Source organism: Peromyscus leucopus, chromosome 5 (assembly GCF_004664715.2).
Source record: "Peromyscus leucopus breed LL Stock chromosome 5, UCI_PerLeu_2.1, whole genome shotgun sequence".
Classification (NCBI taxonomy): domain Eukaryota; kingdom Metazoa; phylum Chordata; class Mammalia; order Rodentia; family Cricetidae; genus Peromyscus; species Peromyscus leucopus.
In genome coordinates this window covers 11875952-11948040 of record NC_051067.1, presented here as the reverse complement: position 1 = coordinate 11948040, position 72089 = coordinate 11875952, and the positions used below count along the sequence as shown (strand labels likewise).

The following is a 72089-nucleotide window of genomic DNA, read 5'->3' as shown; positions in this document are numbered from 1 at the left end:
AACAATTGCTAACAATTTTATCCAGGTTTTCAAGCTGTCTGTTGAAAGCCATAAGTGACTGTTGAAGATACTAGCTGTCCTTTGCTTTTTATGAGATTATAACTCTACATACGAGGACATAAAACAACTGTACCCAGGACATTCATCTGGCACCAAACCAGGTAGAGCAGTAATGAAATCTCCCTCTCCTGGGCACAGTGCCATCATCACTAGGTAGGTTCAGAGTGCCTATTTGTCTCCAGCAAGAGGTTGTCATATCTTGTAGTGTATATTCTGTTTTTTAAGAAATGATTTGGTCACTTAATGAGTTGATATGAGTAATATGTTGGATCCTTCCTTCTTGCAGAGGTTTCTCTTGAGACTTTCGGCTTTATTTTATTTAGTTGTGTCTAGCGTTTCATCACCTTGACAGAGCAATGATGGAGGGTGATGAGCTGTGCAGTAAGAGAGGTTCTGCTTTTCCTGGCTGAGCCAGTGTTGCGTGTTTCTCACTTTAAGATCTCAACTGAAGGGCTCCAGAGATGGGCTCCGTGGTTAAGGGTTTGCAATGCCCTAGAAGCGGCCCTGATCTCCATTCCTAACACTCATGTCAGGTGCCTCGCAATTGCCTGTAACTAAAGCTCCAGGGGAATCCAACGCCCTCTTCTGGCCTCTGCAGGCACTACACTTACATTCAGACACCCCATCCTACCTTACCCCACACACAACTAAAAATAATAAAAATGGGGGCTGGAGAGATGGCTCAACAGTTAAAAAGCACTGGCTTCTCTTTCAGAGAACTGAGTTGGATTCCCAGCATCCACAAAGCAGTTCACAAGTGTCTGTAACTCCAGTTCCCAGGGATCCTATGCCCTCTTCTGGCCTCTACAGGCATCAGACACACACACATGGTTCACAGATCTACACAAAGATAACCTTGTCTACTGTATCTAAAACTCCAGTTTCTCTATGGTTAATTCCAGATTCAGGAATATCCCAACTCAGCTTCAGAAAATCCTTGCTTACTGGCTCTCAGAAAGCTTTCTTCTCTCTCATACTGTTCTAGAGCTCACTGCTTAGGGACTGGTGCAACTCACAGTAGACTGGGTCTTCCTACATCAATTAGACATCAAGACAATCCCCCAAAGATATGCCCACAGGCAAACCTGATAGATAATTCCTTATTAAACTCTCTTCTCCAGTGACTCTAGGCTGTGCCAATTGACTAACCAGCACAGGGAGATTGTCTTGTTGTACAGTTTGAATATATGGTCTTCACCAGAAGACCCAATAGGACTAATGGAATTACTAAGTCTTGGATTTAAAACTCTAGAACCATGAAACAAAACATATTCACTTTGCTTCATCATCAGTCTGTGGCAGATATTTCATCACAGTGACACACAGCGGATTAATATTGCCACAGAACCAATTACTCAACACTGAGCAATCTAAACAATCATTTGTCATCCCTTCATTTCTATGAGTCAGGACTCCAGCTAAGAACCAACAGGATTCCCTGATCCATGGTTCCCAGTGAGGATACAGTGGAGCTATTTGTCAGAGTGGTGGCCTAGCCAGCCTGCATGGTCACAGTCTCAGTCCTGAGCCACAGAGGCTTTTGGCAAGCTATGGCAGGCTTATCTAGAGAGAATATGGGGGAAATAAAATCAATCCTGTATGCTAATCTGAAAGTGGCATCCTATCACTTCTGTCTCTATCCATCAGAATGAGGCCAACAAGACCAACTTAAAGAAGGAGATTATATTGGATGTAAATATCAAGAGATACATCTGGTTCCTGGGGGCCATTCGAGAGCTAGGCTGGCACAGATTCAATTTTAGATTAAGAGAAAACTAACTCGGGTTAGTGCTATTCTTCCATGGTGGCTAGAAAACGCTAGCTAAGAGGCTTTTATTTCTTATAAATTGGAAGGAAGTCAGGAGTAAGAAATGAACCAGGTGTGTGGTGCACACTTGTAACTCCAGCACTAAAGTGACTGAGACAGACGAATTGCAAGCTCACGGCCAGTCTAGGATACAAAGTGAGACTGTGACCCAGAGGAGGAAGAAGGGCTAGAGAAGCCCTCGGAGGCTGAAATCAGAACTTGGTTGGAGATAATCTAAAAACCAAGATGTAGACAGAAACACTGACTGTAAAGGTAGAGAATGATCATGGAAGACATTTGATACCAACCTCAGGTCTCCACATGCACACACACACACACACACACACACACACACACACACACACACACAGAGGTGTGTGTGCATGAACCTAAACACATGTGTGTATCCCTATACATTTAAGTATTCATGAAAGGAGGAGGAGGAAGGGGAAAGGTGAGGAGGAAGGGGGAGGAGGAGCAGCGGAGGAACAGGAGTAAGGAGAGAAGGGTAATGTTTTATAGCCTAATATCAGAGTTATTATTCTTTTTACATGAAGTAAGTTCAATGCAAGGTTAATAGAAATACATTTTTGACATGTACAACTAAGCTATATTTCTCATGAAAAAATAATGCTCACTTAGAAAAACTGCTTGCTTCTTACGTAACTAGCAAGAATTGAAGTTTTCCTGCTTACAGAGAACAAGAGGAATATAGGCCATCTCTCCCCATCCCTCCCATCTCCATTAACCACCTGACCACCTAGGAAGATGCAGCCCCTATTAGCACACTAACAGCCCAGAAGCCTCATGTCCACAAGACTGAAAAAGCAAAACCTCTTCTTCCATTAGGGATGGCACAGTTTCTCAGGAACTTCAGACAAAAGGGCCTTACTATGGTTTGAGTGCAAAGTGTTCCCCATAGGCTCATGTGTTGAAGTTGTGAACCTTTGGGACGGTTGTCAAGCTAGCAGGAGAGGATTCCTTCAGGCCTGGGAGGTACCGTCTTCCGGTGCTGGCCTGTGCTTTCTGCTCCCTGGTCCACCAAGCAAACAACACTGTAGTGTGTCACAAGCTGAATCGCTGCAGCCTCTGTGCGTTCTCTGCCCTGATAGGCTGAAACCTTGAGCCAGAATTAATTCTTCCTCCCTGAAGTTTCTCCTGCCGGACATGTTGTCATAGCGATGAGAAAAGTAGCTAATATGAAACCAGGGGTGGGCTGTTGCTGTCATGAACCCAACTGAGCTGTGACCGTTTGTGAGAAGAGTGTGGAAGAGAAAAGAAAGCTAGAGGAATGCTAGAAGGTTGTAATCAGAATTTTGTTGGGTGTCATGGCAGGAAGAGGAAAACCAAGATACTGATTAAAAACACTGACAGGAAAGGTAGAGAATGACAAAGGAAGACATCGGATGTCAGTCTCAGGTCTCCACTTGCGCACACACACAATGTGCACATGAGCCTAAACACACATGCGTACCCTCATACATGCAAGCATGCATGCACACCACACATACAGCACACACGAAAAAATAAGGAAGGAAGGAAGGAAGGAAGGAAGGAAGGAAGGAAGGAAGGAAGGAAGGAAGGAAGGAAGGAAGGAAAAAGAAAGAAATTTTTGGTACATGCTCAGGAGGCTCAGAGAAGAACAAAGACTCAGTGGGGAACTGGACTAGCAGTCCTTGGTGTATATAACCCTCTGGCAAAGAATCTGCCTACATGCTGAACACGTCCTGAAAATTTGAGTGATGCTGAATTTAAAAGCAATAGACTAGCTTATTTATCAGGGGAAGCTTCCTGAGAGCACGGGATCCAAGCTGTGGCGTGGTTGCTACTCAATGCGTTTATCCAGATTTACAGTGAGAACTCAGAGCCAAGAGAGAAGACAGACAGGGGAAGTGCGCAGTTTGGTGAGGAAAGGGACACAAACACATTAAAAGCTGTAGACAAACAGGTACAGACAGAGCACCTGTTATTGTTAAAGACATGTCATTAAAGAGAAAGCACACGCTTTACATGGGAACAACAGGAGAGGCGGTGCTGGGGAGGACTGCTCAAACAGGGCATTCTGGGGACGCGTCTGCCAAGATTCGACCACACAGGCACTTAAATCATGATCTGAGTGGGCCCAGCTACTGCTTCAGCTGTCAGCATAACTTAACAATATCCCTGTGGTGCTGCCTGGGAACCAGAACTTTGAGGGACTAAAATCCAGAGTCCTAGAAATGCATAGGAGGATAGGATTCTATGTATCGAGTGTCTGAGAAAACTGTGCATGCAGCTATGAAGGTGAATCTGGAGTTGTAGTGGAGACCCCAGTGTGTTGGAGATGCCAGGAATGTAGGGCATCTATCAAGTCAAAACACAAGAACTAGGTCGAGCTGGCCCAAGAGGGTGCATGTGCTGTAGAGAGCAAGGCTATAGGGGTTTTGAAAGGGTTTCTTCTTTCTGGGAGGAGGATTATTTAGACTTCCCAGCTGCTCTTGCCTCTAGGAGGCTCAGCTAAACATCACTGATCCGGTTAAGGGGGAATTGAGTCCCGGCTCACAGACCCTGAATAAGTCAAGGGTGCCCTTTGCAGACACAGCTCCTCCAAAGTCCTTGGTTCCACTCAGGGCTCCAGAAAGGGGCCTCAAAAGAGTCACTGTGATAAAGTGAACTGTTAACTTTCTGGATTTAGCAGGACATAGCAAGGTAGAAATGAAGCTAAGAAAGGCATGCCCAGGTTTCAACAAAAAGAATCCAAAACGTTAGTTTTCTAGAACACCGGAAAAAGTTAATAACTATTTTCCAAAAAGAATACTGTGAAATGAATGAAACAAGACTGGAACATTCCGTTAAAGAAAGCAATTGGCCTTTGTGACAAAGACCCAGCTCAGCACTCTCATCCTCACACAAGCCCTTTGTGTGATGTCCTCCAGCGGGCTACGGTCAGTTTAGAGAAGAGGGATGTGGGACTAAGAAAACAGCAAACAAGGGAGACTTGAGAACCATGAAGGAAACACCCTGATAAGATAACCGAGAGCTGCTGTAAGCACGTAGTTCAAAGAACTATTGAGCTTTAGAGGAAATGACATTTTAAAGGGAGCCAGCGTTTGATTGTTAAATCTTGGACCACAATGTAGAACATCTCTTTGGCTACTGCTGTTGCATGAGCTGGAACTGGGCTGCAAACCTGAACGGAAGATGGAAAAGGTCATTGGTTCTCAGTCCCAGATATGTCTGCAGGGGCCTGTGCATGAGAAGAAGCAGGAGGCCGTTCCTCACAGCCCTGCCCAATACCGCACCAAGTCGGTGCCTTCCACTCTGCACCGCTCGGTGTCTGGGGAACCTGAAAGTATGAGCATCATCTCCCGCCACTGCAGCCCACAGGTGAGCAGTGCTCAGCTCCCTCTTTTCTGCCTCAGTGGGACACAAATGACAGTCACCAAAGAACAAGAGCCTGGATCCCGAGTCCAGGGTCATCCTGAGCAAATCATAAAGTCCAATTGTCCAGTTGCTTTGTGTTGTTTGGCTTTCAGTTTGTGAGACAAGGTCTGGTCTCACCATGTAGTCCTGGATGGCCTAGAACTCACTCTGTAGATTAGGGTGGCCTTGAACTTTTGATGATCCCCTTGCCTTTGTCTCCTGAGTGCTGGCATTATAGGTACACACTACCACACCTGACTGACTTCACTTCTATTTACTTATTTGTGTGTGTGAGGCTGTGTGTGCTTGTGTATGTGTGTGTATACACACATGTGCAAGTGTGCCTGTACTTGTGCACCCTTGTGTATCTGGGTCTGAAGCAGTTTCCTGAGGTTATATCTGTGATGAGTGGAAGTCTGCAGCCTCTGACCTTCCATCTTTGATGGATAATTATTCTTTAATTAGAACATAATTTTTGTATTCCCTGCAGGAACATATGCTCTGTAGGAGCCAAAATGAAAGGTAAGTAATAAAGCTCTAATTAAGCTGATAGTCAATGGTACTTCACTGAGAGCACAAGATACACTGCTTGTTTTTCACAATATTTTCCACAGAGCCTCACAGAGTTCGCAGGATATTGTACAGCACACAAGACAACTATTATCTTTATTGTTGTTGTTTTGTTTTGTTTTGTTTGAGACAGGGTTTCTCTGTGTAGTTTTGCTCCTTTCCTGGAACTCACTTTGTAGACCAGGCTGGCCTCGAACTCACAGAGATCCGCCTGCCTCTGCTTCCCGAGTGCTTGGATTAAAGGCGTGCACCACCACCGCCCGGCACAACTATGATCTTGAAGTGTCATTCAATTGAGCTCAAATCTTAGCTCAAATGAACACTCAAATCTTAGAACCTTATTCTTGTAATTGAGTTTTTGCTGTGTTGTAGGGTAGCCACCAGAGAAAACTACTTGGGCATAGGTTTAAGGCAATAGAAAGTCTTTATTAGCTGGCTAGCCTCTACACTGGGTGAGCTCTTAAGCACAAAGCCGTATCTTGGGATGACATACTTCAGTTAGCAAGTTAGTCAGAACCAGACCTTCAGAAGCCAAAAGCAAGGTTAGTGCATTTAGAGACTTTCCCAGAACCGTGGACTTTGATGGATTGGCTCTTTGTTTTCATGTTGGCAGGCGTTGTTGTCTACATGCTGAGTTTTACGGCCTGAATGGAACCTCCATCATGGAATCAGCTGTGCTAAGGTTTGGGGCCCCGTTACAGCTGTAAGGAGAAACTAGATGCTCAGCTGCTTGGCAGCACTAAGATTGTTCTAGACATGTACTGCACATGCATAGGTTCAAATCACAACACAGCACCCAGTGTCATTGTGAACATGCTCAGTAGAGCTGCAACTTGAACAAGCATTGCTACACCTTGCAGACAAAGCCCATGGCAATTTTGAAGGGAACTCAGCTGTGCTTAGGGGCAAATTCCTTCTTTTCTACTTTTCCTACAATCTGGTATGTCCCTGGTCATCTCCCACTACCGCATGCAGACTTACCCATTTCCTTGTATAACTGGAGTCCTATGATTTACCTGTGCTGGGGATGTCTTATTTCTAAAGCAAATGGGTAGAGGACATGTCTTTCTGTCCGTGTGAGTAACCTAGATCAACTCACACCTGACTAGCACAGCCAGACTGGGTGTTCTGAAAGGTACAGTTACATACTTGCCTTCCCAAGGTCCAAGACTGTATTCTCTTCCACAAGGTGCTGAAACGCAGAGAGTTTTACATTTATGATCTTTCCAATACAGTAAATATTTGAATACTGAAATACTGCCATAGCCAACTAAGACCTTCCGTTTCTAGAGAGGAAGACAGCCGTGCTGTTTGAAGAAGGCATGAATGACTTGGTGCAGAGTTCAGTCAGCGGGCAGTTACCAGTGCCTTGCTGTCTGCTGTTGCAAGCTGCATTCTGCATGACCTCGTAGTCTCCAAGGGTCAGGAGCTAAGCTGTGACTCAGCTTGGACTTGCGCTATAGCTGGAGTCTGCAAAGATACCAGCATGGCAGACACCACTGTAGATGAATTTATAAACGGCCTTATTAAAACTTCCCACTACACCCACTCTGGTCATCTCAAGCTCTGCTGGTGGCTTGAGTCCCACTTCCTCAAGTGCTATTGGCTGGAAACACTCCTTGTTTCTGCTCCATGCAGGCCTCTCTAGATGATGGGCTGCACGGTGAGCAAGCCAAAAGAATCAGTGAGAGAGTAAGCAGGGAGGAAGGAGGAACCAGAACCTTCCAGAAGCCACGCCCCCATTGCTTTTCCCAGTTAGGTCTGTAAGAAATGCACCTTTTTATTGAGTCCTCACTGTAAGCTGTTGATGACGCAGCACTGAATACCACAGAGTGGGGACAAGATTAGTCACTTGTGTTATAAAGAAAAAAAAAAAGACAAAATGAAACCTTATGGATGACAGGGGTAATTTTGGCTCATGTTTTGAGGAGACGCAGTCCGTCGTGACAGAAAAGGCAGGATGGTGGGGAGTTGGGGTGGCTTTCACATTGTATCCATAGTCAGGAAAGCAGAGAGAGAGGAACGCTGGTGTTCAGCTTGCCTTCTCCTTTATATTCAGTGTAGGACCCCAGCCCACCTGGTGTCACTACCCACACACAGGGTGGCCTTCCGGGGGAGCAGAGGAAGCCCTGAGCTAGTCAAGTCCTGAGTGAATGTATGCTGCTGACATGGGCATGGCCATGCCAAGGACTCCAAGGCCTCAGGCCCATGGGGAAAATGCAAAGCCTTCCCTCCTGGTTCGAGTTCTAATGTTGATAGTGTGTGCTGAAAATGTCCACTCTAGTTTTCTTCCCCCAGATACTGACAGCCTGAAGACTGCTCCTTCACAGAGACGCTACTGCTGGTGCTAGTTAAAGCTGCCTCCTTTATTCAGCTGCATGCCTTGTTTATCTTGTTTACCTTCCTCCATGTTCAGATGTGAGCAATAACCGCACCTCCCTGTTCAACTTTATATAATAAATAACCTGGGCTTCCGGGGTGCTGTGGTTCCCCCACCAGAGAGCCCAGTCCACCTGAACCCGCCTTTTCTGTATGTCTATGTGTTTGTGTTTTCTTCATTCCCTGGACACCCCAGTGAGGTCAGGCCCCTAGAGCTGTGCTGAACCTGGTAGGGTTTCTCTCCTTAGTTAAACTTTCCTGGACACTCTGTCAAAGCTCAGAAGAGTGTCTCCGAGGTGATTCTAAACCTTGTGAAGTTGATAATCAGGATTACTTACCGCAGGGATCCTCCTAGAACCAATGACTTATTATAAGCCACAGTCACCCTCGGGGTCCCCCTGCTAGGTAGCCTCCCTGAATCTGTGGTTTGCAGTCTGATTGTCCTTTGTTTTATATCTAGTATCCACTACTCTGTGCCTCTATTCAGTCCCAGGAGCAGGGGCTGAGAAGCACTCGGACTCTCCAGCAGCCTGCTCCCCCCTGAGGCCAGTCTGTAACCCTCACAGACTTGGCAGAGCATCTTGGCTCTCCCCACAAGATATGCTACTAGCTGGTTAGTAGCAGAAGGCCCCCAATCTGACGGGCTTACTTTTCACATCAAATGTTTGCACAATAATTTCATGGACCCCCGCAAACAGCAAAGGAAAAGCACAGATGGGAAAGGATGGAGGAGGCCCAGGAGACCAGTGTCCTGCAATCAAGCACCCTTTAGTCCTGACAGATGTCCACATGTCATTTCAGCAGGGCAACAGATCACAACAGTGTACTGTCACCATCAAATCTCAGATGCCAGGGGCCTCTCTATACTGATCAAGGATGATCTGTATTGATCTTGTTCTTCTATAGTTTCAGCTCATATTTAGTCCATGTACTAGGTACTTCATAGGGCAAAGACATTGTCCCGACTTCTAAGCTACATAGTACTTGGATCAACTACTTATTGTAGGAGATGCTGGCTAAGAATAAAATGGGGCAAGGGCTTCAGAGATGTCCCAGAAATTGCAGAAAAACCAGTTCATTTCCCAAAAATCATGCTGCAGCTCTCCGATATCTTTAACTCCAGTTCCAAGGGATCCAATGTCCTCTTCTGGCTTCTATGGGCACCAGGCATGCATGTGGTGCACAGACATAACACAGGCAAAACACCTGTACACATAAAATGGAAGGAAGAAGAGAGGGATGAAAAACAGAGCTGAGAAGATGGGTCAGCAGGCAAAAATGCTTGTTGTGAAAACCTAGAAAACTGAGTTTAATCCTCAGAACGTATGAAAGATGGAAGGAGAGAGCCAACCCCAGAATCCATGCAGAGGTGAAAGGAGAGAGCCTCCTTAGTGCTGCAGGCTACAGGAAAATGTAATGGGATCCAGCTACTATCACAAAAGCTACTACTTGGAAAAGGTCAAGCCATGGCTTAAGAAGTCTTGGTGATATTTTAGCTTTTGTATATATATTGGCCAATTCCCACAATGATTTTCTTGTATGTTCTGTGTGTTTCCAAGAACTCCTAACAGTGTATTTATCTAAAATACCTATCAAGTATCCAAGGCCAAAGGATTTTCTGAACTAAGGTAATACCCTTGTGGAAACTGCCTGTTTTCTAGGTCAGGCAGATAGCTTTATTTCTTGTGCAATTTAAGGGGAGACCCTCCTTTCTTACATACACAGCCTTACTAACATTATAGACTCCTAACTTCTTACCTAACCACTTCTAGGGATATAGACTGAGCACATAAATTCCTTTTTTGATATGCTAACCGATGATTAGTTCTCAGTTGACCTCCTCCTTTACCACTCCCCTATGGGGTGGTAAAAGAAAGCCTGGTGGTTACTGCCTGAGGAAAACTCTTATCTGCCTTTATGACCCTGTAAGAACTCAAGCCTGGTGGCCTTGCTCTGCCAGAGGATTGCTGTTGCTTGGATTTATAACTGAATACCCTAGAGAACTTGAGGATGGAAAAAGAGAGGTATAAGGAGACTTAGGGGAGGATTTGATATATAGAACTTGAGGATGAGATGAAAAAAAGAAAAGAGAACAGAAGAACTAGATGAGTGAGAACTGGAGAGGAATAAACTAAGATAGGGAAGAACTAGATTGAAAGGCTACAGGAGAGTACTAGAGGAACGAGATGGAAGATGAGGAAGAGCCAGATGGGGAGGAACAAGATGAGGAAGAACAAGATGAGAGAGAAGGAGATGAGAGAAGAGCTAAAATGGGAAAGAACTAGATGGATAAGAACCTAGGTGGGGCAGAACTAATATGAGAGAATTAGCTAGAACTTAGAGAGGACAGCAGATAAATGTAGAGAGAAATCAGGCAAGAAAGGGTAGGCATGAGAACAGAATAGAAGCTTGTAGAGAGAGAACTGACACAGAATAATAAAGTGTGTGGACTAAGGAGTTTCATGTACATAGAGTCATTTCCTGTCATCAAAGATTAAATTGTCAGCTGGTTGTAGATTCTTCCTGGGCCCTGGGATGGGACTATTGAGGGGCTGGACCCCCATAGTCACCAACACCTCAGAATCCATGCAGAGATGGAAGGGGAGAACCTACCCCGGAATCCATGCAGAGATAGAAGGGGAGAGCCAGCCCCAGAATCCATGTAGAGATGGAAGAAAACCAACCCCACAAAGTTTTCTTCTCATCCCCACACTCATATATATACACAATAAAATTTAAAAGCAAATTTTTCAATTAATAAAGATAAATGGTGAAGAAACCATGTAAATAGTTCACTGTCAAAACCAACATCTTAGAGTGGGTGCATTCTCCAAAGCCCGGCCTACAGACATCCTGACCCACACTGTTCTTCACGGTTCCTGCCCAACACTAGACAGTTCTCTTTTTGAGATACTGTCCTGAATTCACAGATTCCAGGGCTGGAGAGATGGCCCAAAGGTTAAGAGCACTGCTCTTCTGAAGGATCCAGGATGGATTCCAGGAACCCACATGGCAGCTCATGACTGTCTGTAACTCCAGTTCCAGGGAATCTGATGCTCTCTTCTGGCCTCCTCAGGACACACATGTGAGGCACAGACATACATGCATGCAAAGTACCTATACATATAAAGTAAAATTTAAAAATTAAATCTGCCGTCCAGGTTTCCAAAGCCCTACATAACCCTCTCCCTTTGTTTCCCTTCAAAGCCACGGCATGACTGTCACAGTGGCATTCACCCATTGCCACCACCAGCTAACATCAGCCTCATAGAACTAGCAGATTTCAGGATCCTTTTGGAGAAACTGACAGCCGACATCAAAGGACTTTGAACCTTTTGTGTAGGTCTTAGTACTAACATGAAATCACACACATATATGATTTCTGGTTTTGTTTAATAAATTAATATATTAGAATATTCTTTCCTGTGCTGTAAAAAGTTTCCTTAGGTGTTTCAAATGCTTCCAAGAACAAAATGTAAAAATGACTAGTTTTTTTTTTTTTAATTCCCTTATATTCTAGATTGATTCTCAAAGATAATCATGATTTTATATATATATATATATATATATATATATGTATATATGTGTGTGTGTGTGTGTGTGTGTGTGTGTGTGTGTGTGTGTGTGTAAAGGGGATTTATTAGAATGACTTATAGACTGTGGTCCAGCTAATCCAACAATGGTTGCCTATAAATGGAAGGTCAAAGAATCCAGTAGTTGTTTAATCCATGAGGCTGGGTGTCTCAGTTGGTCTTCAGTATATGCCAGAATCCTAAAGAAGTAGGTTCTAACTAATTCACTGAAGGAATGAAGTTGCTAGCTTTCTTATCACCTGAAAATATCTGGATGAAAGGTGTATCTTCCCACCTAAAAGATCCAGTTTAGAAGTGAATCTTCCCAATTCAAATGATTTAATTAAGCAAAAATCCCTCATAGGTGCACCACGTCATTTGGGGGTTTTAATTAATTCTAGATGTAGTCAAGTCGACAACCAAAAAAGCCATCACAGAATGTATGAGGATCTTTTTGTGTAACTGATCAAGGGTAACCTATCAGTGGCTATACCACTGAGGAGTATGACTCCTTCCCCCTCAGCGGCCAGGAACTTTGAAGAGATCCTCAGGAAAGAGTGGAGCCTGAGGAGCCCTCCCCCATCCATGGGCCCAGTCTTGTGCAGGTAGACACTGCTATGAGCTAACTGGCCCATCAGCCACGGCATATCCAGAAGACAGCATCTCACAGCACTCACTCCTACCCGCTACATTACATCCTTGCCTTTTCTTCTTCAGAACATTTCATTCGGAGATGTTCCCCTTAGCTGTAGAAGGTTGTATAGCTGTCCCATTTAGAATGAAGCAGTCATTTATTCTCAGACCTTTGACTCACTACAAATCTCTATATTAACCATGGTCCACTGCAAACAGAAGCTTCTCTGACTCAGGCTGAGACTGGCACTCATCTTTGGGTGTAAAAATTGCTATTTATAAGCACTGTGGCTATTAAGCATTCACTGTCTTCCTCACCAATACCAAAATTAGTGACATGTGGGCCCAGAGCACCACACCCAGTTTCCCCAATTTATCAGAAAGTTCTCTGATATAGAAGGCATAGTTGGGGGATTCATTTTTACAGCAGCATTTCACAAACAGAACAAACAAAAATCTATTTCTGGTAGTCTTCATTAAGATGGGAATGTTTGCATATGGGTCTAGGCACCTGCAGAAGATGGATGGCAACAATTTCAACTCATAGAAGTTTCCCAAGACTAAGCAGGTGCGGAGGAGACAGTTGAACAGCCACTGAGGTAAGAGAGTTGACAGTGACCAAAGTGAGACCTGGTCTGCCTTTGAGGAGTGTGTGACTAGCTTTATTGAAACCATAAATGTGTCCATCTCTCTTCAATCAGACAACATAAATGTGTGGATTGGAAGCCTTAAAATGAGAGAGAATACTTTAAAACAGTCGTGATTTATTAATGGGTGTTGGTGTTAGAAAATTTACAAATATCTTAAATCCTTTAAGCCGGCAGATCTCAGAAGTTAATATGCTTGAGTGTTGACCATGGATCTCATGAAAGGGCAGTCCAATCCATCTGACCCATGGTCAGGCTCAGGGAGGGTTGCAGGGATTGAGAATGTTTTGTGTCCTAGATTCCTGACTGTGGGACTCTGTGTTCACTCAAATTCATAAAACTGCATATCAAAAAATAATTAATTTTAAAGAAATAAACATTGGGGCTTGAACAATGGATCAGTAGATAGGAGTATTTGTTCTGCAAGAACAGATACCTGAGTTTGAATCCCTAGTCTTCATGACTATTTGTGCCTGTACCTCCAATGTTGAGAGGCAGAGATGGGTGTGATCCTGGGAGCCTGCTGGTGAGCTTCCAGATTACTGAGAGACCCTGTCTTAAAGCAGTATAGCCAACAATGAGAAAGGAAGATATCCTACATCCTCCGTCAGTCTCTGCATGTGTGCACTCATGAGCATGCCTGTACACATGTGTGTATCACATACCACACACAAATAAATAAACCTAATTCAAAATCATACACACACAGGTGTGTGTGTGTGTGTGTGTGTGTGTGTGTGTGTATGCATGTGTGCACGCATGCATGTGTGCGCGCACATGGGTTTTAAAGCATCAATGTCTCTTGATATAATTTCACAAGATCACTTCATTATCAGTCTTCCTAAAATATCTGTGGTCCTCATCATAAAGAAAGAGTGCAGATCCTCCAAATAGAGAGATTCAACCAAATAGCTAGCTAATAATCTGAAGAATGGGGAATACCATGAAAGGAGAAAAAGCAGAAAAGCTTGAAGCTGCTTAAAGTGAAAAGCTAAATATGGACACTTGACAACCAAATGCAAGGTGCAATTCTTAGTCTCTTCATGACAGAACAGCGTGGTGGGAAGTAATGTGTTGGCATAATGAAGAAATATGAATGCACTCTGAAGGTGAAGTACAGATTGGTGTGTGTGCATATTGCTGAACACAGTCAGTGTGTTTGCTGTAGGAAAATGTCTCTGTTCTTTAACTCATTCTGAAATATTAGGTATCAATATGGTAGTGTCTACAGTTTGTGTGCAGAAGCCTCAGCAAGAGCCACATGGCGACAAAGGGTTTGGAAGCAGCTGTCTGTTAACTGAACAAGTGTCATACTGTCTTCTAAATAAGGGCCTATGAATCTCCTGTCTGTTGCAACAAATTGTTACATGTGTTAGTGGTGTGATGCAATACACATCTCATCTTTTGGTTTCAGAATTCAGAAGCTCAAAATGGGTCCTATGGGCTAAAAGAGCAGAGTTCACTCACGGAAGCTCTAAAGAACATGCATTTCTTTTTTTCTTCCATCTACAATCTCCTGCCTTATGAATCTTGTAACTTCCCTAGTGCGACTTCCTGTTGGCTCCTGGCCCTTTTCTCAGCACTGTTCCCCTGGTGGAGGTCCTCTTTACTTCTCTGAGGACCACCTGGAAGATCCAGGATTGGCTCCTTATCCTATCTCCAGGATTTGAATTCGGTCATGTCTGCAACCAATGGGTTTACTCAGGTTTGTTAGTTGCTGTGATAAGACACAGTGACCAAGACAGCTTAGAGAAGAAAGTTTATGGGGGGCTTACAGTTTTGGGGAGTTAGAGTCCATGGTAGTAGAGTAAAGGCATGATGGCAGAAATAGCTGAGAACATAAATCTTCATCCATAATAGGAGGCAGAAATAGGGAGAGAGAGAGAGAGAGACAGAGAGACAGAGACAGAAACAGAAAGAGAGAGAGAGGGAGGGAGATAGAGAGAGACAGAAAGAGAGAGAGAGAGAGAGAGAGAGAGAGAGAGAGAGAAACTGACAATGACAGCCAGAGGCTTTTGAAACCTCAAAGCCTGTCCCCAGTGACACACCCTCTCCAACAAGGCTACACCTCCTAATCCTTCTCGAAAAGTTCCACAAACCGGGGACCAAGTATTAAAACACATGCGATTATGGAAGCCATTCTCATTAAAATCTCCACATGGGGTTACCTACAGGAGCACAGGTAATTCAAAGGAAGCTATATCACCAAAAGACCCATGGCAGCTTGGCTGAGGACCCAGGAAGGATGTGCCTGACTTGCAGTGGGCTCTACTGAAGACTCTCCTTTGCTCATCAGTCGGTACTGATTTGATAACCTTGGGGAGGGGCCTTGTGAATCTTGTGACTTTCTGAGTTTCTTGAGCCTTGTAAGTTTTGTGAACTTCCGGAGTCTTATAAGGCTCCTTCCTTCTTCCAAGAGTGTTTCCATTCCTAGTAAATTGATACATGACACAATGTAAGAGTAAGAGGGCAGCCATTACTATGGATTCCACAGACATTTGGAGGCTGATAAGGGAAATTCATCAACAAATGACCATCTACCCATATGATTCCTTGAAAATGATAATGACTGAAATTCCCCTAAAGTTGAGAAAGTTTCATCCAGTGGTAATGCATGAAGTAGACAGAAAGACAGCTTGGTAAAAATGCTGGAGGCTGTGGCTTTCGGAAACGTCTCCATCTGTTTGAAACACACATTTACTTGATGAGGAAGGAATACTACTCTCATCTGTGGATAGAAAAATAAACGTTTAGAGATTATTGTTAGAGATTATGTAAATTAGCAGCTGTCATTTCTTCAATAACCACGACTTCACTAGCACTGAGTAGTTAGCAGGTTTCCAGGACCAGGCACGGTCTCCCTCTTGTTGAGTGAGCCTTAAGTTCACAAACTGTCCAAATACTAACTAAACAAGGAGGACACCAGTGAACATTCTAAACTGGATGGGGAAAAGCCCATGAAGCCTGAACCCAACATAAGGAACAGAGGAAACGGGAGTGGTGGCCTTTCCCAGGGAAGAGCATGCAAACTGATTGTCCAGATAGTCAGCCCTGAAAACATACATACAGGCAGCATTACACCGACTGAGCACAGTTTATTTATAACAATGAGAGAGAGAGAGAGAGAGAGAGAGAGAGAGAGAGAGAGAGAGAGAGAGAGAGAGAGAATTTGAAGGATAGTGGTGGGGAGGAGAAGAGTATATAGAAAGGGTTGGAGGGAAGGAAGGTAAGGGAGAAATGTAACCAACTTAAGATCTCAAAAATGAAAGAGTGATGGAGGCGGGGGCTGAATTATGATGAGAAGGCATATAGTTAAGAAACATTGCCTTACACCAAGATATCAACCAATAAGCATCTTCAAATACAGGTTCAAAGCTTGATCTTAAGAAAAGAGGAATCAAGTTTCTATTCAAAGTAGGATTTATCTTGACCTTTGGCCTGCTTTGTTGAAGGGTTTTTAATTCACTACATCATTCTAGGAATGTGCTAGGCATCGAATACTGCAACCATTTAAAAGAACAATTCTTAATTCTGTGAACAGCACCCTTCTGGAAAGTAAGGTTTTTAAAAATAGAATAGATCATTTGGGGTCCATTCAGAAGTAGAACAAGACTTCTTTCTGTAGCAGGGCACAGCCATGAAATTTTAATATGACACAGTGAAAGCCTATCATTTAAATTAGTAAAGTACATCACCTTCCAAAGATGTCAAATATATAAGAATAAAAACATAGTTATTTTTCTTCAATTGGTCTTTCCCGTCAATGTTTATGATAAACAGGTCATGTTTCCTCTTTGCAAGAATAATACTTCATTTCTCTTTCCTTTTTATCATCTGGGATATGTGGTAGTTCTTATGAAATGTTGCTTCCTTCTCTAGCACCCTGAAAAAAGTGACAGAATTCATTCACTTATTCGTTAGTCAAATGATTAGCACCCATATATAGTTCATGAAAGAGCTTTGTCTTTTGTGTTTGGTGAAACGGTACAACCCCCTTAAGAAGCCAGGAAACTATAAGCCAGCCCCACCCCCGTCCACACAGCCTGGGGCCTAAGGATCCCAAAGACCTTTTCACATTTCAGGGTTAGAGTCTTGACATCACCTGATGATCTAAGCTCAATCCTCAGAACCCATATGGGAATCTGACCTCCATAATGCACACCATGGCACACACATGCTTTCCACAAAAATAATATTTAAAAAGTAAATGTTCTCTGTGTGTCACTGATATCAGATTGCCACAAAGAAATTCCTTTGTGAAGACATGAAATGCAAAGATATGTCAATGGAAAGACGTTTCTGGGAAACATACAAGTGGGAAACTCTATGAGTAGTACAGAGTTTTCATCTACATTCACGGTCCTGAAAGGGCCTTTCCCTTCCTCAGAAGGTCAGTGCAGTGGTTTGAATAAGAATGGCCCCCAACAGGCTCATATATTTGAATATTTGGTTCCCAGTTTGTGGAATTGTTTGAGAAGGATTAGGAGGTGTGGTCTTGTTGAAGGTGTGCCCCAGGGAGCAAGCTGTGTGCTTTCAAAAGCTGCCATTCCCACTGCGTATTCTCTCTCTCTCTCTCTCTCTCTCTCTCTCTCTCTCTCTCTCTCTCTCTCTCTCTCTCCCTCCTACAGATCAATACATTAACTCTCTGCTGTTCCCCTCACTTTGCTTTACCACCATGTACCCTAAACCTCTGAAATTGTGAGATCAATTAAATGTTTTCTTTTTATAAACTGCTTTGGTCATGGAGTTTTACCACAGTAATAGAAAAGTAATTAAGACAGTCAGCCACTAGTGTTGAGGGGATGAGGAGAGAATACAATGAGAAAAATGGGTTTGGATTCTGAAACAGGAATGGAGACAAATGGTTTTTCAGAAATGAAACTGGCACACCCTTAGTCCCAAGCACAGGACACAAATAAGATCTCGCATTTTGTGAACCCACCTGCTTTCCCTCTGTAGGCTCTGTCAGAGCTGCAGAGGGTCTCACCCCTGCTTTCCCTCATAGGCTCTGTCAGAGCTGCAGAGGATCTCAAATGACCTTGGCTCCCACTTCAAACCCTTGTTAGATGAAGGGTCCTCTCTGATGACTGGAACCTGAGACTTAGTGTTTGTTTCAGTTGATTTATCTGTGTTCATGGTAGGGGGATCATGTTTGTAGGACTGCTCCAGATAATATGGGATCCTTAGTCATTATCCCTCACTATGACTCAGCACACAGCACCCTCCAGTGCCCCCTTCTGCCTTCAGTAGTCATTGACACAGTCCCTGTCTTCTTGTGTTTCCTTCATAACACACATTCTCCTCCATGAACCTGAGGTCTGCCAACGAACAGCATGCATGGTGGTTGGTATCATCAGTTGTCACCTTGACCAAGTCTCCAATCATCCGGGAGATGGACTCAAAGCATGCCTGAGGAGGACCATTTTGATTAAGTTACTTACAGTAGGGACCCCACTCGTTGTGTGTTGCAGCATTCCGTGTCTGCGGTCCTAGATTGGAAACTGGCCGCAGCATGGGTTCACTGCACTCTGCATCTTCTTGTGGACATGTGACCAGCTGCTTCAGGCTCCTGATGCCTTGACTTCCCCACCATGATGAGCCCTTGACCTGTGAGTTAAAATCAACCTTTACCCCTTAAGCTGCCTTTGCCAGAAGTAGTGGAATGGGACAGAAGCCTAATGGACCCCCACTTATTATCTTGGCCCACAGAACTTGGTAAAGATTCAAAGTATGCAAACAGCACCCCCACTTGCTCATGTTTAAGTTTCTGTTTGGCTTGTAGGTGCCTGTTCCTTTATTATTTTTATTTACTAATGACTGAAACAGCATAGATATTCATTCTGCATGATAATGAAAAGACTCCACATCCAACACAACAAGGGACCATTGAAGCTGTCTAATTTGTAGCTTTACATTTTCAGTTTACATAGTTTACATTGTAGCTTCCTCAAGAAACTGTCATGTGTTGACCACATTCCATAAAGAACTATTAGGAAGAGACTGTATCCAGTCAGAAACCCATGACAACATAACTCATACTCTGTCTTCTAAGATGAGCAGACCACTCTGGAGCTGGGAATCATGTTGGGAATATTGATCTGTCCATTCAACGTAGCTGATGCTTAGGAACATGAAGAATCATGTAGTCTACTGGTGTTTTCTGTCAGCTTAGCAGCTGTACTTGAATCTACTAATGTTTTAATTACCATTTGTGGCCCCATGACTCCACAGTCAGTGCCCTCCTGGCCATTCAGACCATGGCCTGGAGGGCCTTCCAGTCTCACTGCCCTGGCTCTGCCACAGCCATGATACACAGGTTTAAACTAAGTCTGTTTCATTCTGTTTACCAACAAAGACTCAAGAGTCAGATGTGGCGGTGAAAACCTGCTAGTTCAGAGAGGCCGAGAAGCCACCAGCTGCCCTTCCTGTTTGACTGGAGACCAGAGAGAGAGACATCACTCTACTCATCCCAAACCCAAAAGAAGCATGAAACCCCAAGTGCCCCCCTCCTCTTTCCTGTGTGTCTCTCTATCCATATTCCTGGCTCCTCTAGACTCTTTATGGCTAATTCAGGTCAACTAGCTGCTGGCTCTGCCCCATGAACCAAGGTTGATTTTATTTAATGAACACAAATGCAAACTCAGGGCTCACAGTGTGATCCGATATCCCATAACAATCCACAGCAATTTCCTCCTTTGAGACTCAGGAAGTAAACAAGTTTCAAATGTCTAGGAAGCTGGAAGAAGATTCACAAGGACCCCTCCCCCCAGGGAATGGAAGAAATAACTGCTGGAAGAAGAGACTCTAATCGGCCATGTTTCAGAGAGGCTTGACTTATTGGGCTATGGGCAGACTATAGAGACAATTCCAGGGTCGAAGCTTTCATGACCCATCACCGATGCTGGGGTGGGGACTTGTTGGGTTTTTTTTATTATTATTTATTCATTTACCTATCTATCTATCTATCTATCTATCTATCTATCTATCTATTTTGTATCCCAGCTGCAGTTCCCCCTCACTCCTCTCCTCCCAGTTCCTCTCCTCCACCCCACTCTGTTCTTACCTCCCTAATCCTCTCCTCCCCCATTTCTGTTTAGGAAAGGGCAGGTCTCTCAGAGACAGCCCCTATTGCTACTGTTAGGAATCCCACTAGAGGACCAAGCTACACAACTGTAACATATATGCAGACTGCCTAGGTCAGTCCCATGCAGGCTCCCTGGTAGTCAGTTCATTGTCTGTGAGCTCCTGTGAGTCCAGGTTAGTTGATTCTGTGAATTTTCTTGTGGTGTCCTTGACCTCTCTGGCTCCTATAATCCTTTCTCCTCCTTTTCTCCAGGAGTCCCTGAACTCCGCCTAATGGCTGTGGGTCTGTATCTGTTTCTGTCAGTTTTTGGATGATGCCTTTCTCATGACAATTGGGCTAGGCACCAATCTGGTCACAGGAGATGGCCAGTTCAGGCTATGTATCTGCTATTTCTAGGATCCTTAGCTGGAGCCATCCTTGTAGATCCCTGGGAGATTTTCTTGCACCAGATTTTTACCTGACCTTGAAATACCCATCCCACTCCCATTTCCAGTAGTCTCTTTCAGTACTTTCCCTCTCCATTTCCTGTCCCCAAACTGATCACTCTTGTTTCCATCCCCACTCACCCTTAGTTTGCTCATGAAATCTCTTCGTGTGCCCCCCCCATGAACCCTCCTTATTACCTGGTCTCTCTGGGTCTGTGCACTGTAGCATTATTATCCTTCACTTTACAGCTAACATTCACTTATGAGTGAGTACATACCATGTTTGTCTTTCTGAGTCTGGGTTACCTCACTTGGGATGATTTCTTTCTAGTTCTATTCATTTACCTTCATTCCAGGTGTCCTTGTTTTTAACAGCTGAGTAACACTCCATTGTATAAATGTATCACATTTTCTTTATTCATTCCTCAGTTGAGGGATATCTAGGTTGTTTCCAGGTTCTAGCTATTATAAATAAAGCTGCTATGAACATAGTTAAGCAAGTATCCTCATGGTATGATTGAGCTTCCTTTGGGTATAGGCCCAAGAGTAGTGTAGCTGGATCTTGTAGTAGACTGATTTACAGTTTTCTGAGTAACTGTCATACTGACTTCCAAAGTGACTGTACAAGTTTGCACTCCCACCAGCAGTGAAGGAGTATTCCCCTTGCTCCACATCCTCTCCAGCATGAGCTGTCTTTTGTGTTTTTGATCTTAGCCATTCTGACAGGTGTAAGATGGAATCTCAGAGTCATTTTGATTTGCATTTCCCAAATGGCTAAGGATGTTGAACATCTCCATAAGTGTTTCTCATCCATTTGAAATTCTTCATCTATTGAGAATTCTCTGTTTAGATCTATACCCTATTTTTGATTGAATTATTTGGTTTGTTGACATGTCATTTCTAAATAAGCTTGATCCCAGAGATGCAGGGATGGTTCAACACATGAAAATCTGTCAGCATAATCCACCAGATAAACAAAAGAATACAACAACAACAACAACATATGATCATCTTGTTAGATGCTTAGAAAGCCTTTAACAAAATCCAAAGTTCCTTCATGATAAAATTCTTGGAAAGACCAGAGAGATACAAGGGACATACCTAAACATACTAAAAGCAATATACAGCAAGCTGATTGCCAGCATCAAATTAAATGGAGAGAAACTCAAGGTAATTCCACTAAAATCAGGAACAAGACAAGGTTGTCCACTCTCTCCAAACCTATTCAATATAGTACTTGAAGTTCTAGCAAGAGCAATAAGACAACTGAAGGAAATCAAAGGCATACAAATTGGAAAGGAAGAAGTCAAAGTATCATTATTCACAGATGATATGATGGTATACATAAGAGGCCCCCAAAACTCTACTGGAGTGAGGTTTTCAAGGATGCAACTGCCTTTGAGAATCTTGCTTCAATAGGTTACTCTTCACCCATACTCCTTTAAGTAACTCCAGTAAACTCAGGGGTCCTCCAAGTCAAACTTTGATGTAGTTGTTACTTTGATCTGTTCGAGGTTCCCTTTCAAGAATGAGTATCTGTGTGTGTATGTGTGCACATGTATGATGTCTTCCCAAGAAAAATATCATATACAACATAGGTTCCTGGAACTTTGGAGCTTACAGAGCAAGGCAATATTCAAATATAGTAAATCCTCGGTTACTATTCTCGTTATTTATAGAAGTCCTGCATCTGTGTCTCTGGACTTTGTATCTGCTGTAGTTTGAAGATGAAATGCTCCCCCCATTGACCCCTGTATTTGATCATCTGGTCTCCAGCTGCTAGTACTGAACTGAGAGGTTGTGGAACCTGTAGGGGGTGGAGCCTTACAAGAGGAAGTGGGTTGGATAGTCTGGCCCCACTTCCTATGTGTGCTTTGCTTCCTGACTTCAGATGCTTTGTGACCAACTTCTCACATTTCTGTGATGACTATACATTTCCTGCCATGATGGACTATATGATTTCAAACTGTAAATCAAACTGGACCTTCACCCCCGAAACTGTTTTTTGTCAAGTGTTTGGTCACAACAGTGGCAATAATACAGTGTTTGACCAGTTTTCCATTCCTATATTTCGTTTCTTTCTGTTATAGGGCAAGAAGAAGGAGAAGTCCAGCTTCGTCAGGTTTTGACAAAGTCCACACGGCTGCTAACTGGGCTCCTATTTTTCTCTCCATGCTTCATAATGAAGCAGATATTATATACAAAACTTTAAATGCCATTGAATTACACCTCCTTGTAGGATTAAACGATGTGGAAGTTGTGTCTATTCTTTCAAATAATCTAGGACTCTTCTTTTGAAAAATGGCCCTAGCATCCTCTGACTAATTGTCATGGCAACAAGTTTTAATATTGAGACTACTTCTCTTCTCCTGAGCACTGTTCCAGCATTGGCTACCCCAGAACATGTTCAGGTAACCTACCTCATCTTTCCCACCTCTTCCCTATCTTTTCTGGTTCTTACTGTTTTTCTGAGACAGGCATTCCTATAGACCAAACCGGCCTCTAACTCCCTAGGTATCAGAGGATGGCCTTGGGTTTCTGGTCCTCCTAAGTGTTGGGATTACAGGATTCACCTCTCTACCCAGTTTATGCAGTGCTGAGGGTAGGATGCAGGGTTTTTAATGCGAGGAAAACACCCTATTCACTGATCTACAACCCTACCTCGTCACTCCTTTTCATTAACAAGGAGCTAAACTGCTTTTCCTCGACCTGCTGGATCTTTTTGCCCCCAAGATCTTACCCAACAAAATGAGACTTTGACCTTCTGTTCTTCTCTAAATCCACAGCAAATGGATATTTCATGGAATTGAAAATAACTGAAACCAAATGTCTATGCAATGCACCATGATGAGAGGAGGGACTGGTGTGCAGGCACCACCCTTGCCACACCATGTGACCACCCTTGTCACGACATGTGGGGTACTGTCTCTTACTCTCACAGCCTATGGTGTCCTGTCCTACTCTTCATAGACTCTTCACTCTTCTTTGTTAAGATTGTGAATTCCAGGTGGGTAGAGTCTAACAGAAAAACCTCCAGTTGTGATGATGATGACAATGATTGATGATGGTGATGATGATGGTGGTGGTGGTGATGGTGGTGGTGGTGGGGGGGGTATGGGTGTGCTTTGAGACAGAGTTTCTCTGTATTTTCTTGGTCATCCTAGAATTTGCTCTGTATATTCCAAAAAGCATTCTCACAAACACACTCAGACGGGGCTGAGTGGACAGTCAGCCATGTCTCCCATTCTCACCCTTCCAGAATAGCAATTTATTTTAACATTGGAGTTCTACAAGGGATGTCCTTTCCCAGAAGATGAGGTGACCATGTTAATGTCAGGCAATGAGTATAAAGGCAGACTATTGCCCAGGGATTTTAGAAGGCTCCCGTATGGAATACTGACCCGGCTGGCACTCGTTCTTCATCATTGGCTTCTGTCTGTGGGCTGTCTATTCTGACTGCCATTACCTGTAACCAAGCTGGAAAAGCACAGAGAAATCCCTATGTCCCCTGGGCTGCCATCAAGGAACCCTTCACAACCCAACTAGAAAATCCCACTTCAGCCTTTATCTTGGAGATCTCTGCTACACAAACCTAGCGTGGGCTTTCTGGTGGATGGCACTCATAGCCCATCACAGCCTCTGTGGATGATGATGGAGGGAAACGGACCTCCAGGAAGTCTCCATCCCTCAGCTACGTCCGCTGGTCCTGGCTGAACTAGCACCTGCATCGAGAGACTTTTTTAAATCGAGTGGTCTCCCTGGCACTGGGAGCAGGAGCCCACCACACACCATCTCCATAGAGAACTCAGAATGAAGGCTTCTTTAATGGGAAGGTAAATGGCAGTCTCAAGCTTCCTATATTTAGCCCTTCCTGAGAGTAGCTATTTCGGGCTATGTGTGAATGGAAGCAGGCAGCCTGGATTGGGAGTGTGGAAAGAAGCAGTAAAAATGTGACCTAAAAAAGAAAGATCCCAGCAGAGCAATCCCAGACCACGTGTTCCAGATGGGTCCTCATTGATTAGTGGAAAGCCCAGCCTGTCTTGCAGACAGGAAAGGAAAGGAAGGCTTGGGCTTGGCTGGTGCGTGACTGGCAGGGGCCATCTCCAGCTTCCTTCCGCCTGGAGCAGCTTTCTCCAGAGAATGGTCATTTGGAGGGCTCACTCTGGGGTGCGTGACTGGCATGGGCCATCTCCAGCTCCCTTCCACCTGGAACAACTTTCTCCAGAGAATGGTCATTCGGAGGGCTCACTCTGGGGTGCATGACTGGCAAGGGCCATCTCCAGCTTCCTTCTGCCTGGAACAACTTTCTCCAGAGAATGGTCATTTGGGGGGCTCACTCTGGGGTGCGTGACTGGCATGGGCCATCTCCAGCTTCCTTCTGCCTGGAGCAGCTTTCTCTAGAGAATGGTGCATATGGAGGGCTCACTCTGGGATATCACAGTGCTAAGTCGTGTAAGTATTTGTGGGCCTCATTCAACCCAAAGCGATGACTCCTAATTTCCAACCATGGTTGAGGGACTGGCAAGTCAGTCCACCCCAATCACAGCTCTCGAGTTATTGTCTCTCTCCACCTGTAAAGGCTGCACAGCCTCCCACAGAAAGCAACGGCCCTGCTCCAAAGACACTGCCCAGCTCGTTTACTCAAAGGTGATTAGAAAAAAATGTCAATTAAGAGGAGTCTTCAATTCTTTTAGTGTTCTGGGTAATTTAATTCCCTGCTTAGCTTAATTAAGCTCTAGCCAGTAAAACTTTTCCACTAAAACATTCCATGTATATATATATATTTTTATATATATAAAATCATTCTTGATTTGTGAACTCAATTTTTCTCTGATTAAGTCACCAATGGTGTCTGGAGATGACTGGTGTGAAAACAGTATCTTGTCATCTGGGAACAAATGCTGATATATATATTGTCTTCTAATTAAGGCCCCAAGAACATCTCTTGCTGCTGCTGCAGTGGGATGTTCCTGAGTCTCAAGACCTTTGTAGCACTTCATCAGCTCAGGGAAGTCTTGTAAGCAGCAGCCAGCATATCCTTTCACTATGGAGAATGGAGGGACCTGCTCGCTGTGGTTCCCTCAATAAATAGGGAGAGCTGAATAGAGTAGCCATAACTATGAGATGGGTAGGGTAAGCAGACAGGAATTGAAGGGGGTGGTGTGCAGTCAGCATGGCCAGAAAGCTGTTCCAAGGACTTCACAATGGTAAAGTGTCTGTGGTTTTCTATGTGCACAGGTCAAATTTTGCACTACAGACATTCCAATAGCATGTAGTCCTCAGCAGGGTTTCGCTGGCTTCCACTGAAGGCTCGTATGTGGCAAGCCAGCACCCAGAGCTCCGTTGATGTCATTTAAGGAACCTCATGCCCACCCCTCTTGCAGGTTCTGGTTAGCCCCATTCTGCAGAACCACGGAAAGTGTGAACTAGCCATTGTCACTCAGTCAGGGGCAGAGTCAGGACTGTCATTTCCGGTCTGTTTCCTGATTTTTTTTAAAATGGGTTTTATTTCACAGTCTGTGAAGTAAAAAGGAGGGGGGGGCAGGAACCAAGCCCAGGAACAAATACTAGGGGGTTTGTCCTTATTTAAATGCCTGAAGGGAGGGGGTGTGCAGAATTGAAAAAGAAATTTCCCCCCAACCCCCAACCCCCTCCCCTGTCCTTGCCTGGGGCATCTGCTTCATTTCCACACAGGGGCAGGAACAATGAGGGAAATGGCCTAGGAAACATCCAGGCAGGCTTCTGTTTCTAGCCAAGATGTGCTTAGAGCCTGCAACCCTCCAAGGTCTGCAGCTGGCGGAGCAGCTGGTCCACACCATGCCAGCCAGATTAACCCTCAAAAAGCGAAAGCAAGGAGCTTAGCAGAAAGTTCAGTCAGTAAAGTGCGAAGACCGGAGTTCAGATCCTCAGACACCCCCATAAAGCCCAGGTGTGCATGGTGGAACACAGAAATAAACCTGGAAACTGATTTCCTAGCCCTCTACGTCACAGTGTGTGTGGCTTAAGTGTCTCTTGGCCAAAATTAAAAAAAAAAAAAAAAAAAAAAAAAAAAAAGCTTGATCATTCCCTCCCATTTGGAACTCATCTATTTAAACTTGAAAATATTAACTTACATTCATTCTGTTTAAAAAAAAGGAGAGATTGTGAGGCAAAAGGGAGAGTTTACTTGTTAATATGGGTGCTGTGCAAACATGAGACCCTGAATCTGAACCCAGAACCTGTGGTTTTTGTTTTGTTTTTTAAAAAGCTGAGTAATAGAGAGGTGGAGACAGGCTGATCCTCGGGGCTCCTTAGCCAGCTAGTGCAATTGACAATAGCCAGGTTCCAGTAATAGGCATTGTCTCAGAAAACAAGGTAGTTGGCTCCAGAGACAACACCCGGGCTTGGCCTCTGGCCTCCATAGCCCCCCCCCCACACACACACATGCACATACACATACACAAAATAAAAACCCAAACCTCTTTCCAGCCAGAGTGTCATTACTGAGCTTTATTGTAACTGGTTCCATGGGTTGAGTCCATCTCTGCAGCTAGGACCTTGTGTGAGGTGATCTTCATAACCATAGAATATGACAGACATAATCAAGTACAGAACCGGAATAGCAAGTGCCTGATGTGGGAGCATGTGTCAGCATCTCACATGCCATTGATCACTCTCTACAGGTATTTGATTGACACAAGGTCTTTGGGGTCTACTGAATCCCAGGATGTTGCTTGTAGGAGTTCCACATGCCCCCTTGGCTATGGTATTTCCAGACGGCTTGTGTAGGAACAATATTTTACAAACTTGGGGCAGGGAGGAATATCACAGCGCAATTTTAAAATATTTAATACTTTTTTTTGTTCTACAAAGAATTAGCAGTTCTCAAATATTACAAATAGTGAAACAGATATACTAGCTTATGGATATATAGAGATAGATATATACAATTTACTACTTTATACTTCAAAAGTGCAGGAAGATAAATTACATAATATATAATTTTAGATCTAGTGGACAATTGGATATTGCTCTTTGTTGGACTAGATGCATTGGATGCATGCCCATGGCTTGTCACTGAATGGAGAGGGGACTGGTGGGGGTTAGGGAACTCATGGAGTCCCGTGCTTAACCCCAGAGTGCCATCTTCAAAGCAATATTTCAAGTTTTATCATGAGCAGGGGCTGGGTCAGAAGTTTCCAGTCCCGTGTGCAACGTGGGGTGTTACCAGGAATCTCAGCTTTGTGACTTGGAATGGAACCAAAGCAAAGCTGAAAGCCATTGGCCCAGTGGTACCACATCCTCAGCTCCTGAGGCAGAGGGGAGTTTGCAAAGGGTGATGTTGGGATAGCCACCCAATGCTCAGCTCAGTCTCTAGAAAGTAGTGTTAGAATGAAGCCCATGAGGGAGGCCTTACCGACCTCCCACCCTCTAAACTCACAGGCAGAACAGAAAGGAACAAAGACTGATAATGGATAACCACGAGAGTCTCATGTCGATGAAGACTGAAATACTTAGGAATGCGGAAACTGACAGAAAAAGCAGAAAGAACCCTGACATTTGGTCACTGGGAGCAGGGAAGCTTGTAGCAACGTCCCATATAAACTGGTTACCATCAGTGGGAGAGACAGGAATTTTCCTAACTGTGAAGGGATCACCACAAATATATATATATCCCAAGTCAGCCATGGAGCCATGATCTTCCCTTCACTAATCCCACACCTCAATGGCAAGGTGATACACTTTCTCTGAGAACAGAAATGGAAAGAAATAGAACAACAAATTAAAGACATTTCAGAACACTCCACAGCTCGATCTTCCTGTGATGGGCAATGGCTTGTGGGAATATAAAGAGCCAATAGAAGAGGCTCAGAGGGGGCCTGGAATGGGCACAAGTGCTCCGAGCTCATAGCTGATTCCTGGGCTTCCTCATTTCTCAGTGTAGCTGCTTGCCCAGGTCTGCAAGGATTTTTTTCTAGAAGTCTACAGAAATAGTAAGATCACTGAGCCATACGGTTTTCTGAGGGACCTTCCCAACCCTCAGCATATCACCAAGGTGAGTTATGATTGACCGAGCACAGTGGGCCAGGCCAGACAAAGAGACTGCATTATAGAATTCTGAAGGAAACAAAGGTGTCTGAACACAGTGTGCTCTGGAGGCTAGATGGAACAAGAGGCCTACCACAACACACCGGCATTGGGAGCTCCGCACAGTGGCCATAGGCCCCGGCATAGGACCTCACAGTGCTGCAGCTTCCTCTGCCTGCTGACTGGGCAGCGGTCAGATGGCTATGGGAATGGTCAAACTAGCACCCAAGGCCAGCATGGGTTTGTCCTAGCAGGTGAAGCAGGAGCTCCTTCTCATTGGCTGTGGGAGTAGGAATTTTCAAGAATCAAAAGCCAGCCAGACTCCAGGGTGGCAGGCAAATTGGACTAAGCTGAGAGCACTGTGCCCAGAAAAGAGAGAGCAGCCTATCTGCAGCTGCTGTGGCCTCCGATGCCTCAAGCAGTGGCTGATGTGTTCTGAAGAACCCAGGGTACACGCACAGTCATTGGGAAGAATTGGTTCTAGGGTGCACACTGCACTGAGGAACTTAAGGACAGTTAGCAAGGTACGAGGAAAAAATTTTACTATTGATTAAATGCATTTTCTAGCAATCTACTCCCCAAATAGATAAATTGTTAAAAACACAGTGAATGACGTCTGTTTCGAAGTATTTCATTAAGGTGCAGCGTGTAGCATCTGCATGCTCGTGTCGTTTAGAAAAATGGGTGTGCTTCTGGTTATTAGATGCTCTTGGTTGGCTGTTTCGCAGCTGGGTACACATGGAGTTATTTAAGACAAGAAAACCATCTTAGGGGAGGGGAAAGTGGGAGTCTAAAAAATGCCTACTTTATTCACTTTTATTTAAAAATCTGAGGGCTGGGAGAAGTGGCAACCCTCGGAGGTCAAAAGAAAGTTCACGTTTCTAGGACCCTCAAAGTATCACACACACACACACACACACACACACACACACACACACACACACGGGGGGGGGGGCATTATTGCAATGTTTACATGATGTCACAACGTCCTGACTCAAAGACTGGAGAAGGGCTAACACAAGGTGGCCTCGTACTGCATGTGAAGTGTACACTCCTAACAGGTGGACACAGCACAGGTAAGAAGTGAGAGCATCTCCTCAGTGTGTGCCAGGAGGAACAGCATGAGCATCGTTTGGAGGGGCTATGGTATTTTATCTTTAATCCCACTAAAAATGCAATAACAGGATCTACCAGGGTCCTTTGACTGCCTGCTCCTCCCCCAAAGAGGTTAGTGGCTTCTGAACTAAGTTTTCCTGGTATGGGATGGTACCAGCAGCTATGGGCTAACCTGCTATCACACACACACATGCATTACACAGTACTCTCAGTTTCTCCTGTGTCCACAGCTCTGAGTCCCCTCGCCTTCAAGTGGCTAAAGCCCACTCAGGCCTGGCCTCGGTTTCTGGGGATGCTGAGAGCATCGCAGATTCTGAAACTCCTGAGGGGTGGGCTGGTGGGGTGTATGGAACGCCTCCTGAGGACATGGCAGGGTGTGTCACAGCCAAATGCAATGTTTAACACATGGGCATCAGACATGCTGCCCTGACACGGTGGGGCTCACAGGGGGGAGGGAGAGAGAGGCCCTAAGGGCAGCGACTCCTTCTAACGAAAGCCTCTCACATGACCACACACTTGCCCTTGAGCTTCTCCTTCCTCTTCTGCTGCTTGCTCTTCTTGCCATCGATCTGGAGGCTCACGGTCCTGCGCTTCTCCAGGTTGAGCAGTTCCTGGAAGAGTTCCTTGACGTTGTGGTTGAGCTTGGCCGACGTCTCCATGAAAGCACACTTCCACGTGCGTGCCAGGGCCTCCGCCTCGCTGCTCTGCACCTCGCGGTTGGGGCTCTCATCACACTTGTTCCCCACCAGCATGATGGGGATGCTCTCCACGTCCCCCTTGATCTCACAGATCTGCTCATAGATGGGCTTGAGTTCCTCCAGGGACTGCCGGCTGGTGATGGAGTAGACCAGGATGAAGGCATGGCCTTTGGAGATGGACAGCCGCTGCATGGCAGGGAACTGGTGACTCCCGGTAGTATCGGTGATCTGCAGGGTGCATATGCTCTTGTCGCAGCTGATCACCTGCCGGTAGGTGTCTTCCACGGTTGGGATGTAGCTCTCCCGGAAGGTCCCTTTCACAAACCTCAGAACGAGGGAGCTCTTGCCGACACCACCTGCCCCAAACACCGCCACCCGGTAGTCATTGCTCTGTTCCGGCATGTTGCTTCAGAACTCCAAGCCACTGACCAGGAGGTACCTAGCAAAGAAGCAGACATTAAGAGAGAGTTAATTTGAAAATCCCCAAAGCATGGCTGTGCCTGATTTTGCTATAAAGAACATCAGGTGGTGACATTTATGTTCACAATCCCCACCTAAAAACCATTCCAGAGTCCATTTATCTACTTCCACAATTCAAAAGCCAAACTCCCTTGACTAGTCCTCAGTTTCCCATAGGGCAGTCAATCCACTTTGTAGCTAACTAGAGTCAGTCTATTCTTCTGTATTGACCTTGACTTTGAGCATGTTCGCTAACACATAGGCCTTTTGCCCAGGAAGAAGAGAGAGTCGGCCTAAGACAGGTGAGATGAAGGCAGACCATGGGGGATGAGTGCCTGACACACGGGCCACGGGCCTCAGTGTACAAAGTCCTCACAGCTGCACCAGGAGAACTGCAAGCACAGCATGCTAGGCCTAAGAACGAGGTGTGGTGGGACTGGGGAGACAGCTTGGTGTGTGAAGCACTTGCTGCTCACGCATGAGCACCTGAATTCAGATCCCCAGTCCCCATGCCAACATCAGGCCTAGTGGCATAGGTCTGTGACTCCGGCCCTGGATGGGGTAGGGGTGGGGACAGGCAGACCAGTGAAGCTCCCTGACCAGCTAGCCCTTCTGAATGTGTGAGCTCCAGGTTCAATGAGACACTGTCAACACGAGAGAGAGACAGAGACAGAGAGGAAGAGAGACAGAGACAGAGAAGAAGGGAGATAGAGAGGAAGAGAGAGAGGGAGAGACAGAAAGACAGAGAGATAGAGAGGAAGAGAGAGGCAGAGAGAGACAGAGAGGAAGAGAGACAGAGAGAGGAGAGAGATGGAGAGGGAAAGAGAGACAGAGAGACAGACAAAGAGGAAGAGAGAAAGGGAGAGAGAGACAGAAAGACAGAGATAGAGAGAGAGGAAGAGGGAGGGAGAGACAGAGAGAGAGGAAGAGAGAGAGAGAGAGTTGGCCATGCTCCAGTTGATGGCCCACATTCATGTGTGTATGCATAGCAAAGATTGGACTCAACAGATTGAAAATAAAGTGGACAAGAAGTTGAAAACAGGGGATAAAGCAGGATTCAGAGGAGTTGGGGTGGGGGAGACACATGATTGAGATGAATTGTATGCATGTATGAAGTTCTCAAAGAATAAACTAAAAAATATAAGTAAATGAGATGGAAAGTGGAAGAGAAAGATGCCCAGGGTCAAACTCCAGTCACCACATGTATGCACACATATGCATGTACACTCTAACGAATGTGTGCACAAATATGTACACAATGCATACATCACACATACACACACACACACACACACACACACACACTCACACACCTGGTCTACTTTCTTTCCAAATTCTGGGAGGAATAAATAGGCAAAAGGAAAGCTCTCATCATGTAGTGTTGAATACTATTAGTGTTTCTATCAGTCCGTGAAATCCTCTACCTCTTAGACAAGTTGATGTCATTACCACTGTTGAATAGTGACCACACTGGAAAGAAGGGACCAGGAATGCTATGTCCCCAACACCATACACCATGGAGGGACATCATGGACATCCACAGGCTGCCATAGGCAGGCTTGGCCACCTTGTCTTGGGTATCACTCAACTCACAGTATAGACTGTGTCTTCTGGGTAGGAAGACTTGAACATTAACTAACAAGTCTGAATGTTTTAGTCATCAAATCCAAACAAGTATATGCTTTATGTTTTAAAAATCATAAGTAATTGGCATTATGAGTGCAGTAATACAAGGTATGTGTTATTACTAAGATTGCATCCAGTGAACTTTTCCTTCCCAGCAAGCATTACCCACTAGTATAAAAGGTGTGCAAATGTACTTTCTTTGGAGCTAGAGAAATGGCTTGGTGGTTAAAAGCACATTCTGCTCTTGCAAAGGACACAAGGTTCTCAGCACCCTAAGTCTAGCAGCTCACAACTGCCTGTAACTCCAACTCCAGGTGCTCTGACACCCTCTTCTTTACTCCATGGGCACCTGTAATCACATGCACATACCAACACGTAGACACACACACAGAATCAAAAACATGTACTCAAAAATAAAATATTTTTAAATGTACTTTCTTCATTTACAAACTATCAAATACCTTCTTTCCATCCCTTCTCAGACAAAGAACGGCACATCAACACAAAAACACGGAAAATTCAGCCACATTTTTAAAACTAAAACTGACATTAGACATGGGCATACACAGTCGGCAGCCTATTGTTGGGCAGGCCAACAGCATGCTAACTTTCCACTTTCTCAGTTTTTGAGTAACTAAGGAACAATAGCAAGTATTGCTGACCAGAATAATTTCCAGAGTCCAGTAGAAGCTATTAACTGAAGGTAATATAGGCAGGAAATGGTTTTGCACCAGAGAACAGCAGATCTACCTTTTGACTTTGTCCGGCACATTTGCTTACAAACTGACTAAGTTTTCATTATTCTGGAATGTGCTGGAATATGCCAAACAACCGATTCAGTTAAGTTGTCAGTTTCTGTGGCATACACTGGAACATACCAAACAACTGACTAAACATCGATGCTAAAAGAGAAAACAGGAAGATGCCAGGCCATTAATTAATGGAAGTCTGTTCAGGAGTTTGATTAAGTCTATTAGATGTTCATGAGATAATTAAGACCAATCTAGGCATGCAGCATTATAACAAATTGCCCTGCAATTCAGACTGAAAAACAAAATCAGTGGCATCTGGAATCTGATTTGAAATGTCCCTTTGCAGCCTCAGTGTGGGAGGCTGTGACTGCTGAGAAGGCTGTGTCCTCACTGACTTTGATCTAGTATTATAGCTGTTTAGCTCTAGCTTGAATGGAAAGACCCATCTATAGGGTAACATACCATTAGATCTGAGCCTTAATGTTGCCAAAAGAGTCCTCGGCCCACACCACAGGAGTTTGAAGAGTGAGCTAACATGTGGTGTCCTGTGTTGCGCTGTCTCCATAATTCAGCGGCCTCAGAAGCAGCAATACTGCACATATGAGCACCCATAGCTATCTAAGCATATCTGTCTAAAGAAATACCTGCCGTGAGAGCCCAGGAAGCTACTGTGTCTGCAAGGATCTGATACAGGCTCTTGCCTATCTGGTGGAACTCAGACAGAAGTAGAGAATTCCACAATTCTTCATTAAAGTACAAGCATGAGCTTGATGAAGGAGAGAGGTCCGGGGGAGCTGAATAAAGGGGGTGCTGTGAGGAGCTGTTTTCCTCCTGCACTGCAGAAGCATGAACCTGGAAAGAGTCAGGTACTCAAGGGGTGTGAAGTTCAATGGGAGAGAGGTCTGAGGCAATAACTCCATCCCCAGCTTCAAATGTAAGGGCTCCAACCTGAGCTGTAAACAATAGTGTTCCGCCTAAAAACCATTTATCTACTCCATATCAACAAAATACCCCATAGACACTTCTAACTTGGCGTCTACCCAAAAAGGACCCTTGAGCAGTCTGGGGCCACAAAGCACAAGAGTGGATTCAGTATGGCCCACACAGCATAGGCTGGTACAGCTGCAGGAAAAGGTAGGAGGATCCGCTGGGGCACAGGACTCTGTCTGGAGCCCAAGGAATATATCGTGGAGGACTGGGGTTGGCCAGATGGCAAATGGATGGAAGATCACTGGTCCCAAGGCAGGGCCACATGGAAAGGAGAGAATGTAAGAAAAACAAGAAGTTTGTGTCCATTGGCATCTCAGAGTTGATGTGAGGAACTGTGTGAATTCTAGCAATGCGACAGTCAGGGGCGGGAGACCCTCAGATTTATGGTGGAAATGAATAAAGAATGGAAAATCAAAAAAAAATCTTCAAAATTGGTTCATTTAAAATTAAAAAACATCAATTTAACTTCAGCTACAATAGCTATACAAATGGTGGAAACACTCAAACTACTAAAATCAGAAATAAAATGGGAGAGAAAATGACTGGCCTTACAAAAATAAAAAGACCATAAGGAATATGAAGAAGGGCTCCTTGTCCCCATGCCAACAGGGCAGATAATGTAGAGGAAATAAATGAAAATTGGAAAAAATGACTCAAAATGAAATAGAAATGAGTATCCTCCTAAAGTATTAAATCAATATCTAAAAGCTACCCACAAAGAAAGCCCAGGTCTAGACAGCTTCACTGGTGAGCGCCACAAGCCCTTACAGAACCAACAGTATCAATTCTTCTTAAACTCTTACCAAAAAGTTAAAGAAATAGTATTCCTGTTCTTTCTTAAGTCTAATATTGTATGATCTTGATACAAAAAGCAGACAGATGTCACAAGAAAAATATATACCAGTATCTCCATGATGAAAGACAGAAAAACCTTCACCCAAAACAAGGCACGTGAAACCCCTGATATATAAAGAGACTTTACAGCAAGGCTGAGTGGGGTTTATACCAAAATGGCAAGTTACTTCACACTTGAAACTCCAAGAACACAGGCCAGCAGCATGGCTTAGCAGGTAAAGGCTCCTGTTGTTGAACCTGAAGACCTGAGTTCAATCCCTGGGACCTACATAGTGGAAGAAGAGAACTGACTCCTGCCAAGGGTCACCACCATATCTGTGTCACAGCCAGCAAGACACACACACACACACACACACACACACACACACACACACACACACCAGAAATAAAAGGAAAATTTCCCAAAGGGTACATTGTGAAAACCTCAGTGTGGATGGTATTAAGGGTGGAGACTAAGCTCTGCCTCCCTAGGAGAAGGACAAGGCACTTGCTCCTGCCATTCCCAGCCTGTGTTCAGCAAAGGGAATTTAAGAAGGAAAATGAAGCAAAAGCCTGTGAGCCTATGTCAGCCTCATGTGTGTCTTTTTTTTTTTTTTTTTTTTTTTTTTTTTCTGAGACAGAGTTTCTCTGTGTAGTTTTGGTGCCTGTCCTGGATCTCACTCTGTATACCAGGCTGTCCTCGAACTCACAGAGATCCGCCTGGCTCTGCCTCCCGAGTGCTGGGATTAAAGGCGTGCGCCACCACCGCCTGACTCATGTGTGTCTTCTAAAGAGCTCTGTGCTAATGGCTGTGGTGAAAGCTTTAGAAATGGGTCTAGTGAGAAGTTTGTGGAGTACTGAGGGTTTGTTCTAAGGGAGGTTGAGGGACCAGTCTCCACCCTTTTCCCTCTTGCTCCATCACACATTCCTACTACAAAATATCACCCAGGCTCAAAGCAGGGGGTTATCAACCAATCATTGGGTGGAACCTCTAAAACTTGTGAGTCAAAATGAAATTTTTCTCTTCCTAAATTGACGATCTCTGCCATTTGTTATAGTGCCAGACAGCCGATGGACAGAGACGGAAAGTGTATCTGTGGTTACCGTGGGATACAGTGGGTAGACATTGGGGGATGAGAGGTGATTGATGAGGTATGGGTTCCCTTTATAACAATGGAAATCCTGTACCACTAACATTGACGATGGGCTCAGTCCTGGAAATACACCAAAGCCACTGAATCATACATTTTAATTGGGTGAATTATACCTCTGTGAAGTTGTTACTTAAGAAAGACACTGAGAGAAGCAGTAGTCAGCTGTGTGTAATATGATGTCTCCTGGATCTAAAAATGGCTCCCAGACATGGAAAAACAAAAATGAACCCCTGTGAAACTAATGCATGCAATACGGCAGGCCAGGTTGTATTCCTAATGGACAGATAATGGGAGTGACCTGAACACTCACAATAGAAGAGTCTGCTGTGCGGAGCCACATGCAGAGTAAATACATTCCTACAGGAAGCAGAAGAGCTAGAAAGGATGCGCAGACCACAGCCTGATTAAACTTGACAGTTGCCTGCTGGGGACTAGGAAAGTGGAACATCTTGACATGGGGGGGTGGTAAAACTGACGTTGGCACTGGGCTGTTACATAAGGTGGTTATCTAGATCATTCTCAACAACGTTTTTATTCCTTAACATGGCCATAGAATTGAAATCGGAAGTTTTAAAATGAATCATAAAATTCTAGGGATTCCACCAGGATTTGTTGTCTGACTCTCAGGTTGAAGGTTAGTTGTGCAGAGGACTAGCTATGAGAGACAGTGAGGCTTTGTGTTTGGGAAGGTGGTAGTTAAGTGAAGACAAAGTGAGTCTCATTCAAGAGATGCGCTGGGAGTGGCAGAGGAAGTCAGGGAACGGAGAAGGCATGCCAGGAAGAGTATAGAAACAGTGAGTATGAAAGAGACAGCTAGAGTCCAGACGAGGAATGTAGCAGCTAAGGGAAGGAGAAAGAAGAGTACAGAGTCATATAGGGCTCAGAGTGGGAAATACTGTGCACAGACTCAGGGTTGGATAGACCATGAAGCACATCTGGGAGGGTCCAGGGGCCCAGGAATCTGGTATGCATGTGGCAGGGTTGTCTTTATTCACAGAAAGGAGGGAGGGATGATTGATAGGTAAGTAGGCAGATAGATAGATAGATAGATAGATAGATAGATAGATAGATAGATAGATAGATAGATAGATAGATAGATGATAGACCATAATATTAAATTCTCTAGAGCTATTTGCCATTTGTTCTAAACTTTGAAATCAGTGTTCCATTCTCTGTCTTTGGGTTTTTTCCAGCTCTTGTCAATGGACACCATGGACAGGATGTCACACAGGAGTGGACAAAGGGATGGACCATCTGCGCAGGAAAGGACACCTGTTCCCATCACACTTTGCTGACTGAGGATTAATTTGCTGTTTGCAACATTTGGAATTATTTGGAATTTTTCCCCTAAATCATTCTCAGTTAAATTTTTAAAGTTTAATTTGTTTGCTCCCTTGAATACACTGCATATTCAGGGTATAAACATGACTGGTAAATTATTTCCAATGGTGCTATGACTTTGATGTGATTTCACTGACCCTCAGGTTTTAGTCCCAGTGGTGAGGACTTTTGAGGGTAAAAATTCATTATGGCTCTAGTGTTTACAGTGGGAATTTGAGAAACTGGTTCTGTGAAAATTAGGTGGCTTTATAGGATGGACAAAAGCCATGTTAAGTGTGTGTATACACTACGTCCTGTACCATCTCGAGATGCTACCATCAAGAAGGCCATCACTGTATGTGCCTCTCCATCATGCACATCAAGACCCATGGGCTAACATAAAATAGTAGCCTGCCTCAGGTACTTTATTATAGTAACACAAATTTGGCCCAAAATTCTAATGCTTGTGCTCAAGTCCTCTCATTGATTGAATGTACACCTCCCAAAGAATGACTCCTGTCCATCAAGACTACACAGCAGGTCTCCACAGCTTCTGTACCCCTAGATTCAGCCAGCCTCAGATCAAAGGTGTCAGGAAACAAGATGGTCTATATCCAATATGTATGGTATACATATTCATTACTTGATTATTATTCCTAAGCAACACCGTGTAACGATGATTTACCTATAGTCGATAGTATATTGAATGTACAGTTTAAAGTCTATGGGAAGGTATGTGGAGGTCCCAGGCTAATACTCTCCATTTCAGATGAGGGACTTGATCACCCTGAGATGCTGGTGTTCTGGGAAGGGGTGTTTGCTGGGACACAAGGACACCAAAGATGACAAGCTGAAACTAGAGATAAGTGAAAGAGCAGAAGAACTCAGTTCTTCACGAGCCAGCATTTGAAAATGCCCAAAATTTGGTTTCCCTCCCTGCAGACAACATCCACATCCTGAGCCCAGAGGTTCTCCCGTCTCCTGCAGGTGCAGACACTGTCCCTGGTAAGTGGTCACCTTGCTCTCCCATGGTGCTTGCCCCTCATTATAACACCAAACCATTAATTCCTTTCTTTGTTTTGTTGTTTTAGACAAGGTCTCACTATATAGCTCTGGCTAGCCTGGGACACACTATGTAGACCAGGTTGGCCTCAAACATGAAGAGATCTGCATGCCTCTGCCTCCCGTGCCAAGGTCATTGCTCTCTTTAAACATTTCCATAAAGTTCACACTTGAGAGCCTACCTGAACTATGCATAAAAGGAAATGAACAGAAGTTAACTGATATCACAACATGGAAAAGGCATGGTCTTTAAAGAGATTTTAAAACACATCTATAAATTTTCTGTGTAAGCCATACTTTGTTAGAGTATATACGAACAGGAGAATCTTGTGTAGCCTAGGCTGGCCTCAAATTTATAATCCTCCTGTGTCAGCCTTCCGAATACTGGGATTATATGGTGGTGATCACAGGAAGGGGGGGCACCACACTAACCCCAAGGTATATACTTTCATATCTTTTGTAGAATCTTGATATAAATAATGGCTTATTTCTTATTTCAGGTACCTTCCTAGCTGACTGTAGGACCCAATACATTGTCTGATGGTGGAAAATGTTTCCCTGGTCATCCAAGAGTCAAACTGATGGAGATGCCTGTTTGTAAATGTTGGGGTAAGTGTTGAAGAGGCAGAAGGGTGCTGGGTGCTCCTTGCAAGGTGCACAGTGTCTGAAAGAATGAAGTAAGAAGAGGGGGAGGGGCACTAGCATTGGAAGGAGTGCCATTAATTGCTTTTGTGAGGCCAATATGCTCACAGCTCAAGCTGGGCTGAAAGCAGGGTGTAGGAGCCTGCGAAGTGCTCTGAGGACTGGCCAGACTAGCCAGATCCTGGCAGCATTCACAGGATCTTCTCTGTTTCAAGATCTGTGAACAAGGAAAACTACATAAATAATAACATTTTCTCCTGGCCAAAGGACCAGTTATCAATGTTCACTGCAGCATGCTGACCCTTAGGGGAAGGAACAAAATGGCAGAGGCCCCTGGGGCTCAGGACTCAGCACATCTGAAACAAGGCAATGATGCTATGGGGTGATGCTGGCCTGAGGGCCTCGCTCCCTGTCAGGAGCAAGAGCACAAGGCTACCCATGCATACCAGGTCAGGCCCATTTCTAGATTTGCCAAATAAAATCGACCAAGTTGGTAAGTGACTGAAAGGGAATTTTAAATTCCTTGATAGTCTGTTGCTCATTTTTGGTTCCATGTCTGAGATCTCATCACCACGTGCAAGGTCATGGGGATGTCCCATGTGTCTTCTAAGAGTTCTATGACTTTAGCTCTTATTGTTGATCCAGAAGGAACTGATTCTCACACAAGGTACATATAAGCCGAGCCCCAGGCTTCCCTCTCTTCCCTTTGGTTGTCCCGCTGTCCCACACTTATTTGTTCCCAACTTTTCCTATTGATAGTGTGGGGCCCTTGTTTAAAATAAATCACCTGGGGGCTGACGAGATGGCTGAGTGGTTAAGAGTGCTCACTGCTCTCAGGGACCTGAGTTCAATCACCAGCGCTCATGTTGGGCAGCCCACATGCACCTGGAACTCCAGCTCCAGGTGGATGCGATGTTCTCTTCTGGACCCCACAGGCATGCATGCATACTCATATGTAGACACACACATATATACAAATAAAAACATCCAAAAATTTTAAATACCTTTCAACTGTAAACATGAGCCTGTGTTTCTGGATTCTCACTTCTATCCCCATTGGTCCCTGGGTCTCTGCATATGCTAGTGCCAATTGTTTCAGTTTTTATAACTTTGAGGTAAATTTGTGAATGGGAGTATGAGTGCTCCAAGTTGGTTCTCCTGTTTTGAGATTGTTTTGAACCACTAAGACCCCTTACCATCTAATGTAAGTTGCTAAGTCAGGCTCCATTCAACCTCTGCCCAACAAGGATGTTACTGAGAAGGTTGAGAGGGAATCCAGAGAAGTGCCATCATACAATCTGAAGAGGGCCCAGCACCCTCAGTATGAAAAGAATGTCTGCAGCCAAGCAGCAAAAGACAAAGCAAGTCACCAACAAGGAATCTCCACAGACATTTCTCTAGAGCAGGTGAAGAGGGCCTAACACCAGCCATTACAGAAACCCAAACTGCAGTGAAGGCTGCTTTACACTCACTGAAAATAACAATTAAAAAAACCAATTAAAAAAACCAATTAAAAACAATTAAAAAAAACACACACATCTATTTTAAAAAGATGATAACAAATGATGGCAAAGATGCAGAATCATCTTCATCATGACAGTGGGGCTAAAATATGGTGCTGCCTCCTTGGAGAATGCTAACTAGAGAATAACTACAGGATCCAGTAACTCCACTGCCCAGAACGTGGGCTGCCAGCTGACCACTGTTCCTTGAATATTCACAGCCACCATTATTCACAACAGCTGAGCGGTGGAAGCCTTTCAAATCCCCCTGGCAAATGAAGGAATAGGCAAGATCCACCACATACAGGAGGAAGAGGGGAAGAAATTCCAACCGTGCTTACCAGCAAGAGGTCAGCAAGAAAAGCTAGTTACAAAAACATCCTGGTGCTGAGAAGATAGTTTTGTGGTTCAATGCCAAGGAGACACTTAAAAAAAACTCTCAGCCCAGTGGTGGTGATTACACCTTTAATCCAGCACTTGAGAGACAGAGGCAGAGGCAAGCAGATCTCTGTGAGTTTGAGGCCAGCCTGGTCAATAGAGAGAGTTCTAGGACAGCCAGAGCTGTTACAAAGAGAAACCCTGTCTTGAAAAACAAAAACAAAACAAAACAAAACCAACCAACCAACCAAACAAACAAACAAACAAAATTCTTGTGTGATGGCCTACAGTTAGAATCCCAGCACTGGGGAGGTGAAGAGGAAGAGCTCTGGGGTTTCCTGAGCAGCTGGACTAGCCTAACTGGAGAGCTGCAGGCTAGGGGGAGACCCTGTGACAATGTCTTCAATATATGCATGCACACCTGCACACACACACACACACACACACACACACACACACACACACACGACAGGAAAAATACATACACAGATCCTGTGATCAATCGCCTCTGTGAGGAAATGTAAGTTATGTTCAGATTTATAGAGAAAAAACACAAAGGGTTGCGGGGCTAACAGCAGTTGTGGGATGAGGGTGGAATTTTGGTCCTGCAAGTGAGTGCTCTGGAAATGGGATGTGTGTGGAAACACTGTCCAACAACATAACTACATTAATGCCAAACTGCACTTGAAATGGTTAATGCAGATTTTATGTTGTAAAGGTTTTCCCACAATAAAAATATGTAAGACTATATATGCAAAGTTTCTTTTAATCATTTAGCAAGAAATGTCAGTAAAAGTGTTGGTGCTAGCCAAGCAGACACCCCTCTTCTGTCATCGTATTACACAGCATAAACAGCAAAGATCTAATCTGCTCTGACAGCCACTTCCCCAATCTAATTTCTCCAGAAGACCGAGGAAAATGCACTCCTGTCTCCTGGCTCTAATTTTATATTGTTAATGATGGTGAGAAGCTGTGACTGTGGCCACGGCACTTAGAGCCAAGCTCACACTTTTAAACATTCTGGCCACCAGCTACTGGGAACTCATCTGGGTTTGGATGCTTTTGATTCAGACAGCTCACCCACAATCCTGATATTGATCACACATTAAAATGATAATCCTCCATCCTTACTTTTATATGTATGTTATTTAAACCAGTACCACCTCTGTCTTTACATATATTTATTTATTTACTATGCATGTTAAGGGAGAGTGTTGTGTGCACACAGGGTCCAGAGGACAACTTTTGGGAGTCAGTTCTCTCCTTCACCCTGTGGTTTCTTGGGGTGGGACTTAGGTCATCAGGCTTGGGAGCAAGTTCCTTTAATCTCTGAGGCATCTTACTCACTTCCATCTTTTTAATTGTTTAAATGTGGTTACAGGAAGGATGTGGTAGCTCACATCTGTAATCCCAGTATTCAGGAGGTAAAGGCAGAAGGTTCAGGAGTTCAGAACCAATCTGGGTTATACGACTCTGTCTCAAAAAAAGAAACAAACAAAAAATACAGTTATAAATCCCCTGCACGGCTTGCACAGGTCATCTAGGATCTGCATTGTTCACCTGCCTCTCTCAATCAACTTTGGTAGCATTATGCCCCCACGAATCCTCAAGTTTATGAGCACAGGTAAGGGAGTCTATGCAGTTGCAAATAATCCCCCACAAGAGCTTATTAAAACAAACAAACTTATAAAGGGCCAGCAAGTGGTTCAGCAAGTCAAGGCACTGCTACTGTACCTGAAGACCCATATAATGAAGAGGGAAATCACTCCAAGTGTCCGCTGACCTCCAAACCTCACTGTGGCACGTATGTGTACATACATGCACATACAATAAATAGTAAGTTTTGAAATCCCTAATGAAACTCGGGGGGAGGGGGAGAGGGAGAGGGAGAGGGAGAGGGAGAGGGAGAGAGGGAGAGGGAGAGAGAGAGAGAGAGAGAGAGAGAGAGAGAGAGAGAGAGATCAGTGAGGAAAAAGGACCAGCAAGAGTTAAAGGACACAGGGGACAATGGAAGATGAGCGTGACAAGATATATTATATATGTGTAGAAATATGTCATAACGAAGCCCATCATTATGCAGGGTCAATATATGTCAGTGTAAAAATGACTAAAGTTCAAAAACTTAATAGTAAGAGGACAAATTCACAAGCCACTGGGGAAAATGCTTATTTTCTTGCTGCAGGAAAATATGTAAAATATCACACCAGCGTGTCTCCTGAGTTGCTGAGACCTACTTCTCTGTGTCTTACAGGAAGAGAGAAGGTGCTCACCCAAGGCCAGGAGCAGCCTTGTGAGAAGCCACCCGGAGGACGGGCTGATAAAACATGGGGACCAAAGCACAGTGTTTATATGTCTCTCAGGGTCATCTATTTGGTACTCTCTAGAATGAGGCTCTTTCAATAATACAGTGCTTTGGGACATGTATTCTTCCCTTGGGATTATTTATATGTCTGTATACCTGCTCCTCCTCTCTGCCACCATTTTCCTCCCTCTTCTTCTCTTTCTCCTCCTCATTCCTTCTCATCCTCTTCCCCCTTCCTCTTCTCATGTCCACCTCCTACATCAAGAGTCCAGGGCTGTAGGTCACCCACCATTATATACCTCAATGTCTCAAGCCTGGGTAGGGTGCATGAGAAACACTTGGCTTGTGTTGGTTATTGACTGAGACAATTCACTGTGTGTTCAATAAAATCAGTGACCACTTCAAAGGAGCAAAATAAGAGTAAAGTTATCTGAAGAACCCTGTGTAAGAACAAGCCCTCCCAAGATGGCAGTCTCCACTGAAATGAAAGGCACACAGAAGCTGCCCATGACCACGACAGGAGCAGGTCCGGAGTGAATTCATTGCCCGCACCACTTGTCAGTGCTGCGGGCGAAGGAGCTCAATCTGGAAGCGGGGGGGGGGGGGGGGGGGGGGGGGCAGTTACCAGACAGGAAGCCTTTAGGCTTTTGTGCTTAAGACCTGTGAGATCATCAGACTCTAATACGTCATGTGCAGATGAGGGTGACCACGGAAGCAAGCACTAACATACAATGGCTCATGCTATAGCCCAAACCTGGCATGCTGGCTGTGGTGGTCAAATGAAGATGGCCCCCATTAGGGTCATATATTTTCATGCTTAGTCCTCAGTTCATAAACTGTTCCGAACGGATTAGGAAGTGTGGCCATGGTGGAGGAGGTGTGTCCCTGGGAATGCGCTTTGAGCTTTGAAAAACCCACACCAGGCTCCCAGGCTCAGTCTCTCTCTCTCTCTCTCTCTCTCTCTCTCTCTCTCTCTCTCTCTCTCTCTCTCTCCCTGCTATCTATGGACCTTTGCCCTCAGCTACTGCTCCTGCACCATGTCTGTCTGCTTCCCACCATGATGCCCCATTTAAATGCTTTCTTGTATGAGAGTTGCCTTGTTTATGGTGTCTCTTCACAGCAATAAAACAGTAACTAAGACAGTGGTATACACCTGCAATCCCAGCACTGGGAGGAGGAGGCGGGAGGGTCAGAAGTTCAAGGTCATTCACAGCTATATGGAGAGTTCCAGGACAGCCTGGCCTACACGAGACTCTATCACAAAAAAATAAAAAAATTAAAAAGATCATTATCTTCTTTGAAAAATCAATCATGGTGGGGAAGGAGCATTCTAAGAAGAGATACATGAGCATACATAGCAACCTTACAGGTGTCCCTCAACATCCATGGGTTCCGTGACACCGACCTGAGATCGAAAATGTTCAGAACAAAAGACTTATTGGTTTACGACCTCAGGAATCAAACCAGGACTTTGTGCTTGCCAGGTGAGCATTCTACCAACTGAGCTTGCCCTCATCCCTTCCAGGAACTATTTAAAAATATTAACTTTATGTCAGACTCTCATTTTTCCCATTACACAGATTTGTATTGCCTTAAGTATCATGGACCCGAGAGATGGGTTAACATGGGGAGGATATATAGTGGTTATACGCTAGCATCATCCCATCTTACATAAGAAACTTGAGCACTGGCAGAGAATGGCCTCAGAGCTCGCAGGAGCAAAGGAGGAGGAGAAGGAGGAAGGAAGGAAGGAAGGAAGGAAGGAAGGAAGGAAGGAAGGAAGGAAGGAAGGAAGGATGGATCTTTCCCCTCGGGCCAGTGAGATTGCTCAGCTGCCAAGCACTACGACCTGAGTTCCATCCCTTAGGCCCACATGGTAGAAGAAGAGAATCAACGCACCAAAAGCTATCCTCTGGCCTGTACATGTCCATGTGCAAACACTCACACACAATAAATAAATAAGTTAATTAATTAATTAAAATTTAATCTACACAATTAAAAACTTGAAAATCCAATTATTAGAAAACACTTGCAAATGGAAGGTGTCCCTCAGTATGGGTCCATTTGATTAAGATATGTCAATGCAATGTGTCCCATTACATTTCAAGAACATACGGCATGACAGAACAAGCAGGATGTTGGAGCAATGTTCCAAGAGAGCGGATGTGGCGGGGATGGGAGCTGTCCAGCACAGACCAGCAGGTGCAGACATGGGCAAGGGTGGACTGACAGGCTCTGCGTACAAGGAGGAGCCTTCCAATGGATAAAGCATATAACGTCAGCCAAGTCACAGACAGGAACAAGCAGGTCCTATGGAGACTTGATGGAGTGCACCAGAGATCAGGTTTACTCTGAGCAGAACAGGAAGCCACCAGGTAGTTTTGCACAGGGAAGTCACAGCGTTTCACTTCTCTTGAATCAACCACTATGAAGACCCAGCAGGTTCCTAGAGACAGGAGCCCAGTCATAAGATGTCAGCAGTTCCAGTGCATTCTGGGAACAGCTCCACCAGGATGGGGAAGGAAAGGAAGGTGAGCTCTGCATTTCTAACCAGGAGGATGTACTCCCCTGCCATGGTTGCTCATCAGTTCTCCACCACAGCAGAGGTGGCATGCCTCTACCGACTCAAACATCATCCCTAAGCCAGCAACTACAGACCTCACAACCTTTGGCCAGGACCTTCCCCCTAGGTTGCAGACACACAGATGACTTCCTTGACTCCTCCAAGAGCATCCCATCTGGGCAAAGCTGAGCTCCCAACACAGCCTCTCAGGACTCTCCTGGTGCGTCGTTGTCTCAGCTGTCAGCAAGATCCTTCCAGTTACTCAGGACAAGTTACTCTAGAGTTTTCCTTACCCCCACATGCCCCCAGGCTTTACATCAACTCCGTTAGCAACACCTTCAGGAGGTACCACCCGCAGGTCACTCTCCACTGCCGCCATCAGCTCTCCACGGGCCTATGTCTAGTACCAGGCTTTCTGAAGCTGTCGTCCAGCTGGCCAATTTCATGTGGTCCTTGGGCCCTTCCGATCCTGATGGGCTCCAGAACACTCACTCATGCTCAGGTCCCTCAATCAGCCCCTATGCTGTCTTCCTGGGAATACAAGCCAATAATCTGACTTCCTTACACACACACACACACACACACACACACACACACACACACACACACACCTGTCTTCTACCATTGTACCCCTTGCTCGCTTCTTCCCAGCCACAAGTCTCCACTGCTCCTGGACACACCAAGCATGCTCCTATCTCAGGACCTTCCTACTAGCTGGTCCTTCCATCCAGACCACTCTTTGTCCAGACTTCTACAGGCCTCACATCCTGGTCTCCTCCAGGCTTGTGCTCAAATATCAGCCTTCTCAGTGAGAATGTCTCTGGCCAAGCTGCCTCGATTTACAGCCAAGTCTCATCCCCTGGTGGTTTGTGGCTTCCTCTTTCTCGTGTCTGGAGCACACAGGCCTTCTTGGCTCCCTGTGGTTTCCTTGTTTTGAAGCTTGTTTGTACTACTGCTTTATAAAAGCCATCCATGGGCTTTTCATCTGCTCCATTCATTGCTGCTGCTGGACCCCCAAGGGGTGAGAATTGCCAGCCCACAGGAAGTGTGTACAAACAGTCTGTTCAGGGCATGAATGAATCTACACTGTGCTTCTAAGGAACAAACTGAGAAGGGTGGGTTAATCAGCTGGCCGTGGGCGACAACCCCTGGGCAGAGTTCTACCTTAGAGCCCGTGTTTCCTGCTCTGGCACCTTTTATAAATTTGTGGTGATGACAAGTGTTTTGGTGATTGGATTCCCCCCACCCCCACCTTAAAACGTTTTTTTTTTTTTTTTTTTAATAATTTGTATATCTGTGCTTTGAAGGCCAGAAGGGGGCACTGGATTCCCGTGGAGCTGGAGTAACAAGCAGCGGTGAAATGCTCAGTGTGGGTGCTAGGACCCAAGCTGGAGTCGTCTGTAAGAGCAGTGATGCTTTTAGATTGCAGAGCCCTCTCTCCTGCCCCATGAGTGGATCTCTCCAGCGAGTCCTAAGCTACAGGAGCAGGGGCCTGTGTCATTACCACCATAGCAAGATAGTGAGCTGCTGCTCCTGTCCCATCCACGGCTCTCTGGTGAACGACTGTCTAAGCTGGTGCAAGGCCACACATTTTGCACAAGCCTTTCAGATGATATAGGGAGAACTACTGTCAGCGAGGGCGGGCCACACAAAAAGGGTCCTGGAAGGGAGGCGCAGCCAACATCGCAGGACCACCCAAGGACAGTGGGCTGCCCTTGGAGAGATCCGTGGTAGTCTGCAGAGGGACAGAGCAGGTTTGAAGAAATGCAGCCTAAAGCACCAGCAAAGGAAAACAGTAGGGCATCAGAGCAACTAGTGCTGGGTGAGGGGCACCGTTAGGAGATAAAGTACGTGCCATGCAGGATTGGGGATCAAAGCCCAAGCCCTGGAATCCACACAAGCATGCTGTAATAGTGTTGTGGTGAATGCTTGGAATCCCAGCACTGGGGAGGTGGAGACAGGCAGATCCATAGAGTTCACTGGCCAGCAAGCCTAGCCGAATCTACAGGTTTCGGGTTCAGCGAGAGACTCTGTCCCATAAAACAAGGTGCGTGACTCCTGAGGAACGACACCTGAGTTTGACTTCTTAGTGTCACATGCATGTCCACCAGCACATGCACAAACATGTATACACACCAACAGACACACCCATTCTACCTAACCCAGACACACTCAGCGAGAACCTGAGGGTGATCCAGGCATCTGTGGCCTCATTCTCCAGATAAATGAAGTGAGATTCTGTGGACGGGGGTGTTTCAGCTCAAGTTCAACTGAATGTAAACATGTAGGGGGTAAGGAGAAGGAAGACACAGCATCCTAGAGGACCAGAAAGATGAGGTCTGTTCTGCATAAGACAACAGAGCCGAGGAGAAGTGTTATCCATTATACAAGACACTATCCATTATACCAGAATCTTCAGTCACATAATGCCACGCCCAGGCATGGTCAGGACAGCAAGTGCAGTAAGCCTTGTAAACCAATGGAGGCTTGCAGCCTGAGCATCGGGCTCTGGGTTCCAACACATTGAGAAAGGAAGCTTTTCTCACACTCCCCATGACACTGTCAAACAACTTTCAAGTCTGTATCACACACATCTGAGAAAAGCAATGACAGTCTCAGCATTCTGCGACAGCTGAGCATCCTTTGACTCATCAAGTGCGTGGTGGATGCTTCACTGAAAACCCATACCAAGAAATGAACAGTGGGCACCTACACTATTGTATAGTGGCTGAGGTAACACACTCTGGGAGAAGCACCCTGCATATCAGGTAATGATTCATAACAGTAGCAAAATTATAGTTATGAAGTAAATTTAAGGTTGGGAGCCACCATAACATGAGGAACTCTATTAAAGGGCTGCACCATTAGGAAGGTTGAGAACCACTGCTCTAGACCCCTTTGGAAAGGTAACAAGGAAGGTATGTTTGTGTGCACAGTATGGAGGTCTGTGTGTCTGAATATACATATGTGTATATAGCACATGTGCAGTCGGGAATATAGTGTGGAAAAAAGTGTGTGTGTGTGTGTGTGTGTGTGTGTGTGTGTGTGTGTGTGTGCGTGCGTGCATGCAGACAACCTCAAGTGTCAGTCCTGGCCTTCCACACAAAGATCTCTGTGTTGTTCACCACTACACTAGCTGGTCTGAGAGCATCTGGAGATTTTCCCAAATCCCATCTTCTTGTAGGAGCCTTGGTATTACAGGCGCATGCTATCATGCTGCCTTTAAGTGGGTTCTGGGGATTTGAACTCAGGCCTTCATGCTTGCATGAGAGCTTTTCCACTGAGTCATCTTACCAGGCCCAGGCCCATCCCTTCTATGGGTTTCTACAGTTCCTAGCTTTGGGCCCCTTTGGCAGTCTCGTGGCTGTCTTTGCCCCAAAGCTTAACTTGCATTTCCATTAAGGAGTCTCAGGGAAGCTAAAGCTATTCTAATAGATGGAAATCTCAGGCAAGAAAATGCTCAGAATGTCACTATTTAAATATCTCAAAACACTACCAATGCAAAAACAACACTACTAATTGTTAGAAAATGCAAAACACACAAGACAGACAAACGCCACCATCTTCCAGTGTGCTCAGAGCAGGTTCGCTGGTTCACATGGACTCAAAACCACAACTTAATCAACATGATTTTTGACTCAGTTGCCAGAAACGCCCGCATTCAATGTATGAATGGGAAGGAAAGGGAATATTTAACATGCAAGTTAATGGCTTGGGCAGACTAAGGTCTAGAACCATGGTGAGGGAACGATCCAGTGGTCTACAATTAGAGAGAGATCAACCATAGGTGGGAAGTTAGAGAGATAAAGCTAAGCACTCTGTCCAGGCTGTCTGTCCAGGCTGTCTGTCTAGCACTGGTCTACTGTCTATTCAGTGCTGGCCTACTGAGAGACACAGTTTGTCCACTATCAGCTGTATAGAAGTCCACTGTAGAGTCTTTTACTCAGTCAAGAACCTTTTTACATAAATATCTCATTTTTTAAAACCATATCTGGGGAGAAAAATATCTTAGGCATGGAACTGCCAGGTTAAGGATGTAGTCAACCCTAACCTTAGTGCACTTACACTTTCCACTCTAAAATCACTGCTCGTTTCTCTGTCACCTCACCCTCAAGCTTGCCTGATACAGTATGTTGTCAAATTCTTTGTTCCTTTCTGGTAGTTCCCGATATCTGCTTCTGACTCAGACAGTGAGCATCTTTTCATGTTAGGAGCAGCTGGAGTTTGTATCTTCGGCCGCTGTGTGTTCTTGCCCTCTGTTCAGATATCTCCCAATACACAAGGAGACTGCTGTATTATCCTTTGTGTTTTGAAGTGGGTCTCTGGGAGTTTGAGGCCAGCCTGGTCTACACAATGAGTTCCTCTCAAACTCCTCATGGTTAAGCAGGGTTACCAGCATCCGGATCTTGAATCAGACCTGCTGATTGAAGTGCTGAAACCAGATGCTCATGGCTTTTTATTTGTCTGTATGTCTGTTTATTTTTCTTTTGTAGTTCTGAGGCACAAACCCAGAGCCTCTTGCATGCCAGTCAAGGACTGCATCACTGAACTATACTTCAGTTCCAAGTCTTAGAGCTGTGAGCCCAGCAAACCCCTCAAGGGATTCTGATGAGTCTAAGCCACGAAAACCCTGCAATTATGAAATCAGGATCAACTGAAATAGGTTGCCAATTCTTTGATGGTGTTGTTGGTATTTGGGCAGAAATGCAAAATATGCATTGTCCTAGTTTGGGTTTTTATTGCTGTGAAGAGACACTATGACCATGGCAACTCTTACAAGGAAAACATTTAATTGGGGTGGCTTGCTTAGAGTTCAGAGGTTCAGTCCATTATCAACATGGTGGGGAGCATGGTGGCATGCACACAGATGTGGTGCTGGAGCTGAGAGTGCTACATCTTTCAGGCAACAGGAAGTCAACTGATGCACTGGGCAGTATCCTGAGCATAGGAAACCTCAAAGCCCACCCCCACAGTGGCACACTTCCTCCAACAAGGCCACAGCTCCTACTAGTGCCACTCCCTGAAATTATGGGGGCCAATTACATTTGAACTACCACATGTATGAATCTGACTTAACAAATCTTCTCTTTTTAGTATCTCAGTTGTGAAAAATCCTCCCTACTCTCAGATTATTAAGCACTCTCTCCTGTATTTACATTTGCATTTCTCACCCCTCAAAATTACTGAAATTACTGCACACAAGTATGGAGAGATTCAGACCAACATTCAAAGGAAAGAAAAAATAGGGGAGGTGACTCCCTATTCTCTCCCTATTCTTCCCAGGTGAACCCACCTGGGAAAATCAAACCCCAAACAAAAATGTTTTGCTTGGTTATCACAATAATATAGGTAATTTAGGAGCTTTTCAAATCTAGGTCACCCAGCTATTTCCACCCTCCAGTAATTCTACACTCCTCTTTGCTCGCAAGCACTCACACAGACCTCACTACCATGGTCACATGGAGCATACATAACTCCTTCCATTCACTGATTTTAATTAACTTTTAAGTGCATGTGTGTCGGGGTGTATATGCATGTTCATATGTGCCCAGTTGCATCTGTGTGCACATGGAAGCCAGATAAGCATTACCCTCAGAAATGCCATCCACTCCTATGATGCCAAGTCTCCCATTGGCCTGGCACCCACCTATTAGACTAAAATGTCTGTTAGGTGAGTTCAGGCATCCTCTGGTCTCTGTCTCCTCAGCACTGGGATAGCACACTCATGCCACCACACTGCCTTTTTCATTCGTATTCTGAGGCTCAAACTCCGGGTTTCATGTCTGTGATGCAAGCACCTCTAAGCTTACATCAACTAAGCGCTCTCCCTAGCTTGTCCTTTTAAATTTTAATTAATTTATTTCAATTACATTGAGGTGTTACCAGAGCACCTTGCTCCTATCAGTGAACAAGAACCCACTTGTCAACTCCTCCCCATCTTCCCCCCTTCTGCTCTCTGGTACCTGACAACCACTAGTGAAGTTCAAAGTGGTCCTAAGAGAGAGGGCCAAGATCAAGACAAAGAAGCCAGATGCTTGGCCAAGCTATTGAGCCATTGGCGGGCAGTGGGGGTGATAGATACCTCTCTGCCCGGGGAACCATTCCATATGTGAGGAGACGAAGATAACCTACTGACCTTGGATATGTACACTTAGGGTGGTTGGGGCTAGGTGGTCACACTGGAAAGGTGAACCCATGCTTATGAAGGTTCAACCTTAAGCTGTGCTATCCTCAAGGATTGGATTTGAATGCCACAGAGAGCTGAGTGGATTCTGCATGGCTTTGCCTTGAATGCAGAGGCATGGGTTCTGACCGCCTTCCTCTCTCAGATCAACCCCAAACTCAAAAGTTTCAAGGCTGTAACAATAAGGAACCAGCTGAAGGCCCTGAGTTCAATCCCAGCATCAAGCACACATAAAAATACCTGGAAATTTAAGGGTCACAGGTAGGAAGCTTCCCCTCACCAAAGAATTCTTAAAGCTTCAATGCATGTCGGAAGACTACTCCTTTGGAAACATTAAAGAAGAAAGCATGGTGTGTGCTTTTATGAGAGAATGTGCACAGGTGGGTGAGTATGTGGATGTATGAGTGTGTGAATGTGTGCAGATGTGCAGGTATGTGGATATGTGGTTGGGTGTTGCGGGATAGATGTGTTGGTATGCAGGGGTGTGGGTATGTGGATATGCAGGTACCTGGGTATGTGGATATGCAGGTACCTGGGTGTGTGGATATGCAGGTACCTGGGTGTGTGGATATGCAGAGTATATGGGTGTGCAGATGTGTGAGTGAGTATATGGATGCATGGTATGTGGATGTGTGGGTACATGGGTGTGTAGTGTGTGGATTTGTGGGTATGTGTGTGGGGGGAATATGAGTGTGTGGATTTGTGGATGTGGGTATATATGTCTGTGGTGTTTGTATATGTGGGTATATGAGTGTGTGGGTATGTGGATTGTGGATGTGTGGTTTTGTGGTTTTGTTGGTGTGTGGATGCGTGGATATATGGATGTGTGGGTTTGCGTGTTTGGATGTGTGGGTTTGTGGGTATGTGAGTATATGGGTGTGTGGGCTTGTGGATGTCTGGGTGAGTGGGTTTGTAGACTGTGGGTTTGTGGGTGTGTGGGTATGTAGACTGTGGGTTTGTGGGTGTGTGGGTTTGTGGGTGTGTGGGTATGTAGGTGTGCAGATATATGGATGTGTGTGGATATGGGTGTGTGGGTGAGTGGATGTGTGGACGTGCATTGTAAAAGCCCTAATGGAAAGTTCCTGAGTTTTCCCATTTTCTAAGAAAAATAATCCCTTTCTAGACATTAACTAGCCTTGGAAATGTTTTGCCTGAGATTATTTACACAGATTGCTGTGCTCTTTCAAAGCCTCCCATCATGATTCTGAGCCAGAGGGCCCAGTGGCATCAGCAGGTGCCTCTCCAGCCCTGACCGATCTGCCAAACCACACTGAACCCTTCCCATTCGGGTCACTCACGACTCCGCTTCAAACTGCAGGCAGGTTTGCAAGAGTCGAGTGTAGAGGATTACATTTCACACAAACCTTATCTAGTGATGTAAAAACATACGCGTATTTAAACACTGATAATACTCATATTGGTGGCAAATAGCAACCAAAGATCAGAGACACAGTATCTGGCCACACAGCAAATCACTGCCTGCTCAATGTTCATAAGCTTAGCAATGACTTTGCTGGCACTTTCTCAGTAAAGGAACTTAAATATGAAGCAAACTCAGGCCAGTGCCTCCTGGGACAGAAGTTGGTGCCTGTCGCTGGTTTCTGCAATAACAGAACTCTAGTCTCCAGGAGATTAGACACAGCTAATTCCCATAGAATCGCAGCAATTATTTGAGCTGGTCCTCTTTATTTGCTGGCAGAGATGTTAATAAGAGGGCTGGGCAGGCAGCTCAGTCAGTGCAGAGCTGCTGTGCAAACAGGACCCGAGTCTGCTGCCCAGTGCTCATAAAAAGCCAGTGGTGCACATCTGTAATCCCAAGGCTGAAAAAGTGGAGACAGATGGAGCCTGGGGGCTAGGTGGCCAGAAAGTCTAGTCAAGCAGTGGCCAGACTCAAGGAGAGACATTTTCCCCAAAAATAAGAACACCTGAAATGGCCCTCTAGCCTCCACCTACAAGTGTATCCACGTGCGTGTATACACACAGGCACACACTTGTGCATGTACACACAAAGAGAGAAGAGGCCCAGACTTCTGCAAAGAAGGAAGAGCCAGGTCTTTTATCAACATGACTATTTGTTTATTTATTTTTAATGGTCTTAAATTGGCAATGGACCTGATGCTTTAACTTTTATTATTATTTTACATTCTTATTATGTTTTATTTCTTTATTTTGCATGCATAGGGGAATGTGTGACGGTGAATGTTTGGAGATCAGAGGACAATATGCAGGAATTGGTTCTCTCCTTCCACCATGGGAATCCAGGGGTTGACCCCAGTCAGCAGGCTTGGTGGCGGGCACGCCTTCCCACCAAGCCATTTCATGGGCCTCCTTTAGCTTTCACTAGCCACTGGCCACACTGAGTACCTGATCTGTATTGAGATGTCTTGTAGATCTAAGATTTAGCATGGGGAAAGAAAAAGAGAGAAAAGCACTGGTGTTTTATACCGAATAAACCTTTAATTGATTAGTTTTGATATGTGAGATACTAAATTTAAAAATATTAAAATTGATTTCACCTGTTCTTTTTTTGTCTTCTGCTGTGACTAATAGTGCAGTTTGAATTACACATGTAGCACTCCCATTCTGTGTCTATTGGACAGCACTGATTTACAGGACAGCACTTGCTGCCCCAGGAAGAGGGCCGCAAGGACTCTCTTTTCAGAACTTGCCAGAAACAACAGAAGAGAGAGAGGACATCAGTTCCCATCTCCTCAAAAACTTCTCACCAAGTCAAAGAAGAGACACTTGCCTACCACATAAAAAAGACTAAAGCATTGTTTGAAAGCAATGAGATAACATTATGTTCATGCTTAAATATGTATGCAGGCATTAGTAAATGTAACTTTTAAAAGAGCCCCGGGGCTGAAGAGATGGCTCAGTAGAGCTCTAGTCAAGGAAAAAAATAAAACCTGATGTTATATCTGTGACACCCACATTAAAAAAAAAAAGCCAGGGACAGCAGTTCATGTCTGTAATCCAGGAGACAGAGTCACGAGGGTCCCTAGGGTTCACTGCCAGCAACTTAATCAAATCAGTGAGCTCCAGATTCAGTAAGAGATTCCATCTCAAAACATAAGTAGGAGTGCCACCAAAGAAAACCCTCAACAATGATCTCTGGTCACCACACTAATTAAAACACATGCATGTGCATGTGCATCTGTGTGCACATGTACCCACAAGTACTTGCCTACACTTGCACACAAACACACATACACAGAGAGAGAGGAAAGAGAGAGAGACAGACAGAGAGAAAGAATATCAGCAATTTTGACAACATGGAAACCATCATCTTCATTTTTGATACAGAAGTTGTTTCCTGGAAAAATCGTTACCAAAATCAATTAATGTCATAGAAATCAGTTTAGACCTGAAATGACATCTGTCCATGGCCAATGTGTCCCTGCCAGAAGCACAGATGACCAATAGAGAGTTTGGAGCTGCCCTGAGAGGGAGAACAGGACACTGGTTATGTGCACTGAAAAGTAAACGCTGAGTACTTTCAACACTCGGGCAGTAGAGCCTTCACACCAGGGGCAACCAAATTCTCTCTTTGTCACATAGAAATTCTCTGGTGCAAAAACATCCTGCACTCATCCCGGATACATGAGCTTTCTATCTAAATCCATCAACTGATTTCGACATGTCAACCATCCCTTGGATGTCAAGAATCAACAATATATTTTTTTTTACTACAAGAGGTAATTTCTTTCTTTATAAAACAAGCCCCATTATTTTTTCAGAGATTTGGGTTGCTCCATCTGATGTCTGTCATTTGCGGCTAGAATAAGTCATTTCTAGTGGAAATACAGAATTACGTGTGCCAGTGAGGGTGGAACACATATGTGAAGCTGGCAGCAAGGTCCCCATCTGCCCTTCTCAGGCTGAAATAGTTGTGTTGGCAAGACTGGTTGCTAGCCAGCTGCTGGAGTCCCCACCCTGCCCAGCATGCCTCTCCACCTGTGTGTCCCAAGCCTCAGGAGCATCCCTGCTAACGCACCCATGAGAAAAGCTTCTAGAGGGTTCTGTCTAAGCCCTTGCACATGGGTTTCCAAGACAAGAAAACTGAGTAGTGAGCAGTGACCCTGAGCCTGGCTACATTCAGCAGCTAGCCCTGGCTCTTCCCATTCCTTGCCTGTGCTATCCAGGGAAGAGGCACTAGCACTAAATTCAGTGTCCTCAGTCAAATGGGCCTCCCTTCCTCTGTCATCTTCTGCTTCTCAGACAAACTGGGGGTGGGGGATGTGGGGTGTTGTGTCTTCTTGTGCCCCAGCTCAGGGGTCTCTCAGATATAAAGGGCTAGCACAGATAAAACTGAACACTTTGTAATTTCAGGCAACAACAATTTTTAAAAAAAGTATGATTCCCATACAAATTTGTTAAATTTATTCTAATTTTATCCTCCTCTTTTCTCTCCCGCCCACTCCACCTCCTCGAATCCAAATGCCATGGGAAAGAGCACATTTGGAATGACTTGAGATGTAAAATACTTCAGCTTTTTGCTGTTACTTACAAAATATTCCTTTAAAATAATATTATATGGGTCTTTTTAAAGAAAATCATAAAACTTCTGCTAGAATAAACTAGCATGCATGGGGGCCGATTTAAAGGTAAAAGGACCAGAATGTGAAATAAATCCCTAAGCAAGGCCGGCTGTGCATGAATTCCTCCACTCAAGTTACATTGTGCTCCACCTTGGAAACCATGGAACAATTGAGGCGCGGGGCGTCCGGTTCCAAAGTCTGCCCCAGCCCCCAAGAATCTGAACGGAGGCATGAAACTGCAAAATAGGATGGAGAAGACCAAGCCGTGGGCAGCCAACTGTCATCGTCCTCTGATGGAGACCCACGTTCTTACACCTAGGACGAGATGTGAGCCTGGCCTGGGTTCCCAGCTTCCCATCGGGAGAAGGAAGGGAGTCCCGTGGATATCCCAAGCCTGGTCTTTAAAATGGGAAAGGAGACGCTGAGGTGGGTCCCTATCCAGAGCATTAAGTCTAGAGGCTGGGGTCCCAAGCTTGAGGAATCCCCCATCAGTCTCTTCTCGTTTCTGAAAGCTTCTTTCTCTTGCTGTACCTCTCTTTCCGTGACTTTTTCTAAATCCATGAGATCGACTTCCGCATTCATGACAATACCTGCAGTCAAAGGATTTTCCCAACCGCAACTCCTGTTAGGACGGGATTCCTAATCTGTGTAAAACCCAGAGGTTTTGCTCTTTCAAAGCAATGTTAGCTGCTCAGGCTACCGTTCCCCTAATGAGCTATGGATGGCTTCGTGCTCACCGCTCCCCTCCTCCTGAAGGATGGCTGGTCCCCCTCTCCCAGTTCGGGATGTATATTGCTCTTCACCCCCCAGAGAGTAATCTGGATCCCGAGACTTGCTAAAAGCTCCGTGAACCCGCGAGCTGCATCCAGCTCCAGCTGAGAGCCGAGGTCTCTTACCTGGTGAGAGCCCGCTCAGCGCGGCAAGTCTCCAGGCGCAGCTCCGGGACCCTCTGCGCGCGGCGCGATGCGGTGGCTGCTGAGGCGGAGCGCGCGCTGCTCCCGGCTGATGACGCTGTCAGCTGCCCTGCGCCCCGCACTGCCCCTGTGCACCGCCCTGAGTACTGCACGCCCAGTGCAATGCCCAGAGCCCTGCACCTCCAGTGCAACGCCCAATGCAACGCCCCGTGCAACGTCCTGCGCCCTACTCTGCCCCTCGCTGCCTTGTGCACCCGCCTGAGCTCTGCACAGCCTCGCAACTACCAGCACCACGCCACCGACGTGCACCTCCGGTACACGCGCCTGGCCCTGCGCAGTCCTCCCACGCGGTGCTCTCTTGCTCTGGCCTCCTGCCTCCGGCTCCGCCCTCCTCAAGCTCTGGCTTTGGAGAGGCACCGTCGCTGCGGTGGCCACTGAGGCTCCAATGGCGCCTGCTTTTCGCCAAGAGCCTTTAGCTGCCCTCTACCGAAAGCTTCTGGAATAGATGGCAAGAGACTGGAATTTTCTAAAAATTCAATGACTCAAAATCATTTCGTTGAAAGGACATTGGATTCTTCTGTTTCCAACTGAGTGTAGCTAATCACTACTTACCACACAATAAGCCTTACTTTGTCACTGGGTAGTGTCTTAGTTTCTGTTCCTGTAGCTGTGACAAAGGCAACCTAAGGAAAAATGGGTTTATTCTGGCCTATGGTTCACGGTAGGGAAGTCGGTGCAGCAAACGCCTGGAGCAGCTGATCACATCTCACCGGTAATCAAGACTTAGGGCTGTGGACGCATGCTGCTGTCCGGATGGATGTGTATAGTTCAGGGTCCCCTGCCCAGGGAATGGTATGACCCACAGTCAGGCCATTGAGTGTCAGTTAAGTAATCAAGATGATCTCCCACCTACATGCCTGAGGCCGGTCTCCCAGGGAGTCTAGATCCTGTTAACTGGACAGCGCTAATCACGTGCTAAATCACATGACAACCTGTCACTGAGAGGTCCCAAGAAATGCCCTGCCAACCATGGAGCATGAATTAATGCACTCTAACAGAAAAGTCTTTTATTCATCCTTTCTTTGTCCTTAGTGAGTGGTAAGAGAACTACAAGATGAGGATTTTTCTCCTCTAAACTTGGCTTAACTTACAGAGTCTATAAGCTATAATATAGAAAGTCACTTTTCTGTTTGCTGAGTTTCTGGGGTCCTGTAATTTCAGATGACATTGCCCCTTGAAGTTGATTTCCAAAGTAAATCTCTGCCCTGCTAGTCACAGGAAACATGCATTTTTAAAAATCTTACTTAAAGTGTGTTTTCACCATTTGTAGTGAAGAAAATGTCTTTTTGCTCCTGAGGTTAACCTGATTCTGGCCTTGAAGCTGTGGTCGCTCAAACATGGAAATAGCAGACCACTTTTAACAAAGCCATGTGAGAGCGGCCTCCACAAATACAAGCCTGTTTCAGTCACGTCTGTGAGCAGGATGTCCACATGCCCAGTCTCCTCATTGTGAAGGGCTGTGTGGGGCCGGAAAGATGGCTTGGTCCTGCAGTGCTTGGGAGCACTCACCTGAGTGTGATCTTATTCCAGAGGTGTGGAGTCAGAGACAGGACCCCTGTCCAGCCATCCTAGACAATGAGAGACCTTAACTTAAAAAAAAAAAGTATTTGACATGTGAGGTACAAAACCAGTGGTTGACCTCCGGCCTTTACATGCATTTGCATACATGTGCACCCTCTTGTGCACACATGGGTGAGTGTGAGTGGACACACACACACACACACACACACACACACAGCAAAGAAGGAAGAAAGTCAGGCAGGCAGGCAGGCAGGCAGGCTAGATCTTTGTGATACTGGGGAAAGTGACCAGAGCAGGGAGCCCATGTGTAGACAGACAGGCTGCTGCTGAGTCTAAAATCTGAAAACCCACCCAGGCTAACAAGTCAGGTTGCTGCTTGCTATGACAACCAAAGTGTAGGATGTCGGGTTAGAGGATGAAACAGAACCTGAGACGTCAACAAGAGAGTGATAAGGCTGAAGAGGGAGAAGCACTGTGGGCAAAGCCTGCTCCACTCCCGAAGCTGGAGCAGGGATCTCTCTGTGGGGCCCTGTGCTCGGCCACTGGACATCACCATCCCCTCTGGGACTCTGACACAGCAGACCCAGATGCCCTACTTAAGGACGAGCAACTGAAATGATGTTCCTGGCCTCTCTGCCATTTGTCATGCGCCCCTCGCCCCAGAGGCTAGCTAAGCTTCCCGTCGGCTGAGAATCAGAAATCCCAGCACAGCACAGAGCCTTTGCTGTGAAGGTTGCCAACATAGCCACCTCTATGAAGAAGAGTTGTAGAACAGTGGACCGGGCCCCACACCACAACCTACATGCCAGTGAATGCAGTTCTCAGATATTCCCAAGGTCCTTACACGGGTAAACCTTTGTTAACAGTAGAAGACCCGGACTCCCAACAATGCTGGGACCTAGGCTCTTCTCCTACCAGCAAAGATCCCATCCAATACCCTAGGACCCTCCTGGGACCTCATTTGAGCTCCTTAGCAAGCCTTGAGGTTTGACTTCAGAAGCCACCAAAAGCGCAATATACTTGGTAGCTGCAGAGACACCATAGTGACTCTCATGAGCAGCCCACACCCCTGCTCTGGAGTAGGTCTCATCCTTTCCTGGGTGTCTCCCTTTCCACTGACTTCTGTTCCTACATTTGTTGAAAATGCTTAACAAACAAACAAACCTCCAGCTCTGCTTCCAATGGCTTGTCCTGAAACTCTTTACTACAGGGAAATCAAGAATTGGGATTTCTGTCATAATGGACCAGGAACTGAGGGTGGGAGTGTGCTGGAGGCAACATGGAGCAAAGCAGTTGTCTCTCCCTGCTGCTTCTGGCCCTGTCACCTCCCATAATGTCCCCCTAAGCATCTGTCCCATTTTCTTCTAAACTGCTTTTCCTTGTCTGTCTGTATATTCCTTGTCTGTCTGGAAATACCTCTTAAAACAAGAATCCAGTCCAGCAGCATTAAGTACAAAAAAAAAAATGTATGTGCTACCAAAGCAAATCTGCTGAACCGTTACACCACATCATGCCAAAGTTCGTTTAAATTACATGATCCCACCTCAGAACTTCAACCTCAGAATCTCCTTTTAATTGAGACATCCTCATCCCCAAAACTGCCCATGCCTGTGAGAGGAGACGCTTCCAGCCACAGACTTCTGAATATTAGCAAACATCAGAATTACTGGAGAGAGGAGGGAGCCTGTTAAATGCCATGAACACTGAGTCTTTGATATAATTAAATCTGACATAGGATTCCTGGTAATGGGAGTAGGGCTTTGAGCAGGGCTCTAGGTAAGGGATGCCCTACCGTGATACAGAGCCAGATGATGGTGGGCTTCTCTATGCTGGGGAGGAAGAAACGGTTCCCCTCTCTCAATGGCAAGTGTAAACTGGCGCAGTTTGCCAATCAAGCGTCAATCTTTTGAGAAAACCCTGCCCTTCTTCACAGACTTGCTGCAGGGCATTTGGGTATATATGAAGAGGCTCCATACCTCCTCCTCCTCCTCACTTTGCTCTTGGAACTTGAGACTGTGCAAGCTTACCCTTGGCCAATGCTTATGTTTACAGAAGGCACAGTTTCTTCCCACAACCAAATATGCATGGCTGTAGGAAAAGAGGACTCTGGGCAGGTGTAGACCCCTCCAGACATCTAGGCTGATGACGGCCTCATCGGGGACAGCTCTGTCCCACTATCGCCCTCTGCTGGTCATCTTCATGTTCTGGCCAAACTACACCTCTCAAGGCTGTGTAGCAAACCTACTTCCTGCCCACGTCTGCATAAGGGTTATCAACTAAGCCCAGGCAGGACCTGAGTCCACAGTGGTAACCAGCCAGGAATAAGTGATTCTCATGACGGGGCATAAAATGCTGAAGACAAGAGAGCCATGGATGCTTAACAAGGAAACTTGTGGGTAATGGGAGAATGTACCTCTGATGGTGTTCCCCTCTGATGGTGTTCCCCTCTGATGGTGGTGTTCCCCTCTGATGGTGGTGTTCCCCTCTGATGGTGGTGTTCCCCTCTGATGGTGGTGTTCCACTCTGATGGTGGTGTACCCCTCTGATGGTGTTCCACTCTGATGGCATCCTTTGGAGTTTGTCCTCTTTTCACAACTTTTTCCTAAGACAGGGTTTTCAGGGCCAGCAGCCTCAGGAACCGTGGGGAACTGTTAGAAAGGTACATGCAGGGCTTCAGCTGAGACCGAGCGCTCACCACATGTACAACATTGCATCCCAACACTACATAAACCGAGCATGGTGGTGCACATCTGTCAACCTAGCACTCGAGAAGTGGAGGCAGGAGAATCAGAAGTTCAAGGTCCTTTTTGGTTACATGCTGAGTTTGAAGCCAGCCCATGCAACATGAGATCCTGGGGGTCAGGAGGTAGAAGGAAGGAAGGAAGGAAGGAAGGAAGGAAGGAAGGAAGGAAGGAGGAAGGAAGACAGGTAAGCACATTCCAGCTTCACCCCAGACACATTGAAACTGAGACTCTGAGGCTTGGTGCAGCATTGTTATTTAGCAAACGATCCCAGAGCTTCTGACACACAGCAGAATTTTAAATACATTGCACTAAAATTTGTCTTTTCAGAACTACATCTCTCTACAGATGCATGTTAGCATATCTCCCCCAGAATTGTTGCAAGGTGCCATCTTGAGGGAGTGCGCTCAGGGCAGCTTCATGTGCCCGCCCTGGTGATGTGTCTGGCAGGAAGAACTCAGCAGATTCTCGCAGCATCACAGTAGCTGGCAACTGTCCCTGCAGCCCTTCCTGCTAAGGTTCTACCATATATGGATTGAGGATTCTGCTTCTCAGAGAACATCACAGCCTTTCTTAAACCCCACCCCACCCGGCCCTCGCCCAGGTGCCTCTTTGCCTGGGGTGACTGTGTCCATTTTCATAACCAGGGAGGAGCCAGACCTCACAAGCTAAAGCCTGAGCTCTGCAGAGCAGAGAGCTCAGTATGTGTGTGTGGGGGGGAGACATAAGGCTTCCTCCAGAAGGGGCGAGGAAAATAAGAGTTCTCTTTGTTTTATCGGTAAGTTCTCCAGCTCCACAATATGATCTCTGGAACCGGGTTGGCCATCCAGAGCTGGCCCACAGTGTGGCAAAGGAGCCACTTCTGCAAGTGTTTTTGCCCTGGGGATATCATCTTGGGCAAAGTGCCTCTCTTTGGTAGAGGGACAATGGCCAGAGAAGAGGCAGGTTCAGCTTCTTCTGCACATATACCCAGTGCTGAGGGCAGTGAGCTCAGTCTTGGATGGCTGATCTTGCACCCATGACCAGCTGTCAAGGGTGATTGGCAGAGGGCAATAGATACAGATGAACAGTTTCTGAGGTGGGTTTCTCTGCTGAGAATAAAGGGGGTTAGTCCTGACTCTGTGTTTTTAATTATCCCTTTGGACTCAATCCAACCACACTGGATGCTTTTAAATCTAATGAGGGTTCTGGCTGTCTTTTCCTGATCCTCCTTGGATATTATGTATGTTCCATTAAGGAGGAGGCACCATGCTGGTGCTCTGTTCTTAATCTTTGCAGCTTACCCGAGCTCCACAGATGCTAAAGCTGACATCTGTTCTCTATAATCTGGGGGGGGGGGGGTCCTTGTCCCTGCCTTCTGTAAGGCTGACCTAGTAGCTACCCAGGTCCACCTGAAATGCAGGCAGAAACATAGTCAAGATCATATCGGTCTGTGACGGTTCATCTCGACTGTCAAGTGGGTGGGATTTAGAATCACCATGGAAACAAGCCTCTGCTGTGCTTATCTGTAGGGATTCTCCAGATTAGGTTAATGAAGGTGGGAAGACCACCCTGAATATGGGCAGCATGGGGTCCGAGGCTGAATAATAAAAAGAAAGTGAACTGTGCACCAGCATTCATCTCTCCCTGCTTCCTCCCTATGGCCAGCTGCCTCACAGGCCTGCTAGCACACCTCCCTGGACACGGTGGGCTGCACTGGGGAAGTGTGAGCCAAAATCAACCCTCCTCAGTTGCTTTCATCGGTATTTTGTCACAGCAGTAAGACAAGTAACACACACGGGCACACACACACACACACTCACATATACACACACACACACATGTATATGCACAGAGACTCAAATGTGTGCACACACAGGCACACACAGACATGCATGCACACACACATACACACACACACACACACACACACACACACACACACACACACACACACACGTATACATGCATATAAAGCGAGCATCTCCTGGCTGCCTTGTGTAAGGCTGAGCAGCTTCCTGCTTGGAGTAGAATCGTGTGAGTTTGGTTTTCCATCTCTGTGAGATTTTGCTTAAAAAAAAAAATACTTAAGAGGAGAAAAGATGTATTCCACTCACAATGTCAGAGGTTTCAGTCAATCATGACCGCCAAGGCGCTGAAGAGCATCTCACTTCCTGTTAGACAGGAAGCAGCAGAAGGGGATGCCTGTATTCTCAGGGCTCGCTTCTTTCCCCTGTTTTATTTCTTCTGAGCCAAGGGGATGGTTCTACCCACATTTTGGGGTGGGGGACATTCCCCATGGAGCCACATCACAAACAGCAAGGTGTCTAACAATCCGGTGAGACCTGAGTCCCTGCTTCAAGGACTCATAGACACACGCAGAGTTACTAGCCTCCTAGGTGCTTCTCAGTCCATTCAAGCTGACGGTCAAGGTTGCCGCCCATCATCACACCCCAGAAGAGAGAGTGAAGTGGTGACTCAGATGGGCTTTCTCTGGACATGGCATTGTGGATTCAGTTGGGAGAGGTCACACAGGCATTGCGAGAGTGTTGTTTCCAGACACCTGTGCTTAACTCACAACGAGAAAGTGGTGCCACAGATGCGATTTCCACACAAACTCAAATACCAGCAAGTATGACCCCTTCTTCCAGAGGGAACTCCAAAACCCAGGCAAAAACCTGGAAGAGCTGTTTAGAGAACAATAGCAATGGAGTGCGAGCCGCAGTGTGCAGGAACCATGGTTACAGGAAAGACATGCACATATTACAGAACAGCTCAGACTATATTAGGTATGATGATTAAACTGCAGGCCAGCTCTGGAGGGAAAAATGGCAGAATTCTCAGGCTCTTTCCTCATCTCAGTCATTAGGAATCCTTCATAGACATCCTGACTGACAACTGGAGAAACTGAGGAGGCTGGAGAGGTGGCTCCGCATGGATCAGCACATGCTGTTCTGGCAGAGGATCAGACAACTCCCAGCTACAGGAATTCCAGCTCCGAGGTATCCGAGGCCCTCTTCTGGTCTCTGCAAGCAGTGCACCCATGTGCTCACACCACCCCCTACCCCCACGCAGACACACATTCATTTTTAAGAAATTAATTTTTAAAAGGCAGAAATTAAGGCTTGGGTGGTTTTTCTAAAGCCACTCAAGTAGCCAAAGGAAAGATTCAAATCTTTCAAAATGAAATCAGACAAAAACAAGCAGCCAAAAAGTACATAGTGTACACAGACCAAAGGGCATCCAAACAAGCTTACAAACAAAATACGAACTGGTGGGATTACAATATCCTTTTGACATCAATAAGTAGAAATAGTGTTAATGAAACAGGAAGGTAAGTAACTCTTTCCCTTTGGAACATTTTTTTGAATCAGTCATGTTGCTGAGTGAAGGCTGGGATAAAGGATACTGAGGAGAGTGAGGAAGCCTAGTGCACACCCAGGCAGCAGAGAACAGATGCACCACACGAAGCAGAGCAAGGTGGTGATCCGAGGTGGGCTTAGAATCAGGCAGAGAGGAGGAGGCATCCGTCAGGGTACCCACCTTGTGGGACAGAGATTCTAGCCTCCAGTCTGGAACTCACTTGTGGGTGAGCTGAGGGAGCCTGGCAGAAAAGAGGAAACCCAGAAGGTAGGCTCAAAGGAACTTTGGAGTGTGCTGAGGCATCAGAGCAATGGTTCTTTCTCTTTGCCAGGACTCACATCTCCCTGAAGAGCCTCCTGCCCACAGGTCTGTCTTAGGCTTCCCTTGGCAGGCTCCACAGTCATCTGTCACCCAGAAAGGTATTCAGAAAAAAACACTGATTCCACACCTCTGAGTCTGCCCCAGCCTGGGCATGCAGGGACCCACTGCACCCCAGTGCTCCAGGTTCACTCCCTAAACAGCATCAGAAGCATGGAGGCTGTCCACATAAGCCAAGCCACCAGGCCAGCTTTGGCCATTTGAAGAGCTGATGGCTTGTACAGCTTTGTATGAGAATTAACTGTAAGGTATCTCAAGGCCGAAGAGAGAAGCAGGTCCCTTGTGATGGTACACGATGGTAGGTGAAGGCTGAGGGAGAGGAGGCAGGAGGATAATGGATTTACAGCTACCAGCAGCTACAGCTTTACCGGGGTGTGGTGGTGCATGCTTGAAATCCCAGCAGTCAGGAGGTGGAGGAAGGAAGATCAAGAGTTCAAGGGCATCCTTGACCGTCTAGTGCATTCAGGCCAGCCTGGTTGTATTAAACCCTGGCTCCAACAAAAAAACAAACAAAAACAGAGCCAAGAAAATCTTTTGAGGACTTCCGAGATGAGCTGTGGTCCTGAGTGACAGGAAGACCCAGGAGGAGGACAGGGCAGCGAGTCTCCATGCTATCTGGACCACCCTGCAAGCCAGCTTCTAGCAGTTCCTGCAGTAACAGTTCACTAAGGCAGCACTCAGCAGAAAGGCTGATGCCCAGAAATACCTGCGGCTTTTCCAATGGAGCAGAACCTGGACACAGAGGAGGCCTAAAAGACAGCTAAATCTCCGTCATCCACACTGGCCTCGGGCACCCTCAGCTCAGTGGTGAAACCTTGGTTATGAGATAATATACTGAACATTCTGTGTGGGGTGGATGTTTGGCAAAAACTAGGTATGATTAGTCATTTAGAATAGCAGGCTGGTCACAATCTATAACCCACATGCAAAGCCATTAGGCAGGACCCCACACTGTGCAATATTCGGGGCTCTGAGAACCAAGTAATCCAGTTCATCCCTGCTTACTGAAGACCACAGAACAGAAACTTTTTTCCCAAGGCCACTGACTCACCACAGGAGAGGCAGGTGTGCAAGGACCCAGTGGCAGAAACTGTGTGTATAGAAACACAATTTCGGGAGAACATACATGCATACAACATACACATAAGCACATCTGTCCATATAGAGAGACACAAATGCACAGACATATGCAGGCACACAGATGCACACATACAAGCACATACACATCTTCATAGACACACATTAAACACATACACAGATGCACATACACAGAAACATATATACATACATATACACACCCAGACACAAATGTACACATGTACAGACACACACACACACATACAGATATATACACATAGCATATATATACACACACATGCACACACAAACACCTATACATATACATGTACATATACACACACAGACACATACATACACACTCATATATACATATATCTAAACATATACATGCACATACAAACACCTACATGTACACATGCCCATACACACGGAGATACATGCATACACATCCATACATTACACACACATGCACAAAAACATACACACTCAAGGCTGCAAGGCCATGGAGTTGCAGCTGTGCCATGAACACACTGGATTGCTTCTGTCTTGTGCGTTATTAATGGCCCATGAAACACCACTTCCTTCATGATCTCTGGACAGGAAACGCACCCAGCAATCTCTAGGATCCAGCAATGCTGCTGTGGCTCTCCCCACAGAAGAGCTCAGACAAATGCAAGTAACAACTCCTGCGTCTTCGCAAAGGCGTCTGGGTGGGAGGCAGCCGTGATGGCACCCAGTGTCACTGCTCTAAGATCAGATCTGAGTCAGGGAATGCCAGCAGCCAGGTGGGGAGCCCAGCACACTGCTCTGGCCATGGGCTGTGCTGGCACCAATGTCTCAGGTGCTCGCGGCTGGCTCCCTTCGGCTAGCTTGTGCTGCCCCTAGCCACAGAGTGCCCAGCATGTCCCCTTCCAGCCACTCACTCATCCTCTGATTTCCTTTTCTAGTACTGACAGCGGCTTTGTGCACGGTGTGCTCCTTCACCAACTTGCTAAGATCCCACATTGAATCTTTTTTTTAAGTCTGCTTTGAGTAACAGGGGGGAAAAATTAAAAGCTGATTAGCATTCAAAATCTGCATTAGTGGAAATAACTAGATTCACAGAACGAGACAGCCATCTGCATGGCTTCAGGGACAGAGGCCTGCAGCTGAGCTGACTGGGTGTTTCAGTGGCTGCAGAAGCTGAGGGCCTGGCCTGGGCTGCATTTCTTCCCTGTTTGTGTTTTTCCCGGTGCACTTACAGTCAGGCATGAGGGATGGCCATTTCCTTGCAGTTGATTTTACATGTTGAAGCTTGTTCTATGCAAGGGCATCTCTGTTTGATAGGAGGCTTTGGGTGGCTTAGCCGGCCTACGCTGCATGCAAAAAGTCCATCTTGTAATGATGCCTCTGGCCGGGAATTCAGATAAGAGAAGCAGGGGAGTCTGGCCTCCTCCCAGGCACCTTGATGGCATAGGGGTGCCTGGAATCTGCCTTCTCCTTCCCCAGCACCCTTCTGGCACAGGGGTGCCTGGAATCTGCCTTCTCCTTCCCCAGCACCCTGCTGGCACAGGGGTGCCAGGAATCTGCCTTCTCCATCTCTAGCACCCTGCTGGCACAGGGGTGCCAGGAATCTGCCTTCTCCTTCCCCAGCACCCTGCTGGCACAGGGGTGCCTGGAATCTGCCTTCTCCTTCCCCAGCATACAGCTAATGAGAACCTCATAGAGAGAGCGCCTGGTAATTGCGGCTGCTTCAGACAGCCCTTCTTGGCAGTAACAGAGAGGAATAAAGAGAAATGCTGAGAGCGTCTACTTTGTTTGGTCATTCTTCTGCCGTGTTTAGTATCTTGGAGGAATTTCATGACACCTCTGCATGGAAGAGGCTACTAATGATGTCTCCTTTTACTAATTTGAGCACCAGGAACAGAGAGGTGAAGCAACTTGCCCCAAAGCCACCAGCTTGTGAATGTAGAGCTTAACCATTACCTGAAAACAGCCTTCAGGGTGCATTTGATCTTACTTGGCACAATTGGCATTCAAAAGCGATTTCCCTAGTCTCCTTTGCCACCCTTGAGGATGTTTGTAGCTGTAAGAGTTAGAGGCAGAGGTGTAGACATTATAGGAGTTTCATGAGATTGGCAGGAAGCTCTAGAAGTATCTTGAAGAGTCTAGAGAAATGTTGAGCCAACCTCTCCCCAGAGGTGGGCTTTAAAAGATGCCAGAAAGGATACAGAGCATTTGCCTGAGTAAAGCCACACCTATTTCTGTCCATGTATTGATCCCATTCTTCGCTGTTTAAAATGACACATCTTCTAGACCAGTCACAAACTAGATTACCATGTTGTCCACGCTGAAAATGTTTGGCCACAGCTCCATCTCTGCAGCCTGAACTGCACAGTGAACTGACCAGTGAGGAAATAGAAACCTTCTCGATTCAGAAAATGGAAGTGTCACTGGGTATGAAAAGGCCCATGTTAGCAGATCAGCTGCGGACAGAGATGGAGATAGATGGCAAATCCTCTTCCCCTTAGCATCAGCACCACTGTGTACATAGCTGCATGCCAGGACCAGGCAGAAGTTATCGCCTGAAAAGGGGTAAAGAACACCGCCCTCCCATGGGATCCCTATTGTCACTTTATATATGGTGAGCTGGGGATGAAGCACAGGTGGTAGAATGCTTGCCTGCCATGCTCAGGACCAGGGTTTGTTGCCAGCACAACAACAACAAACATGGTGGTGCATATTTGCCAACCCAGCGCCGAAGAGAATCAGGAGGATGAGAAATTCAAGGGCATCCTCTGCTACCTGTTGAGTTCAATACCAGCCTAGGAGCTATGAGACCTTGCTGCCATTAGAAAAGAAGGAAGGAGTGTAGGAAGGAAGGAAGGAAGGAAGGAAGGAAGGAAGGAAGGAAGGAAGGAAGGAAGGAAGGAAGGGAGGAAAGAAGGGAGAGAGGGAGAGGAGGGAGGGAAGAAGGGAAAGAGAGAAGACAAAAGTAGAAAAATGAAAAAAAGATAGTGTACATGATGAATCTTTTGACTAAGAATTAAAGGATGGGAGTATCAGGTGTGGAGCCATTGGAATGGTGTATGGTAACAGATGGGTGTAGATGGACAGTTTCTGCTTAACTATGTATCACACTATGGTGATATTTTATTTGTACTGAAATGTGATTTTATTTGTATGTTAATAAATAAAGTTGCCTGGGGGTCAGAGCTAATAGCAAGCCATAGCAGAAGCCAGGCTGTGGTGGCGCACACCTTTAATCCCAATCACATGACAGGCAGATCTCTGTGTGTTCAAGGATACAGCCAGCATGGAGACACATGCCTTTAATCTCAATACCAACCATAGAGACCTAGAGATCTGTATAGACAGGCAGTGACGAGGAGGTCATGTGGTTGGGTTAACAACCAATAAGAAGGCAGAACAGAAAGTCAATAAAAAGACAGGCACACAGGAAATAGGCCAATTTCTGAGGAGAAGGACGGCAGCGGTAGGAAGGGTAAGAAGGAGGCTTTAAGTCTCAGCTCTTAGCTACTGCTCTGACTTCTTGGGCTTTTAACTCTGCATTTGGCTCTGCGTTTCTTATTTAATAAGACTGTTATATCTACACCACACTTCAGAGCAGAAAGTATTGGTTTCACTCAGAGTTAAAAAGAGGTGAAACTGGCATCTGGAAAACCAGGATTTTCTGTCACAAGCCACACCTGCTGCTATTTTGACCAACTTTGAAGCTATTGATACATTTCAGTATTTTCACATTAAAACTGAGCTCTCATAGGCAAATGGAGATGCTAAAAATAAAAGTAGGGAGTCACCTACGGCATGCTACCATTTTCTTATTGTTTTAGAGGAGTAATTGACAAACTAAAATCATATGTATTTGCAGGTTTACATTGTGATATCTCAGCAAATACGTGTATTAGAGATGATTAACATAATTTTATCATTAATATGTCACTTCACATGTAGGTCATGTGTGTGTGTACTTAATATCTGCAGTCCATCTGTATACATCATTATTAATTGCTATCATCCTAATGTTCCACAGATTGGAATTGCTCTGGACTCTGTTACTTGGTTAAAAAAATTTACAAATGCATGAATGTTCCATTCTAACAGGTCTGTATACATGCACATATATATGGACACACAAATATACACATGCACATACAAATGTGTACACATACATGCACATATACATATGCACACACATATATGCGTACGCACATGCACAAATATATACATGCCCCACATGGCCTTTCATTAAAAATAATGATAGAAAAAAACATTTCTCTGTCTCCTTTTGACAGCATTAAGCATTATCACTAGGCAACATGGCCCGTGTAATGTAAGGTGGCTTTCTAAGTAGTAATTTATTTCCTCCAGTTACATAACTACATTGAGACACTGACAATCTATCTCCATGTAACTGTTTTATTAAGTGGACCAACTTCTTTTCCTTGGCTACAGTTCACTAAACAAAATTCTGCCCTCTTTTCGGGGACCAGGCAATGGACTTGTAAAGCGTCAGTCATATGGACAGAACAGCATGTTTTGAGAATTGTGGCTCAATGATTGCTCTAGAATAAGTCAGCGTAGCCACCCATTTTTTGTGAAGGAAGCAAAAATTGTCCCATTTATTCAGAATATGTTGTTTTTTAAACTGTTTTTGGTTTCTGTTATATCCATATCTTTCTCTCCCCACCCCACCCCACCCGTGTGTGTGTGTGTGTGTGTGTGTGTGTGTGTGTGTGTGTGTGTTCACATGGGCACACAAGCACATATGTATGTACTTGCCATCAGTGGCCAGAAGAGGCATAAGATCTCCTGTAGCTAAGGCTATAGGATGCTACGAGTCACATGCAGGTGCTAGGAAATAAACTCAGGTCCTCTGGAAGGGCAGCAAATGCTCTTAACTGCTGAGCTGTCTCTCTGACCCCAGAATGTATTCTTGAGTGAGAACTTCAGTGAATAAAGTCGATATTATAGATTCCCTCCACCCTCCATTTTTCCATAATGTGGCCCACTCAGGGTGAGCAGCAGGAAAGATGGCAAGTTCCTAAAAGCTGACCACAGACACTACTTATATAAAGTGTGTGTTAACTATGTGTGCGAAATATGTGTGTTGCTTGCTTTGTGTTTATGGTGTGTGGTACATAATATGTGGACATTGGATATATGTGTGGTGATGGTATATAGCTTGTATGTTCTGTGTGAGTAAGGTATGCGGTGGATACAATATGTGGTGTGTTGCATTTGATTTGCATGTGCAGCATTGTTAGGTATTGCGTGGTACCAT

General features: G+C 45.5%; 1 protein-coding gene across 1 annotated transcript; it reads right to left on the bottom strand.

Moving 5' to 3' along the window:
* Nucleotides 1-27040: 27040 nt before the first annotated feature.
* On the bottom strand, nucleotides 27041-57909 carry Diras2 (DIRAS family GTPase 2). The gene is made up of 2 exons (XM_028863797.2): nucleotides 57666-57909; nucleotides 27041-30899 (listed from the first exon to the last, which is right to left on the bottom strand). Exon 2 carries the CDS (start codon nucleotides 30860-30862, stop codon nucleotides 30263-30265), a length of 600 nt encoding a protein of 199 aa, XP_028719630.1. The 5' UTR covers nucleotides 30863-30899; nucleotides 57666-57909; the 3' UTR covers nucleotides 27041-30262.
* Between the last annotated feature and the right edge of the window lie 14180 nt (nucleotides 57910-72089).

Bases quoted from the DNA above. Each gene is read 5' to 3' on its own strand.
- Diras2 (XM_028863797.2), bottom strand. From the start codon at position 30,862: ATGCCGGAACAGAGCAATGACTACCGGGTGGCGGTGTTTGGGGCAGGT.